The sequence below is a fragment of the Leiobunum rupestre genome, chromosome 11 (genome assembly GCF_980474605.1).
Source record: "Leiobunum rupestre chromosome 11, qqLeiRupe1.1.hap1, whole genome shotgun sequence".
NCBI lineage: Eukaryota > Metazoa > Arthropoda > Arachnida > Opiliones > Sclerosomatidae > Leiobunum > Leiobunum rupestre.
In genome coordinates this window covers 44,487,408-44,559,496 of record NC_143394.1, presented here as the reverse complement: position 1 = coordinate 44,559,496, position 72,089 = coordinate 44,487,408, and the positions used below count along the sequence as shown (strand labels likewise).

At 36.3% G+C, this 72,089-nt stretch overlaps 4 protein-coding genes across 4 annotated transcripts; 1 reads left to right on the top strand and 3 right to left on the bottom strand.

Moving 5' to 3' along the window:
- Positions 1-19,422: 19,422 nt before the first annotated feature.
- Positions 19,423-21,210, top strand: LOC149922958 (uncharacterized). The gene is made up of 3 exons (XM_090163861.1): positions 19,423-19,733; positions 20,456-20,623; positions 20,689-21,210. The coding sequence occupies exons 1-3, from the start codon at positions 19,707-19,709 to the stop codon at positions 21,208-21,210; spliced, it is 717 nt and encodes a 238-aa protein (XP_090019987.1). The 5' UTR covers positions 19,423-19,706.
- A 15,655-nt stretch (positions 21,211-36,865) lies between these two features.
- On the bottom strand, positions 36,866-37,511 carry LOC149922957 (uncharacterized). The gene is made up of 2 exons (XM_090162330.1): positions 37,453-37,511; positions 36,866-37,387 (listed from the first exon to the last, which is right to left on the bottom strand). Exons 1-2 carry the CDS (start codon positions 37,489-37,491, stop codon positions 36,866-36,868), a joined length of 561 nt encoding a protein of 186 aa, XP_090018456.1. The 5' UTR covers positions 37,492-37,511.
- A 4,970-nt stretch (positions 37,512-42,481) lies between these two features.
- Positions 42,482-43,193, bottom strand: LOC149922956 (uncharacterized). Its single transcript, XM_090163945.1, has 2 exons — positions 43,093-43,193; positions 42,482-43,027 (listed from the first exon to the last, which is right to left on the bottom strand). The coding sequence occupies exons 1-2, from the start codon at positions 43,129-43,131 to the stop codon at positions 42,506-42,508; spliced, it is 561 nt and encodes a 186-aa protein (XP_090020071.1). The 5' UTR covers positions 43,132-43,193; the 3' UTR covers positions 42,482-42,505.
- Positions 43,194-49,922: 6,729 nt separating this feature from the next.
- LOC149922955 (uncharacterized) lies at positions 49,923-50,665 on the bottom strand. Its single transcript, XM_090164018.1, has 2 exons — positions 50,540-50,665; positions 49,923-50,463 (listed from the first exon to the last, which is right to left on the bottom strand). The coding sequence occupies exons 1-2, from the start codon at positions 50,576-50,578 to the stop codon at positions 49,942-49,944; spliced, it is 561 nt and encodes a 186-aa protein (XP_090020144.1). The 5' UTR covers positions 50,579-50,665; the 3' UTR covers positions 49,923-49,941.
- Positions 50,666-72,089: the final 21,424 nt, after the last annotated feature.

Here is a 72,089-nt window from a genome sequence, read left to right as displayed (position 1 = left end):
CTCTTTTGCTTTTTTCGAAATAAATGTTATTCGGTAATAAATATCTGTTATCGTTTGATGATCTGGCAGGAACTAGGCTGCCCCTATCGATCGCGGGGCCCAGTGAGAAAGAGGCAAGGTGGGAAAGAGGGGCCTGGCCATCTATTTAAAACAAATTAAAGTTTCAATTTTTTTTAGTAGATGGCGCACTCCAGCGTGGATTAGTAGCGATTCCACTCTCATGGAAGCCTTCTAGCTTGCCCGATTTCCTTGAGATTACCCGATAGCGCAGTGGTTCTAGTCTCAATTCTATTTTTATGGGTAGCACCATAAGTGTATAATAGTATTACATAAGTGTGACACTTCATATTCTTCTCATGCAAAAGATTTACTGAGAGCTATTCTATGGCACGCCAAACCGGACAAAATTCGACTTTCACTCATTCGCGCTCAGAATACGAACACAACGTAAAGTTGTTGCAAACATAAGATAAAATTACTCTCTCTCTACATCGTGTAGCTCTACAAACAACATAAAGTTGCTTCATACATAAGATAAAAATTTCTATACCGCCGTCAATTCGCCGAAATAGATTTCAACTGAAAAATGTTTTCGATAAGGGAAATGCATTCCAGTTTTTCAGCCAATTTCAATAACTCATGTTCATTTAATTCTGATAGTAAAACTTCATTAATTATATTTCTTAGTCTTGCGTAAACTACATTATTTTATGAAACAGCTATCGCCATCTATGATTGTTAATACTAATTTAGTTTGGTCCAGCATCTTTTTTATATTTATTTCAGTAGTCGCGAGCACTACCTTATCGAAAACATTTTTCAGTTGAAATCTATTTCGGCGAATTGACGGCGGTATAGAAATTTTTATCTTAAATATGAAGCAACTTTACGTAATGTTTGTAGAACTACACGATGTAGAGAGAGAGAGAGAAAATGTATTTTATGTTTGCTAAAGCGTCTAGCCAATGAAAAACGTAAACAAGAAAATCCACGACTTTTGACGGGTTGCGTTCTCCTTGTGTGGGGTGTTGTGTTTGTTGCTCCTAGCTTTAAAGGTAAAAAAACAGCGAAAGACTTCTTTTGGGAATGTAATTGTACCAACCAATTCTTTCTTGAAATTTATAACAGAAATAAATCAGATTTTTGACCTAAGTTTTGATTTGCTCTCTTACGTGACAAACGTTAAAGGGAATTGCAACGATTCATCAAGTGGCTAAATCTATCTATCCTGTTATTGGAAAACCAAACCTTAATAATAATAATAATAATAATAATAATATTATTATTATTACTATTACCTTAATATATTTTGCAAAAGTGTCTGCTTATAGAAACAGATGGCGCCAACACGATTGGATAAAGTTGAAACTTAAGGCTAATTCACCTACTCAAATAAAACGTGTCCCACGAATCCCAGAAATCTTACCGGAAAATGCAAAAAGTACAGCCAACTTATTGTTTAGTTTTATCGAAATTGGTGGTGTGTGACGTAGAAAAAACAATGAAAGCACGTAGAAATTGTTTATTGAAAGGCCTGCTGATCTGAAATTTTTTTTCTTAATATTTATACATTTGACATTTAGGCTCGCATTTAGGTATAAAATATACGTACTGTGTTGTCAAAAACATTTTCGGTTGCCATGGCAAAACTAATGCCCATTGCAATTTTTCCCTTGGTGAAATTTCATGTTACCATAAGGTCTACATACCCACCTAGTTTCAACCAAATCGGTGATTATCACCTCGGGTAGTCTCCTTCGTTAGTACTAAAATGCTAATAGAGCTCGCGCTCTTGGTCACGTGCCTCCCTCGGTGTCTGCTAGGTGCTAATTCCGTATTTAGACGCCGCGAAATTTATCTAGACCTTTATATAAATTTCTTATTTCTATGGATGAATCTAACGTAATCACGTGACCTCTCGTATTTAATACAATTATATTTTTAAGTACTATAATATTACAATTAAAAAAATATAATTTATTTATCAGTATTCTCCCTTGAGAAATCTCAAACTTGATAAATGACTTCCATATGGTCAAACTTTATATAACAGCGTGAAAGGCAGAAGGTCGACTTTTGCGGAATTCCCTCGACTATTTCGCTTTGTATAATAAAACGGAAAAAACCGAAAAGACTTGGAAAAAAGGGCGCCATCATTGTAGTTACCACGCTTTAATTTAGTTAGAAGCTTCTTAGTTAGGTTCTCCGTTTCTTCCTGGGAGTCACCGCGTTCTATTGTGCCCAAGATTTGGGCAGGAAAAAACGCAAAAAAGGCAATTGGTTTCGCGCGCGCGTTTTGTTGGAGGTCCTTTCTAAGATAAGAAACCCGTTTCGAAAGAGGTCCACGCGGAAGAGGGCTTTATTGTATCCTGTAGTTTTTACGTCTCCGTTGGGAACTGTCTTACGGTTAAGTATAAAAGACAATGGGCCCCTTTTTGGGACCTAAAAGCCAGCCTACGCACGTTTTACGCGATAAATTAGCGATGAAACTATCCAATAAAAACAGAAGGGTACTTTACAACCAGCTTATCTTCTCTGCGAAATTTAAAATGTTTCAAACATTTTACCGAGTTTTACCATTATATAGCAACATTTGTACCATTGTATAGCAACTTTTGTACCATTATATAGCAACATTTTTACCATTATATAGGAACTTTTGTACCATTATATAGCAAGTTTTGTACCATTATATAGAAACTTTTATACCATTATATAGCAACTTTTGTACCATTGTAAAGCTACTTCTGTACCATTATATAGCAACTTATGTACTATTATACTAACTTTTGTACAGTTATATGCCAGCTATTAGAAAATAAATCGTAAAATTTAGTTTATTTCGAAATATTTTTATTGGAAGCAGCTTTCTATTTACAATTTGTAAATTAATTCGCATTCATTCCGTGTTTGAATTTTTGATATCATATACTTGGGTACTCTAGTAGGGCATGGGTTGGGTGTAGGCGCTCTTTCCGGTGATTTGGGCGCTGGGCACCTTGAAGAGGTAGGGGGGAGTGTTGACGATGGGGGTGAGGGTACGCAGAGTGTGGGGCACCTTGTAGACGATGGGCTTGTGCTGGACGATGGGCCTGGGCACGTAGAAGATGGGTTGGGGCAGGCGGAAGAGGACGTCCTTCTGTTGGAAGATGGGTTGGGGGGCTTCCACGATGGGGCTGGGCAAGTTCAAGTACAAGTCCTTGTTTTGGATGGAGTTGCCCGGAAGGCGGATGTCGGCGTGAGGGATGTCCACCACTTCCTGTCCTCCTTTGGGCAGATGGACGATGGGGGCGCTGGCGGTCAAGGCGGGGGCGGGGTATTCCATCGTCTCGGATCCCAAGTTGGCGGACACTCCGGCACTTCCGTATGGCGCCACTTCGACGGGGAGAGGCTCCCTGATCTCCAAAGAGGACGACGATCCGACGTATCCGGTGTAGCTTCCGGTCGACTTTTGGGCGGCGCACTAAACGGGAGACAAGAAAGGTTTTAAGCGTAAGGAATAACAAAGCTGGTCGAATTGATTCTCACCATCGTGGCCAAAGCTAAGAGAGCGACGAATCTCAACATTTTGATAGTTTGAAAAGTGTGGTTTGCTAGATGAGGAATCTTCGGGAGAAAGTCTGTTTGTGGTGTCTTGTCGGATCTGTCGGCTCTATTTATACCGAATGAAGTCCTGGATAAGGGCACCAGAACGAATTATTTTTCCCAACATTTATATTTCTCAACCTTAATCTTCCGACTATTAAAATTGAAATTTGGATTCCTTGCTGTACTTGAATTTTGGATTAGAAATAATCTCCCGGATGGTATCCTTTAAACATTTATCTGTTCCTTTTTCAAGGTTGGTCTTTAAAAGTCAAAAAATGATATCAGAAATATCTTCGCCTAGCAAATTTTCAAATTAAAGAATCTGTAGGACCCCATATAAAACCAAAGGAGAGCTAATTTGTTTCTAAATTGCGAAATTTAAGTAATCAGTTTGACATTAAGTATAACAGAAGTATATAAAATATTCCTAACCAGAAAAATAATAATTTCCCTATACTGCTATTGTTATACCATAAGACTATAATATTTCACATAAGTGTGTCAGTTCCTTATGTTACGTAAGTTAAATTTTGAATGAGAGTCATTTCCTCAATTACCACACTTTTTTCAGACTTCTACTTTAGGTTACCTTAAAGAAAATATTTTCCGACTCTAAACACGATAAAATCCTTAGTTAATTTTATTTATTAACATGAAAATTAACATTAAAAATCGTGTTTATCTACAGTTGCGCCCTCTTTAGGCTATTGAATGAACTACTTCCTGACAAGGAAAAACATTGATATCATGGTTTACAGGGTCACTTCAGTCCCCCCATTTAAAATCTCCAAACTGATGTTGTTCTTTATAAATTTAACTAGCTCGTCCTCCGTTTAGTTAAGTTGATCGTATTCCTATAATTTTAGAGAAATAACAGTTTAAGACACAATGCAAATTCGGAAGACGTTTTGAAATTCAATCCAAAAACGAAAGTTTAAGACGCTAAGAAACGAGATCCAAGATTAAGACGCTAAGAAACGAGATACAAGTTTAAGACGCTAAGAAACGAGATCCAAGTTTAAGACGCCAAGAAATGAGATCCAATATATAGACGCTAAGAAACGAGATCCAAGTTTAAGACGCTAAGAAACGAGATCCAAGTTTAAGACGCTAATAAACGAGATCCAAGTTTAAGACGCTAATAAACGAGATCCAAGTTAAAGACGATAAGAAATGGCATCCAAGTTTAAGACGCCAAGAAAGGAGATCCAATTTTAAGACGCTAAGAAACGAGATCCAAGTTTAAGACGCCAAGAAAGGAGATCCAATTTTAAGAAGCTAAGAAACGAGATCCAAGTATAAGACGCCAAGAAAGGAGATACAAGTTTAAGACGCTAAGAAACGAGATCCAAGTTTAAGACGCCAAGAAGGAGATCCAATTTTAAGACGCTAAGAAACGACATCCAAGTTTAGGACAATTAAATATAATTTGTGATTTTAGAATAATGGTCCCAGAGTAAAATTGGTAAGCGTAAAGAAATTAGTAAAATTAACGTGGTTCAATTTTATTTATTTATTATTTATAAATATTTATTTATTTTAATACGGGTTGCGTTCAGTAACGCTCAACGGACTCATTGTTATGCAGATGTAGATTCCAGTTGTTCACGTTTCCGGTTTCAACGGCAGCTCAAAGAAGTCATTGACTGCAAGAACCAGTTTTCCGATGAGTGACGATCGATGCAGTGACGCCTATTTAAATTGTTTCATTTAGACTTAATATTATTTTAAAATTCAATGGCCTTTGTTATATTATCACAAGTAACATAAATCAGGTAAGTAGAATCTAAAAGATTTTCGTTAATGATAGACTGTAGCAGAGCGTTTGCGTAATCGTTTAGCAACAGGAAGCTCGTTATACTTCCGGCTCGCAATATATGGGGCGCGTCCAAATTTTAAGAAGGAATTCTTCTCTTGAGAAGAGTTCTTCGTGAGAATTTTTCTCAACGTGAAAACTCGCTAAAAAGCGTCAAATGTAAAATCATTCTTCTAAAGATGGCGACTTACGATAATGCCAGGAACGTTGTAATCTAAGCCTTTGACAATAAATATTATTTTTACACGATTTCACGACAATATATGAAGGAAGAAAACATTTTATTTAAAATTTAAAATGAAATATTTCATGATAAATTAACTTAACATTCGGTTTTCTCTGAAATTCATTTTCGTCCACAAAAATATCATAATTATTTGATGATGAATAACACTACGTTAAATTTGCATATTTATTTTAAAAATAAATATGCAAATTTAACGTACTTTTATTCATCATCAAATAATCATTGAGCATATTGGACTTAAACCACTTCACCGTAAGCCTTAAAAATATCATACTGTTTATTTTCTTCAGCATCAAGTAAACTGATTAGAATATTAGCTGACATTTTTATTTATAATTTCCACCCCTTTTTGACCAAGTGAGAGCTTGGAGGCATTCTCACTCTTCTTAAGAGTGAGAAGATATTACGTCACCTCCTGTGAGAAGGACCGCCAAAATTTTGACAAGTCAGAATTGTCACTATCATGGGAATAATTCTTAGAATTTTGACGCGCCCTTGGTTTAGCCATTGCCCCAATGGTTGGGCAAAACTAATGCCATTCTAGTTTGATGTCGATAAATACAAGCGACAACGCGAAAACTACTTCCAGTAATTTCGTATTCATACACTAGATGACGCCAGCGTGAATATTTCGGCTCTAAATTTAAAAAAAAAAAAATATTATATTTATTAAATAATTATAATAATTTAAGTGCTATTTCAAGCTGAAAGTTTATATAAAATATTTTAGAAAATATGGTTATACAAAATTTTAGCTTTTAAATAACCACAATTTAAATTAGACTTTCACGGGTTTTATCATTTTTGATATTTCTGATTGTGAACTGAGGGCGCCATCTAGTAACAAGTAGATTATTAAAAATTTACACACAATGGCGGTACCCCTGTAAAAGGGTCTTCTCCCTTCTCTACTTTCAGGCCAGAACCGGCGCGTTACCAACTGCTAGTCGGTTCGCTGATATTTTTGGAGCCGAACCAGGATGTTTATTGTGCGGCTCGTCTGTACAAGACGTGTACCACCTGGTTATGCATTGCCCCGCGTTCGCGAGTTATCGCCTCCCATTGGATCCCGAGTGTCCTAATGACACTGAATTCCAAGAGCGCCTTGGTTTTTATTCGACATCGGAGATGGACTGGGAACGTATAAATTCCACAAAAAACATTTTGTATGAGTGGGATAAAGCCCGCATCCAAAAAACACCTTCGAACTGAACTGAACAATTCTCGTGGCCTTATTATTATTCTTTTGAGTTGCCCCTGCTCATTCACTAGTTTTTCCATTGTATATAAGTTCATCATATCATCATCTAACGTATCTCTGTTTACATTTTACTGTTTTCTTTATTTATTTTTATTCAGTGTATTTTACCATATTGTACCGGTAGAGTCATTGACTCCTCCCTGTTAAAAAAGGGACCATTGTAATTTATGGACGGTATTAAAGTCATTCATTCATTCATTCAGGTGACGAAATGAATTCTCGGCCGATGGGGTGGCTTACGTTTAAAAAAGAAAAACTAATGTAGTGCTTTGATGTATGTAGAGCCTTAACTCTTTTTGTAAATATGTTATTGTATTATATACAGGATGTCCACTAAAAAATTAACCAGGGCGAATATCTCAAAATCTGTTTTAGGTACGATTTTGAAATTTTCAAGTCGCATACCAGATGTAGGGGGAAACCTACTGCGAAAATGTCGATGACCTTGAACTTTGTCTTCAAGGTCATCCAAAAACTAACTCGAGAACCGTAAGGGTTAGAAAGTTAGTTCCAATTAGAAAAGTGTTCCGCGTGACTTTTTAAGTACAACTAGCTTTGACCTGATCGGATTTGACCAATAGGAAGCCGAGAAATGCTAGATGAAAAACAATAAGGTCGTGAAGATGATAACGTGTCGAAAGCGACGTTCGGGAGCTGATAACTCTAAAGATTCTCGTGTTAGACTACTGAAATTTGCTACACATACTCAACAGGATTGAGGGTCTTTAGTTTAAAAAATTTCAATGACCTTGAACCATGTCTTCAAGGTCATTCAAAAACTAACGCGAGAACCGTAAGTGTTAAAAAGTTGGCTCCAATTAAAAAAGTGTTCCACGTCACATTGTAGGTATAATTAGCTTTGATTCGATCGAATTTGACCAATAGGAAGTCGAGGAACTGTTTTTCAAAATCACAAAAGTCGTAAAATGAAAATTGAAAGAAAACGCACATAACTCGAAACCAATTCGTGTTACATCGAAATTTGCTAGACAAACTCATTAAGGTGGGAGTTTTTCAAGTTTGTAAAATTGGATGACCTTGAAGACGTGGTTTAAGGTGTGAAAACATTATCTCGCGATCCATTGGGTTTAGAAACTAGGTTTCAATAGCAAATTTGCTAATCACCACTTTCTCGTCAAAGTAGTTTTGAACCATGTCTTCAAAGACATTCATAAATGACCTTGAGAAATAAATTGAAACTGAATCAGCTTAAACCACGTCTTCAAGATCATCCAATTTTACAAACTTGAAAAACTCCAGCCTTAATGAGTTTGTCTAGCAAATTTCGATGTAACACGAATTGGTTTCGAGTTATGTGCGTTTTCTTTCAATTATCATTTTACGACTTTTGTGATTTTGAAAAACAGTTCCTCGACTTCCTATTGGTCAAATTCGATCGAATCAAAGCTAATTAGACCTACAATGTGACGTGGAACACTTTTCTATTTGGAACCAACTTTCTAACACTTACGGTTCTCGCGTTAGTTTTTGGATGACCTTGAAGACATGGTTCAAGGTCATGGAAATTTTTAAACTATGGACCCTCCACCCTGATGAGAATGTATAGCAAATTTCAGTACTCTAACACGAGGATATTTAGAGTTATCAGCTCCCGAACCTCGCTTTCGACACGTTATCAACTTAACGACCTTCTTATTTTTCATCTAGCATTTCTCGGCTTCCTATTGGTCAAATCCGATCAGGTCAAAGCTATTTGTACTTAAAAAGTCACGTGGAACAGTTTTCTAATTAGAACCAACTTTCTAACCCTTATGGTTCTCGAGTTAGTTTTTGGATGACCTTGAAGACCTGGTTGAAGGTCATCGACATTTTCGCCGTAGGTTTCCCCCTAAATCTGGTATACGACTTGAAAATTTCAAAATCGTACCTAAAACAGCTTTTGAGATATTCGCCCTGGTTCATTTTTCAGTGGACACCCTGTATATACTGCTTCTGGTTACCTTATGACTTAAAGTGATGAACTATTATGTTTTTATTACATCGCTTTAAAAAATGTAAATTCCTGCGAATCCACTGTATAATGGTTTCCTCCGTGATATAAAACGGATTTGTACCCCAAAAGGAAAATAAATATATAGATTGGTTTTAAAAGTGTTTGAATTTTTACTAATCCTTTCATCATTGCAATATTAGCGTTGGAAAAATAGAAAGTGCCATACATATATTATCATGTTACTTATGACATTATACATTATTGGTTGTTTTTTATTTTAGTACCGATTAGTTACATATTATCATCATTAGCAAACTTAATTATTTAATAAAAAAATATTTAATTTGATGGTTTTTTGACGCAGTACTACCAAAATCGTACCGTAAGTCCTAAGTCACGTTGCTCATCCGGTAAAGTTTCTCACCCATTTGTGCAGATTCTTACACCATCACGTGCTTTTTGACAGTTACCGATTTTACGAGTTATTTCATATTGTCAGATCACGAAAAACAATAATAGCGATTTTCTTAGCCGACACTAGGCAAACATTCCGGACGTCCATAGCGAGACAGACGGGTCCAACAAACTTTCATACACGTGGCTCCATTTATCGTTAAGAAAATGTATTTTAGCCTCTTAGAAGACAAAAATATAAGTTTTAACAGAATCCTATAATAAAGCTACGTTCACACTTAAATTCGCTTCGTTTAGATAACTGGTTTCTAAAACCAACGTGAGAAATCGCTTCGTGTTGGTTCGGGAAGCAACTCGTCCAAGTCGGTTCGCTGGGAATCGCTTTCAAAACGACAAGGCGGGGAAGTAAAATTGCTCGTATTTTCAAAAATAATGGGGATATAATTCTAAATAATGTCAAATAATATTACTATTCGCTAGCGAAACGGGTATAGGCGGCGCCACAGTCGCTACCCCTGCAGCTTGGTTTGTCTGCGTACTTTGTTGATCAAAACAAACGATTAATATGGCGGATTGTAGGCGCAGAGGTGGCATAAATTGCCTTTTTGTAGTAATACTGCCTTTAAAAATATTACAATTCGAGTAAATGGTGAGAAAAGAACGTTGGAGTTATCGTTTCACAATTTTCCGAAATGCAAAAATCTTTTTAATGTGTGGTTAACTAATATAAAATCAGGGAAGATCAGTTAGTGGGCACAGATTTGCAGCGCCCATTTTAAAGATAAAGACTTTTTAGAAAGAAATGGTGAGACACAAATTTTACTTGTTATTACTGATTTTAAAGTTAATATTATTAAATATATATCATAATAACTGTCATTTAGATGAAGATAATTCAAGAGACGCATGAAATGCAGTGCCATTCCGAGCAATAATTTACCATGTAGACTTATTACAAATCCAATGTAACTAAATAAAAAGAGAGGACCCTACATTTTGTGAATCGTTTTAAAGGTAATCTGTTTTATTATATACTGCAAAATAAGGAAATGCTAATGAATTAAATTAATTTTAGGTCAAGCCGTTCGATTGTCATTATCGCTGGAAAATATTACATTGAGGCCCACAAAATTATGCGTTAAAAGGGCATATTTTTCTATTTGGTATTGGACCCCAATTTTCCTATCTTTGCCACCCTGATGGTTCGGTATGAGTTTTCGAGTTGATTAATAACATTTCGAGCTATTGCCGCAGATCCCAATATGATTAAAAATAATACTGTAAATTCAAATGGTTTTTATTTTTAATACTTATTTGCATATCTTAACATTTTATTCACTTCTATTGTAATTTCTAATTAAGTGGTTTCTTCAATGAATTTAATTGCTTTTAACTTATAACATAAATAGTTCAGTTCATTTGTTATCTACAAATACTAATTGGCCAAAATTTAAAATAGGAACTATTTTAACATATTAAAAATAAAACTTTCCTTGACTAGAAGTGTAAATTTAATTTTAACTTTTCTTTAACTAAAATCTAAAATAAAAATTATATATTTGGACAACGTTTTTCTTCAAATATTGTCAGTCTCTCTTAATATCAATTAAAAATAGCCCTTGAGAGAATAGACAAAAAAATGAAAAGGCCTAGCTGAATTTTTCCATAGTAGCCTCTACAGTCGTTAGCCAGTAGATTCCTTCCTTTCCAACTTAGCACTGCCTCTTCAATTGATATTATCTTCGCTACAAATGGACTCTCCACAAATATTTCATCCCGACTAAAAGCTAGAAATACATTTTTGAGACTAAGTGACCAAATAAGAGTACATAAACCTTTTTGAGCCAGCCAAATTTAACCCTCGCAACTCTAACCATTTTATTACCGTACAATACCGAAGGCACAGTTAGTTCTTTTCCTTCATTTTACCCCACTTCTAAAGTCAGAAAGTTGGGATAGCTCTCAGTATCTTTATATATAAAATAGACCAGCAATTTACTGCATGTTTGCAAAAGCCTGAATTTCTAGAATAATAAGTAAAACAGGTTACATTAAAGAATTGGGATTTAATAAAAAATATATTTACCCACTATTGCATGAACAATGGACACTTTCAATGCTGTGTTTTCCATCACCAACTTAAAATTTTAACTTTTGTTTTAAGCATCAGCACACCTTATTCTATGGATCAAGAGTAGACTACTCTCCAATATACTTAAAAAATGCTTCATATACCAAATAAAATTATTTAAAATACATTATACATTATACAAAATGCTGAAGCTACTAGTCTATGAAATTAGAACAATCTGGGCTTGTTCTAATGTGAAGATAATAATAAATTTCCTACATACCTTTAAAACTTTCAAACTGATCCCGTGTATGAATTCTCCAAGGCCTACTCATAGTGTTATTAAACTCGAATATTTATACTTATATTTACGAATTCAATACCTATTGACAGTTCAAAATTAATAAATAAATGTCGTATATTCACCTTTGTTAATACAAAACATTCGAACACGCTTTAAAAAATATGCTAAAATCGTTAGTAAAATGTTTTAATTGATGTTATAAAACGCGCATTTTCGCATAACGCCATTACCCGTATCACCCAAATATAGTTCTAGGCAGTGTGACTAGGTGGCGCAGCTGTAGTTTTCGGTGGCGAATATGTATAGTAAACGTGATTAACTAATTGTTTTAGGATACATTTTAGTATTTTCAAAATTCTAGTCATAATTTGAAATGGCGTTAAGCCTTGGCTATAAGCGAACCGAGGTGAAGCGATTTCGCACGTGTGAACTAAGAATTATCGTAGGCGGTCAAAACTGGCATACAAACTGACCTAAACTGGGTTTTAGGCTCTAGTGTGACCGTGGCTTTAGAGAAGCCTCTAACTCCCTATACACTCTTTTTCGCGGTATTTTCCTGGGCGCGTCCATGTTGGGTATTTTACTATTTTCTGAATGTACCTTTATAGAATACGGAAACGTACTTTTTGTACTTTTGCTATAAAAAACAGGGCGCCACATATTTCTGTATATTTTTATTACTAACAAGTTTTAATAGATGGCGCTTAAATTTATTTTTCCCAGAAATGTTTCAATTTTAAATTGAAATGTAAATTTTGGTAACTTTGAACATGTGAGTCTCAAAAGCCTAATTTTTTATATTATTGTTAATCTAATCTAGTCAGAAGCTTCTTAAAGGTCGTTTTTCTCATAATTTTACGGTTTTGAAAGACCTGAAGGAAAATTTCCCAAAATTCTGAAACGTACTAAAATTCTCCTAAAAATTTAAATTTTTTTTTGAAAAAGTAAAATGTACCAGTTTCGGCAACACTAGACTCCCCGCCGAGGGCAGAGGCAATGGCCGACGAGCGGGAGGCAAGTAAGAGGGGTCAAATAAAGGCGCGAAAAAGAGTGTATACTGCCAACGTTAAACGTTTGAAACGTCTTGTTTTCGACACCGAGCAAAGAAGAAATTAACGCGGCCTAGGACTAGCAAATCTAGTGAGCGCTAGTTTTTGTAGCGCAAAAGTAGTTTGCTCTTCAAAACGTCGGTTGGCAAACCTGAAAGGTAGCTTTAGATCCAAAGAGGGCGCATTCAAGGAACGAGTTTGAGACTTTTCCCGTCTCGGCTCAGAAAGAGAAAATGACGTCATATGTGGTCGACTCATATTTTTTGGAAGCTTATAAAATACTGAATGTTAAGTTAAAAGGACTGCATTCTAAAGGATGATAAAATTAGCGAATAAGTAGATTAGTCCATCAACATTGCATATATACTTATCTCCGCCACTCTCATCCCTATTCGGCTTTCCGTTGCTACGCAACTCGTTTTGAAATTTTTAATGTTTAGGCTTAGTTTCTCTATTCGTGTTATAGTCGCGGGCCAGATTTCCCGCACGGTAACTGACGAGTCCCAAATAGGGCAAAACGGGTCTACCGTTGGAATTTCTGGCTATTTTATTTAATTTCATTTAGTTTTGCACTCGAAGATCTATTTCGTCCGAGTTTCGCTCGAAGACCTATCGGTACCAGCTATTAGTAAGTTTTTAAATTTCTGCAAATTTGTTTAAGGTTTAACTTTATTATCCCTTTTCTTAATGGACTAATGATCACTAATCTACTTATTCGCTAATTTTATCATCCTTTATAAAATACTGATTTGCGGATGTCAGCAAGACATTTAGTTCCTGATACTGAAAGTTCAAAACATTTATTTGAAGTTACTCAAAATAATATTCTGAATAGAGTAAATATAATATTAAATGTAAATCCTATAATTTCAATAATTAAAATATATTGAATGAAATAATAATTATAATATATAAATATATTTTAGTATGATTTTTTATTATTAAGATGGCAATAAGACTTTTAAAGAATCATTTTACTATTGGCCTTGAATTAAATTTATTCTCAAAATAATTTTCACATTTCCTAAATACTTGTAGCAGTAGGCTTATCATACATACCAAAACAATTCTTTTAAGAGTATATTAAATTAATTTCAATTCCACGGACATTTAAGTTGACGAAACTTAAACTTTATGACTGATTTATATCAGAATACGTGTTACGAAAAATACTCAGCTTATGGATATTTTATATTCATTTTTAGTAACATTTATACCATATTACATTTCAGATAAGACATTTCTTTTAAATATCACAATCAATTTTATCAATTAAGATTATAAACTTTAAACTTACAAACAACATTAATGAAATTAAATGAAAGCTTTTTAGAAATTTTACGTGAAATTATCAATTTTAAGGCCAATTTAAAAAATATTACAATTTGGAATTGGATTCACGACTCTTTACTTTATCTTGACTATTATTCGCTAATTTTATCATCTTTTACACTGCAGTCCATAGGTGGTTCCTTTTAACTATCTAAATTATAACCCGAGTTAAACTTGTCAGTTACCGTTTTGAATTTGGTACAAGACACATTATCTAAATTGGTTTTTGGTAATTTTTAACATCCATTTAAGTTTAGATTAGGTTACGCTGTCTTCTTTAAATAATTACAGGTTTTTATCTGGAGAAATTCGGATTTGAGTTTAGAATTTTCAAAATCGTCATCTAACAAATGAGCTGAACGTATTCTTGCATGTTTAATGTTTGAAGCTGAACATAAAGATCTTGAGAGCCAAATTTTCATCCTTTCGAAATTAATGATATGATATCTATTTATTTTCAGTTGTTAATACTCCATTTTTACACCCCAGGCACGCAGCACTTCATTCCGGTCAGAGCAACTTAATAAGAATAAAAAAAATAGTTTAACATAAGCTTACTAATCATATAATATATCATATTATTTAATGGTTAAATTATTACTTAATTTTTTCAATTAATTAAGAAAATAACTATAATTTCATAATTTGTTTTCTTAGAAAAAACCTAAGCTTAGACATGGCCAATTGGCCCTTACCAAAAATTAAGTGGTCTAGGAACTTGGTTTTAAGTTTGTATTTGGGACAAATACCAACTAAAACCATACATAAAAACAACTTATTACCAACTAAAACCATACTGCCAACTTAATATCCACTTATTACCCCTTTAACTAGTTTATTGAAAAATGCTGACAACTCAAAACCAAATTAATACCAACTAAAATGTGTATACCAACTAAATACAAACTAAAAGCCAACTTATTTTTTGGTAAGGGGGACTAACTAACTCCATGGCTTAGAAGACCAGAAAATGAAAACCTAGGCTTAAGAGAAACACATTTGGTTTTGAAAAACTATTAGAACTATACTTTTTTATTTACTTCAAAAACGGCGTACAAATCAATATGTTCCAGAAATTTCCATAAAATGTTTAATAAATATTTTTTAATTAAATTGAGAGCCCCGGTGGCCCGCAACCCCCGTTCGAATGTTTTATTTTAAGAGGCCACTGATTTTTATTAAGAGCCATTGGCCCCAAGACCAGCCTTGGAAATAACGGTGGTCAGGTGGTCAAAGACCAGTTAATTAATTGCTCAGACCAGTTTATTTATTCAAAATTTGGGGGGTCACTGGTCACCGTGTCCAGTTTATTAATTCAAAATAATAACAAAAAAACAGAAGGTGACCAGTTTAATAATTCCAAATAATAGGAGATGACCTATTAATTTAAGGTTTAAATCAATTTTGATTTCCCTATTCATTGGAATACAGCGACTCCGCTTACTACCGCCGCGGCCGCACGTCGAGGTTTTATGTAGAGTCCCTTCGCTCGCATCTCTCGAACGAGTCGAACTGTCTAACCCCCCTCTGGCCTCAAACAGTACGGTAGGCTACCTGGCTACGCGGTAACGGACCGGGGACTCTGGAGTTACAGGGCCTAGAGAAAGAGAGATAATACGCTAAATTACGAGTGTCTTCTAAGCTATGGCAGTAGTCTTAGGTGAGATAGTACTATATTGTACTATTCTTGTGGTACTCATAAAATAAAGTTAACTATTTTGAATACGTGTAAAGTTAATGTTACCAACATAATCTAACTTCTAAACATGTAGTATAGGTTTTTTTAGGCTTATAAATGACATTAGAACATCTTATATAAGACCAGTTTAATAATTCATAAGCTAGGGGGTCACTGGTCATAAGGACCAGTTTAATAATTCATATGCTAGGGGGTCACTGGTCATAAGGACCAGTTTAAAATAAAACCTTATTTCCAAGGCTGCCCAAGACTCTCGCTAATTCCAAGTCTGCTGCCAATCGGCGATAAAACTTTATCATTCTACCCGTGGCGCCGTCTATCTCTCACTGGTTCGTTCAAATAAGACGCGTTTTCCGGCAAACAAGATTTTCTTTTCAAAAATAATGGATGGCGCCACGGGTCATATGATAACGTTTTTTCGTCAAGTGTTTTCAATATTTAATTGATTAAAGTTATTACGTGATTTCCAGTGATTTTACTGCTGATTTGTACACCTGAAGTCCCTCGGTATGAATATATGAAGAGGACTATATTTTCTGGCCACATATCGCCTTAACAAATCTGTATCCCTCCGAATACCTCTAGTTCAAAAAAGAGGCGTTTCACGGTTTTGGGCGAGTTAGAGGCTTCTCTTATTATAGGCTTCTGGTTTTAAGTATACATTTCGCGATAACCAAGAATTTATGAGATATTTAATAAATAAAACGAAATTTATAAATTATCGAAACAATCAATACGGAAATAAAGAATTTGCCACAGAGATGCAGTGACAGGTTGAAATGACCTCCATGTAAGGATGCAAATCGAATCCTCCCAGAAAAAATGAAGCTATACTTTCAGGCTTCTGTGCCATTATAGTCCAGGCAACTATTAGAAAACCAGTCATAAAATTCAGATTATTTTAAAATATTTTTATTGCATCTTCTTTCATAATAATACGTCAATTCGTTTACATTCATTCCGGGTTTACATTTTTGGTATCATTTCCTTGGGTACTCTAGTAGGGCATGGGCTGGGTGTACGCGCTCTTGCCGGTGATTTGGGCGCTGGGCACCTTGAAGAGGTAGGGGCGAGTGTTGACGATGGGGGTGAGGGTGCGCAGGGTGTGGGGCACCTTGTAGACGATGGGCTTGTGCTGGATGATGGGCCTGGGCACGTAGAAGATGGGTTGGGGCAGGCGGAAGAGGACGTCCTTCTGTTGGAAGATGGGTTGGGGGGCTTCCACGATGGGGCTGGGCAAGTTCAAGTACAAGTCCTTGTTCTGGATGGAGTTGCCCGGAAGGCGGATGTCGGCGTGAGGGATGTCCACCACTTCCTGTCCTCCTTTGGGCAGATGGACGATGGGGGCGCTGGCGGTCAAGGACGGGGCGGGGTATTCCATCGACTCAGATGCCAAGTTGGCGGACACTCCGGCACTTCCGTATGGGGCCACTTCGACGGGGAGAGGCTCCCTGATCTCCAAAGAGGACGACGATCCGACGTATCCGGTGTAGCTTCCAGACGTCTTTTGGGCGGCGCACTAAACGGGAGACAAGAATGGTTTTAAGCGTAAGGAATAACAAAGCTAGTCGAATTGGTTCTCACCATCGTGGCCAAAGCTAAGAGAGCGACGAATCTCAACATTTTGATAGTTTGAAAGTGTGGTTTGCTAGATGAGGAATCTTCGAGGGAAAGTCGGTTTGTGGTGTCTTGTTGGATCTGTCGGCTCTTTTTATACCAAATTTAATCCTGAAGCGAACTTGATAAGGGCACCAAAATGAATTATATTTCTGTTTCTTAACTTTAATCTTAAGGCTTGAAATTTGATTTTCAATTTTTTTCTATACTTGAATTTCAAGGCCGTTCTTTGAAGATCACAAAATAATATCATATAAGCTTTTGTCTTGAGAATGGATAGCGAATAACTTTACTTTTAGCAACCCCCAATTTTCCCCCTGGCTACCGCAATAGAGGTGCGGCATTTGTGGGAATGTCGGGAATACAAAGCGACGAGTGGGAACTTACTCAAAAGGACAGAACGAACGCTATGGCGGCGCCGAGCAAATTCTAATAAAAACAATTTTCAAATGATTACATTAATTTAAAAATTCAAAAGTAATTAAATCGACATTAAGTTAAGCCGAAGTGAATGAAGTAATTCTTATGATAAATGTATTCTATCTCCCTATACGGCTTATGCTATACCCTAAGTCTATGATGTTACACATAAGAGCGTCAGATCCCTGTCTTACGCGTGTGAAATTTTTATAACTAGAGCAATTTCTACAATGACCATAGATTTAGTGGATTTCAAACTAAGCCATTACGATCTTACGTCGTCAAAGTGAGCGCGAGCATGGGAGCCCTGATCATTTGTTTTAAAAGGGAAAGTTCCAGATGTTGAATGTAATCTCTACAACTTTTTACTTTAGTGTCACCAGAAGCTTATAAAGTGTCTCTAAGAAGTATCCCACTAGGCCATAAATATGACACATTTACTTTCGCAGGCTCGATGCGGATTCCATTGTCCGCACTTTCCCAGGAGGAGCCGGGTAGAAACTCCGAACACCTCCTTCCGCGTCGAGTTTGTAAGTTCTCTCCCTGTCTGTTAAAGTGGTTTTCCTCCGAGAACTTCGATTTCCTCTTACCATAAAAAACTTGCACAGGGTTTAAAGTAATAGTTTGTGTTGGGACGCAAGTAGTTATGCGTGGAAGGGCTAGCCACGCGCTATAAATTTCCCTGTATCGCTGTTAAAAGGATTAACGCTATATGCTCAGTTTTCTTTTGCACAGTTTCCTTTTACGCCGTTGCCAATAGCACAATTGCCAATTGTGCAGTTCCCCAATTGCTCAGTGTCCTAAAAGAGCAGTTCCCAAAAGCATATTAGCCAATTTCGCAATTTCCCAAAAGCACAGTTACCAAAAATCGCAAATTCCAATGGCTCAGTTTCCCTAAAACGCAGTGTCCAAACCCACAGTTAACTAGTTGCGCAGTTTATAGCTGCGCTATTACCACCTGCGCTGTTTTCCAAAACATATGTGGCGTAAAACACAGTTGTGTTAAATTACTTTCATTGCGCAGAAGCATGCCGCCTAACGGCGCCGCACGTTCGCTATACACTTTCATTACATTGATGAAATCGTGAAATTACGTGAAAATTAACATGATGAAATCGTGAAATTAACGTGAAAATTAACATGATGAAATCGTGAAATTAACGTGAAAATTAACATGATGAAATCGTGAAATTAACGTGAAAATTAACATGATGAAATCGTGAAATTACCGTAAAATTAACATGATGAAATCGTGAAATTATCGTAAAGTTAACATGATGAAATCGTGAAATTATCGTAAAGTTAACATGATGAAATCGTGAAATAATCGTCAAAGTTAACATGATAAAATCGTGAAATTAACATGATGAAATCGATAAATTAAAGTGAAAATTAACATTATGAAATCGTGAAATTAATGTGAAAATTAACATTATGAAATCATGAAATTAACATTATGAAATCGTGAAATTAACATTCAAATTAACATTATGAAATCCTGAAATCAACATTCAAATGAACAATATGAAATCGTGAAATTATGAAATTATGCGTATGTTTTCCGAACCGTAAGATTGAATTTCACAAGTTGTACCAGAAGTGTATAATATAGCTCTTACGATATAAGTAATCTACTACATGTCCTGCTAAGCTAATAATAAGCTAGGCTTATAAGCTGAATTGCAACAGGCCTGAGGCCCTTTTAACAGCGATTCAGGGAAATGTACACCGGAGGGTTGGGGCTAACCCGGCCACAGAGAACCACTTGTAGCATCCCGTTACAAACTATGGCTTTCAAACCTTTGCAAGTACTCGTAGGAAAACCCCATTATCAGACAGCGAGAGAACTTGAAAACTCCACGCGGAAGGAGTTGTTCTGGACGACTTTTGAAGAAACTTAGTACACCTCATTTTGTATTCTAATCATCCGAAAAATGCCGCCGCTCTATCGTGGCTTCCAGGTAAGAAATTTGGGGTTTGCTAAAAGAAACGTACATTGATTAATTGTCCCTAAAACTAGGCGGTCGTTGGTAACCCCGGTCCTCTGGCTGCGAGAAGGTGCTAGCCACTCCGTTACCCCACCACATAAGGGGGCGAAAAACTTAAGCCCAATACGAAATTAAAAATAACAGATAACGAGTTACTAGTAGCTAAGAGCAACAAATACAAGGAGAACGCAGCTAGCCTTTAAAAAGTGTTGTGTACACATTTCATTGGACGAGCCTTTACGCTGAACGATTTACGGAAACGGGGAAGACAATTTCGGAATTTTCCCCTTCCGACAGCAGAAAATGCACGAATTTTTGCCAGGTTGCGTTCTTCTTATTTGTAGTGCTGTGTTTGTTCCTCCTAGCTAGAATCAAATAGGCCTTAGAAAATAAAACAAAGACAATTGTCAATTAATCGCTTTTAATATGCTTACTACGATGAGTAACATTTGGCCATTACAGACTTTGAGATGTATGCTTAGCTTCAAAAATGTTAAGTGCCCACCTGCAGCGTCTGTGATATTATTTTATGACCTTCAAAGAAAAACCTTGAGAAGGGGACAGATAAATGTTTGAAGGATAAAGATTATTTCTAATCCAAAATTCAAGTACAACAAGGAATCAAAAATTCAATTTCAATAATCCGAAGATTAATGTTGAGAAATATAAATATTGCGAAATATAATTGTTTCTAGTGCGCTTATCCAGTTCGATGCACGATTTCATTCGGTATAAAAAGAGCCCAGAGATCCGACCAACCATCACAAACAGACTTTCACTCGAAGATTCCTCATCTAGCAAACCACACTTTTCAAACTATCAAAATGTTGAGATTCGTCGCTCTCCTAGCTTTGGCCACGATGGTGAGAGCCAATTCGACCAGCTTTGTCATTCCTTACGCTTAACACCTTTCTTGTCTCCCGTTTAGTGCGCCACCCAAAAGTCGTCCGGAAGCTACTCCGGATACGTCGGATCGTCGTCCTCTTTGGAAATCAGGGAGCCTCTCCCCGTTGAAGTGGCGCCATACGGAAGTGCCGGAGTGTCCGCCAACTTGGCATCTGAGTCGATGGAATACCCCGCCCCGGCCTTGACCGCCAGCGCCCCCATCGTCCATCTGCCCAAAGGAGGACAGGAAGTAGTTGACATCCCTCACGCTGACATCCGCCTTCCGGGCAATTCCATCCAGAACAAGGACTTGTACTTGAACTTGCCCAGCCCCATCGTGGAAGCCCCCCAACCCATCTTCCAACAGAAGGACGTCCTCTTCCGCCTGCCCCAACCCATCTTCTACGTGCCCAGGCCCATCGTCCAGCACAAGCCCATCGTCTACAAGGTTCCCCACACCCTGCGCACCATCACCCCCATCGTCAACACTCGCCCCTACCTCTTCAAGGTGCCCAGCGCCCAAATCACCGGAAAGAGTGCCTACACCCAACCCATGCCCTACTAGAGTACCGAAGGAAATTATTCCAAAAATATAAACCCAGAATGATTGTAATTTTGTAAACGAGTTGCTTGCAATAAAAATATTTTAAAATAATAGGAATTTTACGACTGATTTTCTAATTTGATTATATATTATCATTAATTTATTCATATTCAACCATGAATATAGAACAGTAGGTTATATACCTGGTACCATAATTATTAAAAAAGGCTTAACTATCTGCCGATTTACGTCACAACGACTATTTAACCGAGCCAATCGGAAAGGAAATGACGTGAAAAATCCCGCTCGCGCTCTGGAGTTACAGTGAGTCAATTTTGCGTCTATGTTTGCGTTTCGTTTTAATTATGGTTTAAAAAGTGCTTTTAAAATGTCCGTTTCTACTAATATGACTAGTCATTCTTTCCACCCAATTGTGTTAATTTTAAGAATCTATCATTAGTTCATTTAAGTAACTTACTGGACCTAGGTATCATTTGAAGTCAGGTTATTTTCAATGGAAAAATCCCAAATCATGATGTCAAAAACGTTTTCAGTTGCCATAGCAAAACGAAAGCCCGTCGCAACTTTTCCCTTGCAGGTTTTTTAAGGTACATGGAGGTGTACACTATACCCGAGTTTGAACCAAATCGGTGATTAACACCTCGGGTCGTCTCCTTGTAAGTAAAGTAAGTTACCATTTATTTGTAAAGATAAATTTAAAGATAAAAATTTGGATATAGAAGCGCTCGCCAAAAATTAAAACTAAAAAATAAACTACCGTCAAAGAAAAGTTACTAGTACCTTTGAAAGGAAGCAGTGCCGTTAAGCGAATCACTCGCATTGAATATTGGAAAAATAATAAATATATACACTTTTTCGCAAATAAATTACTGAATTTTCTGATATTAAATAATTTGGAGGCCCCTTAAGACGACTTTTGGAGGCCCCTACTAAAATTTCAAGTAGGCCCAGGCCTACCCCGGCCTGTTGCTGGCGCCGCTACGGTTTCCAATGAATATCGGTCTGCAAAAATGTGTAATACAGAATTCTGATTTGTAAAGTTACGGGAATTCCCTATCTTAATATCTGTCCCTTCCTAGCCGTACAATTTCAAAGAATAAACCAGGTTTTCTCAGTTCTTTGTATAATATATTATCATGAATTTATTCATATTCAACCATGAATCTCCTATGATACTGGCGCCATCACGTTCAAAAAAGGCTGAGCTTTTAAACCCCGCCCACAGTGGCGTCACCGGATACAGTCGTCTGCCTAACATTTCACGTCAATAAATATTTGGAGTCCGTTTGATAAGAGCAATTATGGGAAAGAAATTAGTTTTAGTTTATCTAAAATAAATTTAGCGAGTGAATAATTAAGCCAAAAGGTTATTGCTAGGCTAGCCCTTGATAAGGAGGAACTAATTTTAAAACCTCAAAGGCTCAAACATCTAGACAATTTTGGTTTACGTTTGTTAACATAAGTTAATGAGAAACCCAGTCTTTACTGTGATACTTATGAATCCAGTATTTTGACTGAATTGAAAATGAGATTTCAAAAATTCAAACAGAATTCCTAGCTGTAGCCAAAGATATTTAGTCAACCTGACTTCAAATGATATGCTTAGTTCCGATAAGTTACGTAAATGAACTATTGATAGATTCTTAAAATTAACACAATAAGGTGGAAAGAATGGCTTACAAAAGATTCACTTTTGAACTAGTCATATTAGTAGAAACGGACATTTTAAAAGCACTTTTTAAACCATAATTAATGTAAAAACGAAATGCAAACATAGACGCAAAATTGACTCACTGTAACTCCAGTTAAGTCTTTTTTAATAATGATGGTACCAGGTTCAATAAATTAATATATTTTCGTCACATTACCATTAACTTTCTAATTGGCATTTTTGCCCTAAAACTAATGGTTCTCGAGATAATTTTAGTATGACCTTAAAGACATGGTTCAAGGTCATACAATTTTCCGAATATTAAAATCTCCCACCATGTTGAGATTGTCTAGCAAATTTCGATAATGTAACACGACTTGTTTTGGAGTTATTAGCGCTTTCTTGCAATTTTCCCTTTTACAACCTCTGTGTTTTTTTCGACTTCCTATTGGTCGAATCCGATTGTGTCTACGCTATTAAGACCTAAACCGTGACGGGGAACACTTTTCTATTTGGAACCAACTTTCTAACACTTACGGTTCTCGAGTTAGTTTTTAGATGACCTTGAAAACATATATATATATATATATATATATATATATATATATATATATATATATATATATATATAATAAAATAAGAAAATCAGTAGTAAAATTCCTATTATTTTAAAATATTTTTATTGCTAGCAATTGGTTTACAAAATTACAATCATTCTGGGTTTATATTTTTGGTATAATTTCCTTCGGTACTCTAGTAGGGCATGGGTTGGGTGTAGGCGCTCTTTCCGGTGATTTGGGCGCTGGGCACCTTGAACAAGTAGGGGCGAGTGTTGACGATGGGGGTGAGGGTACGCAGGGTGTGGGGCACCTTGTAGACGATGGGCTTGTGCTGGACGATGGGCCTGGGCACGTAGAAGATGGGTTGGGGCAGGCGGAAGAGGACGTCCTTCTGTTGGAAGATGGGCTGTGGGGCTTCTACGATGGGGCTGGGCAAGTTCAAGTACAAGTCCTTGTTCTGGATGGAATTGCCCGGAAGGCGGATGTCGGCGTGAGGGATGTCCACCACTTCCTGTCCTCCTTTGGGCAGATGGACGATGGGGGCGCTGGCGGTCAAGGCCGGGGCGGGGTATTCCATCGTCTCGGATCCCAAGTTAGCGGTCACTCCGGCACTTCCGTATGGCGCCACTTCAACGGGGAGAGGCTCCCTGATCTCCAAAGAGGACGACGACCCGACGTACCCGGAGTAGCTTCCGGACGACTTTTGGGTGGCGCACTAAACGGGAGACAAGAAAGGTTTTAAGCGTAAGGAATGACAAAGCTGGTCGAATTGGCTCTCACCATCGTGGCCAAAGCTAAGAGAGCGACGAATCTCAACATTTTGATAGTTTGAAAAGTGTGGTTTGCTAGATGAGGAATCTTCGAGTGAAAGTCTGTTTGTGATGGTTGGTCGGATCTCTGGGCTCTTTTTATACCGAATGAAATCGTGTATCGAACTGGATAAGCGCACTAGAAACAATTATATTTCGCAATATTTATATTTATCAACATTATTCTTCGGATTATTGAAATTGAAATTTTGATTCCTTGTTGTACTTGAATTTTGGATTAGAAATCATCTTTATCCTTCAAACATTTATCTGTCCCCTTCTCAAGGTTGTTCTTTGAAGGTCATAAAATAATATCACAGACGCTGCAGGTGGGCACTTAACATTTTTGAAGCTATGCCTACATCTCAACGTCTGTAATGGCCAAATGTTAATCATCGTAGTAAGCATATTAAAAGCGATTAATTGACAATTGTATTTGTTTTATTTTCTAAGGCCTATTTGATCCTAGCTAGGAGCAACAAATACAGCTTTGACGACGTAAGATCGTAGTGGCTTAGTTATAAAAATTTCACACGCGTAAGACAGGGATCTGACGCACTTATGTGTAACATCATAGACTTAGGGTATAGCAGTAGCCGTATAGGGAGGTACATTTATCGTAAGAAATACTTCATTCACTTCTGCTTAACTTAATGTCGATTTAATTACTTTTGAATTTTTAAATTAATGTAATCATTTGAAAATTGTTTTTATTAGAATTTGCTCGGCGCAGCCATAGCGTTAGATCTGCCGTTCGTTCTGTCCTTTTGAGTAAGTTCCCACTCGTCGCTTTGTATTCCCGACATTCCCACAAATTCCGCACCAAAATTGGGGGTTGCTAAAAGTAAAGTTATTCGCTATCCATTCTCAAGACAAAAGCTTATATGATATTATTTTGTGATCTTCAAAGAACGGCCTTGAAAAAGGAATGGATAAACGTTTAAAGGAACCGTTCCGGGAGATCATTTCTAATCCAAAATTCAAGTACAGAAAAAAAAATCTAAATTCAAATTTCAAGCCTGAAGATTAAAGTTAAGAAATAGAAATATAATTCATTTTGGTGCCCTTATCAAGTTCGCTTCAGGATTAAATTTGGTATAAAAAGAGCCGACAGATCCAACAAGACACCACAAACCAACTTTCCCTCGAAGATTCCTCATCTAGCAAACCACACTTTTCAAACTATCAAAATGTTGAGATTCGTCGCTCTCTTAGCTTTGGCCACGATGGTGAGAACCAATTCGACTAGCTTTGTTATTCCTTACGCTTAAAACCATTCTTGTCTCCCGTTTAGTGCGCCGCCCAAAAGACGTCTGGAAGCTATACCGGATACGTCGGACCATCATCCTCTTTGGAGATCAGGGAGCCCCTCCCCGTCGAAGTGGCGCCATACGGAAGTGCCGGAGTGTCCGCCAACTTGGCATCCGAGACGATGGAATATCCCGCCCCGGCCTTGACCGCCAGCGCCCCCATCGTCCATCTGCCCAAAGGAGGACAGGAAGTGGTGGACATCCCTCACGCCGACATCCGCCTTCCGGGCAATTCCATCCAGAACAAGGACTTGTACTTGAACTTGCCCAGCCCCATCGTCGAAGCCCCACAGCCCATCTTCCAACAGAAGGACGTCCTCTTCCGCCTGCCCCAACCCATCTTCTACGTGCCCAGGCCCATCGTCCAGCACAAGCCCATCGTCTACAAGGTGCCCCACACCCTGCGTACCCTCACCCCCATCGTCAACACTCGCCCCTACTTGTTCAAGGTGCCCAGCGCCCAAATCACCGGAAAGAGCGCCTACACCCAACCCATGCCGTATTAGAGTACCCAAGTAAATGATACTAAAAATGAAAACCCGGAATGAATGTAAACGAATTGACGTATTATTATGAAAGAAGATGGAATAAAAATATTTTAAAATAATCTGAATTTTATGACTGGTTTTCTAATAGTTGCCTGGACTACAATGGCACAGAAGCCTGAAAGTATAGCTTCATTTTTCTGGGAGGATTCGATTCGCATCCTTACATGGAGGTCATTTCAACCTGTCACTGCATCAAGATTACCAATAATCTCTGTGGCAAATTCTGCCCTTTATTTCCGTATTCGATGATTGCTTCGATAATTAATAATTTGCGTTTTATTTATTAAATATCTCATAAGTTCGTAGTTATCACGAAATGTGTACATACTTAATTACTTATATTTTTGTCTTGTAAGAGGTTAAAATATATTTTCGTAACGATAGATGGAGCCACGTGCTCAATACATACATTTATTAAACTTTGTTTGGTTTGTCTGTAGCGCTATGGACGTCCAGAATGTTTGCTATGGACGGACCAAACTTTGCCCAATTCTTCTCAATGTACAAAGAAAATCGCTATTATTGTTTTTCGTGATCTGACAATATGAAATAACTCGTAAAATCGGTAACTGTCAAAAAGCACGTGATGGTGTAAGAATCTGCACAAATGGGTGATAAACTTTACCGGATGAGCAACGTGACTTACGGACTGTTTGCATATGGTCTAATTAACAACAATTTAACTAATCGGTACTAAAATAAGAAAACAACCAACAATGTATAATATCATAAACACATGATAAATATATGTATGAAACTTCCTATTCTTTCAAAGCTAATTTTGCAATGATAGTCTGTTTTGCCAATGACTGCAGACTCAAGCTCAACGGATCAACCAAGGCTTAGTAAAAATTCAAATTCTTTTATAAGTAAAGATAACACTTGCTTTCGAAAAGTTGGGGTGAATGATTGAATCGGTAAATAAAGTTGGCTTCATTACTGGAAGTAGTTTTCGCGTTTTCTCTCGTCATAAACACGGATCTCATTTCTTAGCGTCTTAAACTTGGATGTCGTATTTTCGTTTTTTAGCGTCTTAAACTTGGATCTCGTTTCTTACGTCGTAAGCGTCTTAAACTTGGATCTCGTTTCTTACGTCGTTAGCGTCTTAAACTTGGATCTCGTTTCTTAGCGTCTTAAATTCCGAAAAGTCGGGCTGCTAAATTATGGCAGTGATAATACCCAAGGCCCAAAATTTTAACCCAACTTTTATTGAAATCGATTTAGAATTACCAAATACCGTAAATTGACAAAACTTAGGTTGAAATGAAAGCCAACTATATTATTTACCTTTTATCATCGAAGATTTGTTCGTTTTAAATCATTATGTTTAAACATGACTGTTAGAATATGAAAATTAACATTTCACGCGGGCAGCCAACGAAGCCGTGTCGGCAAGTTGGCAACTTTTTTCCGACTTCCACCCGTTCCCGTTGCGCATGCGCGCCCATCTGAAACTTAAAAGGGAAAATGGATGCCTCGAAACCGTAATTTCCTGGCTTCAAAAACTTATAATTGATTAAATTATAAATCGTGAAAAAACGGGCTTATGAAGTGAAACACGCTGATTTTAAATCCGTTTACAGAATTAAAATACGAGAAGTGGTTGAGGTTAGAGAGCGACCCAAAAAAGGCCTAAAAGTCACTCAAGCTGAGTTGACGTCTTCCACGACCAAACCGGTAAATTGCCAATATACGCGCAGCAGAGGTGGAAATGGGGAAAAAAGATGAGCTCTAAATATACTCCGCGACCGCGAAGTGCCGCGGAGTATAATAACACAGGTTCATTTTGTAGTCCGTTCTTTCGAGGTTTCGATATCAGTTCTACCATAAGCGTATCATATGGTCCCCATAAGCAAAGGTCTAGGCCAAATTTTTTACGATCACATACCCGTTATTAAGAGGTAGGTATTCAAAATCTGCACCTCCTAGTGGCCACATCCTCAACCATGCATTTCCCCAAACGAATTTCGCACGTTGCATGATGAATGCGCAGAAGGCGTGCGCGAATGTTTTTAAACCACGCGGGAGAAATCTCCGCCGCGAGCCCTTAGCACCGTAGCCAAGACTTAATCACAATTTAATCACTTTCAAACTTAAATGATTAATCAGAACCTAAAACCTAGGAGCAACAAACACAACACCCCACACAAGGAGAACGCATCCCGTCGAAAGTCGTGGATTTTCTTGCGTACAGTTTTCATTGGCTAGACGCTTTAGCGCCTGCTGCCGTCGGAAGGGGAAAATTAGGAAATTGTCTTCCCCCCGCCCGTAAAACGTTCAGCGTAAAGGCTCGTGACGATCGTCCAATGAAATTCGTACACAACCCTTCGTTAGCGTGTTTAAAGGCTAGCTGCGTTCTCCTTGTGTTTGTTGCTCCTAGCCTAAAACTGTCTTTTAGAAATAAGAGAACTTGTTTCTGAAGGTATTTATTTTTCAAATTTGAGATTTAGTCGCGTTTTGTGTGGCATTTATAAACCCAAGTAAGAGAATATTTTAGATGTTGAAATTTTGAAAAAGAAGATGTCGCTACTGCCCTATCGTCGTACGTTCATTTTCTTATCGCATGGACAACGCCGTTAACATGGGGCCCTATTGTAGACCTTTGCTTATGGGGACCTTATGATAGGATTATTGTTCTACGTATATTAGAGTTCTATTATGCTTGGCTAGGTAACGCTGCTATTTTACTATGTATGGGAAAATAACATGGGGCTCACGCTATGGGGAACTGCTGGATGTCTGTCATGCGCGATATCTCGAAAACGTCTTTATCAATAAGCTTGAAATTTTACACGGATATTCTTAAAGTATTGGGGTGTGTTTGTTGATAATTATATGAATTTTAATTAAAATTAAGGGACTGAAAACTGATTTTAAAGATCATAATTTAAATAAAATGTACCAGATGGCGATACTTCTTCCATAGCTAAAATATTTAGTATTATTGTTCAGACCTGATTCGTTTTATTTCGTAGTCCATCAAAAATCAATTATTAATAATAAAATGTTACTGTTATTAAATAACTTTGTAGTCCATGTGTTAATTTTTAAGTGAAAATACATTTTAATGAATGTTGTCTACTCTTATAAAAATAAAACAGTATTATTACTGCTCCAAATTTAAACCAGATGACAATTCTCGCTATCGTGTTCAAAGCAATTACCATTAGGCCATTCTGTAGCTCCAATAATGCTGCTCCATCAGTATAAAACTAAAATAGGTGCAGGCTGCAATGCACAAGCTCGATTTTAACTAGGCCTTTGTCAATCAATGAATAATTTAAATGGAAATCAGAGCGCCTACGGTAGGCACGAGTGCACAGTGTTTTAAAATCGACTTTTTGCGGCCAAAATTAAATACCGATAAAATGTAACATAACATTATATATTCTTATGTGATTTTGTGTGTAGAATCTGAAAACATTGATCATTTTTTTCTAAGTGACACCAGGATTCCAAACGTTTTCTTTACGGAATTTTTCGGGATTTTTTAGCGCAATTTATGTTATGGGTGGTCATAGACGTTACTTGAAAGTTTGGTAAGTCTTTAATAAATACAACCGCTGAAAATTGAATATAAGAACAGATGGTGGGAAAAGTTATATGTTATCCTCCTATAGTGGAAGTTTAAAAGAAAACAAGATGATCAAAGACACGATAAAATTCCCGATGAAAATTAGATTTTTTGCATGTTATAAAAGTTGCTGTATCTACACACCTTGACGACGTTTACCTCGCATAGTTTTTGCATTGTATTCTACACAAATTTATCCACGAGATAATTTTAAAATTACTTGCATTCACTTGCACTCTTTTACAAAAAAGCCATTTGAAAATGCCACATTTTGATGAAATTTGAAGCTTTATATTCTATTTTCAGCGGTTGTATTTATTATAGACTTACCAAACTTTCAAGTAACGTCTATGGCCACCCATAACATAAATTGCGCTAAAAAATCCCGAAAAATTCCGTAAAGAAAACGTTTGGCCTCCTGGTGTCACTTAGAAAAAAATGATCAATATTTTCAGATTCTACGCACAAAATCACATAAGAATATATAATGTTATGTTACATTTTCTCGGTATTTAATTTTGGCCGCAAAAAGTCTTTTTTAAAACACTGTGTCGAGTGGCTGAGGGGTAAAACGTACGTTAAATTACTTGTTGATGCAGTAGGGGTGACTTCGAATGCGGATGTGAATCAAAGATTTAGATCCGTAGTATTAGGCACAAGATTTCATTGTTTTTAGTTTTTTAGTATAAAGGTGAAATTATAAATATATAAATTAAGAATTGTTGGTATTTATTCCTTTACCCCTGATGTAAAATTACCAACACGTAAACTACGCATAAAAATTGCTAACGAAAGATTTAACAAAATAAGAAGATCGTCACGTTATGGGATAAAATTCCCAATTTGAGGACTGAGATTTAGGGATTAAACTTAGGATTAGATCTAACTTAAAAAGTTTCATTTTTAATCTACACATATTATGGGAACGTTCTTTCAGGAAATATTTATATTAGAAAACGGAAACAACATGCACTATACTTTAAATATGCAAATTAAATTATTTCAACATGCACTATACTTTAAATATGCAAATTAAATTATATCAACATGCACTATACTTTAAATATGCAAATTAAATTATTTCAACATGCACTATACTTTAAATATGCAAAACAAATTATTTCAACATGCACTATACTTTAAATATGCAAATTAAATTATTTCAACATGCACTATACTTTAAATATGCAAATTAAATTATTTCAACATGCACTATACTTTAAATATGCAAATGAAATTATTGCAACATGCACTATATACTTTAATATGCAAATTAAATTATTTTTAAATAGTAAATAGGCATTTTTTTAAATTGCAAACGTTTAATAGTGCCAAATATCATATCTTGTAATATTAACATATATTTGTTTTCTTTGATTAGTTTAAGATATAATTATGATAAAGCGTTTTCGTACACAATATTTTTAGTTTCTCCGTTCGGAGTAAGTATGTACAGGTTATTTGCAGCACCAACTCTTGAGCACGCCACATAAAGCTGACCATGGGAAAAGCATGGGTTTTCTAAATTAATTCCCGCAGTTTTAAGTGACTGTCCTTGCGCTTTATTAATTGTCATTGCGAAGCTAAGATTGATTGGAAATTGGAGGCGTTTAAAATCAAATGGCATATCGGTTGGTATTATGTTAGAGTCAGAGAGAGATAAACTTCCGTGTCGAGGGAGGGAGCGAAAAGGGTCAAAGGTCATGCCATGCAGTAGCTAAGTGAGGCAAACAGAGATAGATAAACTCCCGTGTATCTTTCTTGACAGCGCGTGAATGCCAGCGTCTCTGGACAGCGTGAGGTCAGGGCTTTCAGTCTTGCGGTCACCGGTTATTGGTCCCGTGGTCAAAAACCACGAAGGTTAGCAATCTCAAGACGCCCCTATAACCTGACGGCAGGGGCCACAATGCCACAGGCACACGCACAACACAAATACCCCGAAAACCACACTAACACACGCACAACACAAATACCCCGAAAACCACACTAACACACGCACAACACAAATACCCCGAAAACCACACTAACACACGCACAACACAAATACCCCGAAAACCACACTAACACACGCACAACACAAATACCCCGAAAACCACACTAACACACGCACAACACAAATACCCCGAAAACCACACTAACTCACGCACAACACAAATACCCCGAAAACCACACTAACACACGCACAACACAAATACCCCGAAAACCACACTAACACACGCACAACACAAATACCCCGAAAACCACACTAACACACGCACAACACAAATACCCCGAAAACCACACTAACACACGCACAACACAAATACCCCGAAAACCACACTAACACACGCACAACACAAATACCCCGAAAACCACACTAACACACGCACAACACAAATACCCCGAAAACCACACTAACACACGCACAACACAAATACCCCGAAAACCACACTAACACACGCACAACACAAATACCCCGAAAACCACACTAACACACGCACAACACAAATACCCCGAAAACCACACTAACACACGCACAACACAAATACCCCGAAAACCACACTAACACACGCACAACACAAATACCCCGAAAACCACACTAACACACGCACAACACAAATACCCCGAAAACCACACTAACACACGCACAACACAAATACCCCGAAAACCACACTAACACACGCACAACACAAATACCCCGAAAACCACACTAACACACGCACAACACAAATACCCCGAAAACCACACTAACACACGCACAACACAAATACCCCGAAAACCACACTAACACACGCACAACACAAATACCCCGAAAACCACACTAACACACGCACAACACAAATACCCCGAAAACCACACTAACACACGCACAACACAAATACCCCGAAAACCACACTAACACACGCACAACACAAATATCCCGAAAACCACACTAACACACGCACAACACAAATACCCCGAAAAAAACACTAACACACGCACAACACAAATACCCCGAAAATAACACTAAACACGCACAACACAAATACCCCGAAAACCACACTAACACACGCACAACACAAATACCCCGAAAACCACACTAACACACGCACAACACAAATACCCCGAAAACCACACTAACACACGCACAACACAAATACCCCGAAAACCACACTAACACACGCACAACACAAATACCCCGAAAACCACACTAACACACGCACAACACAAATACCCCGAAAACCACACTAACACACGCACAACACAAATACCCCGAAAACCACACTAACACACGCACAACACAAATACCCCGAAAAAAACACTAACACACGCACAACACAAATACCCCGAAAATAACACTAAACACGCACAACACAAATACCCCGAAAACCACACTAACACACGCACAACACAAATACCCCGAAAACCACACTAACACACGCACAACACAAATACCCCGAAAACCACACTAACACACGCACAACACAAATACCCCGAAAACCACACTAACACACGCACAACACAAATACCCCGAAAACCACACTAACACACGCACAACACAAATACCCCGAAAACCACACTAACACACGCACAACACAAATACCCCGAAAACCACACTAACACACGCACAACACAAATACCCCGAAAATAACACTAACACACGCACAACACAAATACCCCGAAAATAACACTAACACACGCACAACACAAATACCCCGAAAATAACACTAACACACGCACAACACAAATACCCCGAAAATAACACTAACACACGCACAACACAAATACCCCGAAAATAACACTAACTCACGCACAACACAAATACCCCGAAAATAACACTAACTCACGCACAACACAAATACCCCGAAAACCACACTAACACACGCACAACACAAATACCCCGAAAACCACACTAACACACGCACAACACAAATACCCCGAAAACCACACTAACACACGCACAACACAAATACCCCGAAAACCACACTAACACACGCACAACACAAATACCCCGAAAACCACACTAACACACGCACAACACAAATACCCCGAAAACCACACTAACACACGCACAACACAAATACCCCGAAAACCACACTAACACACGCACAACACAAATACCCCGAAAAAAACACTAACACACGCACAACACAAATACCCCGAAAATAACACTAAACACGCACAACACAAATACCCCGAAAATAACACTAACTCACGCACAACACAAATACCCCGAAAATAACACTAACTCACGCACAACACAAATACCCCGAAAACCACACTAACACACGCACAACACAAATACCCCGAAAACCACACTAACACACGCACAACACAAATACCCCGAAAACCACACTAACACACGCACAACACAAATACCCCGAAAACCACACTAACACACGCACAACACAAATACCCCGAAAACCACACTAACACACGCACAACACAAATACCCCGAAAACCACACTAACACACGCACAACACAAATACCCCGAAAACCACACTAACACACGCACAACACAAATACCCCGAAAACCACACTAACACACGCACAACACAAATACCCCGAAAATAACACTAACACACGCACAACACAAATACCCCGAAAATAACACTAACACACGCACAACACAAATACCCCGAAAATAACACTAACACACGCACAACACAAATACCCCGAAAATAACACTAACACACGCACAACACAAATACCCCGAAAATAACACTAACTCACGCACAACACAAATACCCCGAAAATAACACTAACTCACGCACAACACAAATACCCCGAAAACCACACTAACACACGCACAACACAAATACCCCGAAAATAACACTAACACACGCACAACACAAATACCCCGAAAATAACACTAAACACGCACAACACAAATACCCCGAAAACCACACTAAACACGCACAACACAAATACCCCGAAAACCACACTAAACACGCACAACACAAATACCCCGAAAACCACACTAACACACGCACAACACAAATACCCCGAAAACCACACTAACACACGCACAACACAAATACCCCGAAAACCACACACGAGTACTCCCAAGGTGACTGCAATACCGCTTTTCTGACCACGTAATTGTAAAAGTTGCCTTTTCTCTGGAAACTGCAAACACAATGAAAACACTTGGCCTTGGGCTGCTAACACTCTGCCCCGGAGAGTCTACATATGTCTTTATTAGTATTTCTGCTCGTGATTTGCAGGTTACCTGCGCCGGTTGCAGGTTGGACAGGTAAAATAGCCTGCAGGTGCAGGTTGGGTAGATCATTGGTTTTAGGAAATATTACAGGTTGCAGGTGGTACAGGCTAGAAACTTGGCATGTGCAGGTTGGACAGGTCGTGTCAAATTGCTGTAGGTCCCACCTTTGGGAGGTGCACCGTCATGCAAGAACCAAAGGCGTGGCAGGTTGACTAAAGGGACCTCATCCAATGCTTCTGCTACTTTATTTCATTGAAACGCCAAGTAGCTCACCACATTAAGCCGATTCGGAAAAAAAAATTGCCCAATGACGCGATCTCCTAGTACACCCGCCCAGACGTTCAAGCGGAATTGTACTTGATTGTGATGTGGAAATCTGCAATGCGAATTTACATTGTTCCACATATGGTTATTCTGTCGGTTAAATGGGCAGTCCCTTCCCAAGGAACACTCGTCGAACGCGAGGATCAAACGGAGGAAATCTTCGTTGGCATACGCTATGGTACTGAACCAGTTACCGAAATCCAACCTAAGGCCCTGATCACCATTGTGAAGTGCTTGGTGGAGCGTGGCACCTAATGGGAGAAATTAATGGTGGTTAAGGACACTCCAGACATAGTATTTTGACAAGTACAAATCGGAGCATGCCATTCTTATACTTGCTCGAGGGTAAGCGTCAAAGTAGGCGATGACTGTGTCTTCCATATTAGTGTTATGACGTCCAGGTCCTCGGAATCTGGGATTCATATTACCGTCTCCTTCGAAGTCAGCAACAGCTCGGAGAATAGTGGGGTGATTTGGTTGACTGTCCGGATATAACATTTGAAACAACCGACTTGTTAAACGTGCGTTTCAATGACCATCACCGTAGTATAACTCAACCATCCTGGACCGCTGTTCACGAGTATAACGATTCATACTTTTTTTTACTGGACTACGCAGAGATAATGTTTTTCAAACAAAGCGGTGGCTTTTTAATTACTAAAACGGATCCACATTTCAAACGAATCAGAAGTCCAAAAATAAGGTTTCGAAAATTCAGTTGGCATAAATTAGACATTTTGTAGACCCTAAAATCTACTTTTTCTTGTTTAATAAAAATCACCAACTTTTTGTCCATAAAAAACCAACGTGTGCGGGGTCCTACTGTAATTCCTTATAAAATTGCACTTTGATTTGGCTCAAAACATGATCATTTTTCGCAGACAAGCATTACAATAACATGATTCGTAAAAACATTTGGGTAGTACCAACTTGTTATTTTTCATGACCTATTATTTCAGTGACAAAATGTACGATTTTGACCATACCAACTGCGTTAGAGGTTTTCGAGTATGCTCTACAACTTACTCATTGAAACTTTTCATCTACCACCTAGCGTTCCAAAACTACAAATTCTAAAACCGTTAAATATTTAACAATTTTTCAGAAATTCACAAATAACAACGATCTCCACCGAGTGAGTACATACTGAAAATTTCACATTTCTAGAAGGTATGGTTTTTGAGAAAAATACCTGGGCCGATCAATAGGAGACACCCTGTGTATCCCCTTTTTGCTCAGGGTAGCTGAGCTTTTCCCTATAATTACATAATAGTTATAGGTATAATATTATTGTTCTACTTGTTTGCTTCTAAATATTATCCTATTTTTCATTTTGTTTTTAAACTATTTTACAATATTGCCTTAAAGCGCTCTCGTATTTTTTTGTTCATTAAATATAATCCAGATTTCCAGATAATGGTTTCCTTCCTTGTACAAAAGAGATTTGTATTTCTAAGGGTCGATAAATTCATCGGTCTTTTACTATTGGCTTCAGTTATCTCGCAAACTTTAAACGGAAAATGATTAAGACTATTTTCCAGATTTTGTAGAATAATATACAGCTATTTATAGAATAAATAATAAAATTAAGTATATTTTGAAATATTTTTATTGCAAGCACCTTTCTTTTTACAATTTGTAAATTCATTCGCATTCATTCTAGGTTGGCGATTTGGTTATAATTTCCTTTATTACTCTAGTAGGGCATGGGTTGGGTGTAGGCGCTCTTTCCGGTGATTTGGGCGCTGGGCACCTTGAACAAGTAGGGGCGAGTGTTGACGATGGGGGTGATGGTGCGCAGGGTGTGGGGCACCTTGTAGACGATGGGCTTGTGCTGGACTATGGGCCTGGGCACGTAGAAGATGGGTTGCGGCAGGCGGAAGAGGACGTCCTTCTGTTGGAAGATGGGATGGGGGGCTTCCACGATGGGGCTGGGCAAGTTCAAGTACAAGTCCTTGTTCTGGATGGAGTTGCCCGGAAGGCGGATGTCGGCGTGAGGGATGTCCACCACTTCCTGTCCTCCTTTGGGCAGATGGACGATGGGGGCGCTGGCGGTCAAGGCCGGGGCGGGGTATTCCATCGTCTCGGATCCCAAGTTGGCGGACACTCCGGCACTTCCGTATGGCGCCACTTCGACGGGGAGGGGCTCCCTGATCTCCAAAGAGGACGACGATCCGACGTATCCGGTGTAGCTTCCGGACGACTTTTGGGCGACGCACTAAACGGGAGACAAGAATGGTTTTAAGCGTAAGGAATAACGAAGCTAATGGAATTTGTTCTCACCATCGTGGCCAAAGCAAGGAGAGCGACGAATCTCAACATTTTGATAGTTTGAAAAGTGTGGTTTGCTAGATGAGGAGTCTTCGAGTCAACGTCAATTTGTGGTGTCTTGTCGGATCTCTCGGCTCTATTTATACCGAAATAAATCACTGTAGCGAACTGGATAAGAGCAGTAGATAGAAATGAGTTTCCCAATATTTCAATTTCTCAATATTAATCTTTAAGCTTTCAAATTTCATTTTGATTACGCGCTATACTTGAATTTTGGGCTAGAAATAAAATTATAAAAAAATTAACTGTTCACGTTTCAGTGTTCGTTTTTGAAGGTCACAAAATAATATCACAGATGATGCAGATATATATTTTTATGATGAATAAACTTTGGTATTTCCCACCCCCAAATTGTATAATGGCAGCCGCAACAGAGAGGCCGAATTTTTGGGATGAAGACAATATAGTCTTAAGGATTTTGAAAGTCCTGGGCGTAGTGAATTTGAGCTTCTTTAGCCTTATTGGGAGCGTTAACATTCGCATTAATTGAACACAAATGTGTTATTATGGTAATAAAGTTTTATTTGCAAAGGTATCTTACAAAGAATACTTTTCTTATCAACCCATTGCTTAAACTGGGAATCTCCCATTGGACTAAATCGTTGTGCCAATTTTGGTGAGTGAAATGATGATTTAAAATTCCATTACTACCCCAGTTTAAACCCTCTTTTAAATTAAAGTACAACTTTTCTAATTTATATTTTGAACTTTATTCTATTACTTTTTCTGCAACATAAACGGGGCTCAAAAAATAAAAATCTTTGGATCCCCCCTTTGGAATAAGGCCCTGGACACGTGCCCTCGAGGAGCAAGTCAATATGCTTTACGGTGTCCAAATTATCATGATTAAATCATTTAATATTTAATCATTTTAATCTTTCAAATCGGGATTTAGTAATTCCCATTTCGATTGAATTGTTTAATCGTTATTTAATCACGATTTAATCCAATTAATCACGATTTAATCTAGTTAGTCATGATTTAATCCAATTAATAATTATTTAGATTTAATCCAAGTAATGACGATTTAGTCTATTTCATCATGATTTATTCCAATTAATAATTATTTAGTCTATCTAAACAAGATTTAATCCAAGTAATCACGATTTGGTCTATTTCATCATGATTTAATCCAATTAATAATTATTTAGTCTATCTAAACAAGATTTAATCCAAGTAATCACGATTTACTCTATTTTATCATGATTTAATCTCATTTATTCTTTTGAGGTTGTCCTAATAATCATGATTGTGACCTACCCCTCCTGATTATATCTTAAGAAGGTACTGAGGGGCGTACTTTCTCCATAAGGAAAGAAAACAGCTGGAAGTTTGCGACTGACCTGACGCTGAGGACGGCGCCTATTAAATTATTAATTAAATAAATCTAAAGGACATAGTATAAAAGCAGACAAAGCATATTTATTTCAAAAATGTGAAGTCTAAGCAATCTATTAGGTTTAACAAAAGTATATAGAATATCTCTTACGATTGAGGTATTCTATATACCTTTACTGTCAACGTTATACCATAAGCCTATCAACCCTAAGTTTGAATCGAAAAGCAGTGTTGGTTCAAGCAAACGGCTGTCGAAAGTACAGCGCTAAATCCCCCCGGTGGCGGAAAAGAGAAACGTAACGCGTCCCGCAATGCATGATGCTAGCTGCTCTGGTAAGAGAGAGGTGCGTAGAGAGAGAAAGGGGGAAGGAAGAAGCTTCAATTTATCTCTACCAGGTGCCGATACTATCGCCTGATTTCTTCTTTTTCGCCCGTCCAGTGGTGGTTCAAAGGGCGCTATGCACGTTTCAAACTTACAAGGAGACGACCCGAGGTGATAATCACCGATTTTGTTCAAAGTCGGGTATAATGTACACCTCTATGTACCTTAATAAACCTGCAAGGGAAATGTTGCGACGGGCTTTCGTCTTGCCATAGCAACCGAAAACGTTTTTGACAACATGATTTGGGATTTTTCCATTGAAAATAACATGGGAATCTGAAGGATTTTAAGGGTCCCCCTGTGTAACCTTTTAAAAAGTGAAAAATTTAGAAAATTTCAAAAACGTTATAAAAAATTTAAATTGATTTTAAAAATTTTATTTAATCAAGTTTAAATGCAATTTGGTCAATTGGGGGACCCTTTAAATCCTTCAGAGTCCCATGTTATTTTCAATGGAAATAATTCCAAATCATGTTGTCAAAAACGTTTTCGGTTGCCATGGCAAAACGAAAGCCCGTCGCAACTTTTCCCTCGCAGGTTTTTCAAGTTACATGGAGGTGTACATTATACCCGACTTTGAACAAAATCGGTGATTATCACCTCGGGTCGTCTCCTTGTTAGAGGTTATAGGCTTATGGTTATACCATCAGTTTCTAATTATATCTTTAGATTAGTGAGCCAGTTCCCTATCTTCCACGTGTTACATCTTCGGTTTTTAAAGGGATTATTTCAGCTGTTGAATGTAATTGCTGCAGCTTCCTACTTTAGTGCAACCGTAAGCTTATAATTTTGCTCCGCATAAGTGTGTTATAGTCAGTTGCAGGCGAAGAAAGACAAAATATATAGTACAGTCGGCGCAAGGATACCTCAGACCATTTCCGGCCAGTCGACCGCGCGTAATTTAAATTTGACCACTTTACGGTCAATTTCAAATTTCGTGAGTTTCATCGTTTTTTCGCGCCATCTAGGAACCGAAATTGGAATCTATTTTTTAATTTCATGTTGTCATGAGTTTCATTACTGAATGCAGCTAAAGAAGGTTCGATAATTGAAGCTCCAAATATTTTAAATAGCCCAAGAGGTTACTATAAAAAGCACGATAAAGGTTTATTGTTAACAAGTAAAGATAAAAACATAATTTTAAACGTCTATAGCTCATTAAGACAACGTTGCCCCAAAGAAAGCGTGGTAACTATTTTAAAAGAAACTGCCGATTTAACTGGTAAGACGTAGAAATAAATTAACAAAATTAAATAATTATAAATACTATTTTAAATTTAAGAATGATAGGAATGCCTTATATTTTAAATTTGCTCACCACCACAATTATGAAATTTACAAATAAAGATTCCAATTTCGGTCTCTAGATGGCGCTAAAAGACGACAAAAAGAGCAAAATTCGAATTTGACCGTAAAATGGCCAAATTCAAATTTCGCGCGGTGGAATGACCGGAAACGATCTGAGGTATCCTTGTGCCGATTGTACTATATATTTTGTCTTTCTTAGCCTGCAACTCACTATAGTTCCGTGTTTCAAGTTTAACTGAGATCCATTTCGATAATGATCACAGAATTTGGAGGATACTGACATACTTATTGAGCATTATTATAGACTTACGGTACAACTTGTAGAATCCGTTTTTCGCATTCAGATATATCTATAGTTTGATTTAATTAACCTTTTGAAAATTAACATTAAAATTGTGTGTAAGTAAAATAATAACAATAAGTATGTAAATTTGGAAAAATTATCTCCGAACTGATTTTCAGAGCTATCAGCAAGAGGCCCCTGGTGTTTAAATATGCCTAAGGCGAATGTAATATTACCAAGGATGAAAACTCGCTACTCAGTTCCACTGCAAGTCCAATTCGGAGCTTCACGAGTATATCAGTGTCGAATAAAGGTTCCGCCTTGGAAATTAGCATTAAAACAATAGGAAGTGACATACTTATTTGTTGTTATGTTACTTATGTCTATAGCCCCGCTCTATGATTACTATTAGATTAACTACAGCGCAACTTTGAAAAACATTGCAATAATCGTTTACACAGGCCATCCCGTTTCAACTTCTCCTGTTAAAATGTATGGAGCGTCATCTATCGTTAAAAAAATTAATTTTAACGGCGTTCAATTTTAAAAATTTACAGGTTTAACTATAAATTTTTGTGTTGTAAGTCGAAAAATATTCCAAAAAATGACCCAGACCTTTCTTCCGGAATATTTTCCGTATTTTTCCGGAAAAAATAAATAAACTTTTCATTCCATGATTAGTGTAATATATTGTTTGCAAATTTAAATTAAGCGGCATTTTCGCCTAATTTTTTTAATCTAAAAGTAAAACTAAACCTCTAGACTAGCTTTAAACTGATTAACAATGTAACACTATTAATGTTTTGTAGTATGTTTACTGTTTATTTTTTATTTTTCCGGAAAATTAACAACTCTACGTGATAGCTCTGAACTTATATTTTATAATTGAAACGGAAATTATTAGGGTTGTATGAGGACGAATTTTTTTTCATCGAGTATTCGAGTCGAGTAATATTGAAGTCGAGTCGATTAATCGAGTACTTGATTAATGGGAAATTTTCTCTTATTCGAGTCAAGTAATTCAGAAAAACCTTTAATATTTTTAACGAGTCGGGTTATCGAGTACTTGGTTAGGAGCTGGTTTTATTCAAGTAATTATAAAATTAAATTTAAAATTAGTATAAACTAACTTTCAATGCTGAAAAATATTCCTTTAATTTAAATAAACCACAGTTTCCACAAATTTAGAAACCTTATAGTGAGTAGTGGGATATAAAAGTTTAGTATACTAGGCTACTAGCCTAATTATAGTTATTAATAGTAAAATACCAATACAATTAACATTTTTTTAAATTATTAATGTACCGTCTGTCCGTATATTGCTTAGGAAGTTAAAACTCTTGAGTCCTAACGCCGGTTGACATCCGAACTCGTGAAGAGACATCAAAGTGATTTCCAAACCAAATCCAAAACTTAATAATATTGTTATCGATGATGTTGGAAACATGACATGGAGTTTATTTGAAATCTCGGAGCTGAGACAGGGTGGATTATCAAACCAAATTCTCCCAAACATTGAAAGTGTAGGCATTTTCCACATTTTGTACCATTTTATACTAGTTTTTTAGAGAATAAATCGTAAAATTTTATTTATTTTAAAATATTTTTATTGCAAACAGCTTTCTTATTACAATTTGTAAATTCATTCGCGTTCATTCTGGGTGGGTGATTATGGTACATTTTCCTTCGGTACTCTAGTAGGGCATGGGTTGGGTGTAGGAGCTCTTGCCGGTGATTTGGGCGCTGGGCACCTTGAAAAGGTAGGGGCGAATGTTGACGATGGGGGTGATGGTGCGCAGGGTGTGGGGCACCTTGTAGACGATGGGCTTGTGCTGGATGATGGGCCTGGGCACGTAGAAGATGGGTTGGGGCAGGCGGAAGAGGACGTCCTTCTGTTGGAAGATGGGTTGGGGTGCTTCCACGATGGGGCTGGGCAAGTTCAAGTACAAGTCCTTGTTCTGGATGGAGTTGCCCGGAAGGCGGATGTCGGCGTGAGGGATGTCCACCACTTCCTGTCCTCCTTTGGGCAGATGGACGATGGGGGCGCTGGCGGTCAAGGCCGGGGCGGGGTATTCCATCGTCTCGGATCCCAAGTTGGCGGTCACTCCGGCACTTCCGTATGGCGCCACTTCAACGGGGAGAGGCTCCCTGATCTCCAAAGAGGACGACGACCCGACGTACCCGGAGTAGCTTCCGGACGACTTTTGGGTGGCGCACTAAACGGGAGACAAGAAAGGTTTTAAGCGTAAGGAATGACAAAGCTGGTCGAATTGGCTCTCACCATCGTGGCCAAAGCTAGGAGAGCGACGAATCTCAACATTTTGATAGTTTGAAAAGTGTGGTTTGCTAGATGAGGAATCTTCGAGTGAAAGTCTGTTTGTGGTGTCAAGTCTTGTCTCTCAGCTCTATTTATACCGAATTAAATCTTGGAGTGAACTGGATAAGCGCACCAGAATTAATTTAATTTCTCAATATTTTTATTTCCCAAGACTAATCTTCCGATTATTGAAATCGCAATTTTGATTCCGCGTTGAAGTAATCTCTCGGAACGTATCCTTTAAACAATTATCTGTTCCCCTTTTCAAGGTCTTTGAAAATCAAAAAATAAAACTATAGAAGCTGCATGCATATGGGTAATGTAATATATGTTTAGTTGTTTGTTGTTTGGGTTTGAAATTGAGAGACGGCATTTTCAGGATTGCGAAGAAGAGGCGTCTTAAAGAGTTTGTTGGCTCTGGGAACAATGCAATTTGGGGTCCTTTTACCCAGATAACAATATTATTAATTGTAACGCATCATATTTACATTTAAAGAACATTTTGAGATCTGGACTCTTAAAGGGGAACGGCCAAGCTTTTCCAAATATGGCCTTATTTCCGTATTAAAAGATTAACAAGACGTTCAATATACTAACACCTACCTTTTTTTGGTTTTGAAAAAATAGCTTTTGGCCCAAAAAGTTGAAACGAAAAATAACGCCAGGCGTTTGGGTGTGAATTTTCGCCGCCATCTTAGGGGCTGCTACCAGCGCCCCTAACCCCGTATGAGCGATTTGCGAACTATCCTAACTTTTAAAATCGGGCAATAGGCTTAGGTCTCTTATAACTGGAACGCGCCGTGCGTGCTAAACGTTTTTTTGCGTCTTCAGCAGCGCGCGCTTTTACGTTGTTTTTCGGTCTCACCGACTTCTCACCAGGTGTCGCGGTGGACGCGCGCTTTTCGATTTCCCGAAATTTCTTTATTTTATTAAAAATTGGCCACTCAATATTTTTGACGCGGGTTTCGCCATAAATTTTATAGGGCTTTCTAACTGGTTAAAGCTTGACCGTTCCCCTTTAAGCGAATGATAATTATAACTTTAGTCGCGTGATTCGGCTCATCTTTTTAAGAAAATGCAATCCACATCACGTAACCATTTTTATTGATTGAAAAGTAACTTGTTTAGTATAAGCATAATTTACCAATTGTAATGGCGGCCAGTGGTCATTTTACCAAATAAATTTTGGATAAAGCAGACGATTTTATCAGTTTACTCTAGTTACTCCTGCTTTTGAGGGGTAAAAAGTGTACCCCAAATACTCTGAACTCTCCACTAGAACAAGCAAATAGTTTAGTTTAGCGTAAAAGATGTATACCCTTTGTTCGACTTAAGTATTCACTTAAAGTTTTCAGCCTTTAAAAACCTAAATCCAAACACCGTCTGCTATTTCCTTAAACATTCAGTTGACGGATATTGAAGAGCACCCGCTTGGGGACGCCTATCTAAGTTGTACATTGTTCTAGAACGTTAAATCTCCAATCTGGCCTCAAGAAGTAAAAATCGTTTGGAATTCTCTTCGGAATCACCTTGGAATGAAGCACGTGTCCCTCATGTCCGTGCCTTAAAGGGGAACGGTCAAGCTTTAACCAGTTAGATAGCCCTATAGCCGATTAAAATCTAAAATTTATGGCGAAAGCCGCATCAAAAAATATTGAGTGAAGAAGCCGGTGAGACAGAAAAACAATGTAAATGCGCACGCTGCTGAAGACGCGAAAAATTGGTTTTGCACGCGCGGCGCGTTCCAGTTATAAGAGACCTAAGCCTAAATTGCGCGATTTTAAAAGTTAGGATAGTTCTCAAATCGCTAATACGGGGTTAGGGGCGCTGGCGGCAGCCCCTAAGATGGCGGCGAAAATTCAAACCCAAAGACCTGGCGTTATTTTTCGTTTCAACTTTTTGGGCCAAAAACTATTTTTTCAAGACAAAAAAAGATACGTGTTAGTATATTGAACGTCTTATTAATCTTTTGATACGGAAATAAGGCCATATTTGGAAAAGCTCGGCCGTTCCCCTTTAAGACGACTGACCGCACGCTGGGGGCTACTCCTATATTAATTTTTAATTAAAAATCTTTTGGACTGCGTATAAAGGCAGACAAGAGCATATTTATTTCTGAAAGGCGAAATAAATATAACGTATCAACTAAGTTTAGCAAATGTAAAATTTTTACTTTTAAATGGATTTTTCCAAACGTTGAAAGTAATCTCTACAGCCTTTTATTTATAAAAGTGTCAGTTACTTTCGCATTTTAAGATTTTACTGACAACCAATTCCAGAATGACCACATATTCTACTCTAAAATACGTCGTCATAGTGGGTGGAGCCTAGGAGCAACAAACACAGCACCCCACACAAGGAGAACGCAACCCGTCAAAAGTCGTGGATTTTCTCGCGTACATTTTTCATTGCTTAGACGCTTTGGCGCCTGCTGCCGTCGGAAGGTGAAAATTCGTAAATTGTCTTCCCCCCCGCCCGTAAAACGTCCAGCATAAAGGTTCGTCCAATGAAATTTGTACCCAACACTGCGTTAGCGTGTTTAAAGGCTAGCTGCGTTCTCCTTCTGTTTGTTGCTCCTAGGTGGAGCAATGCCGATCATTTGGTTTTAAGTCACGTATTTTCTTCGCAAGCGGTGCCTAGTATTAAGTATGACGTCAATTTTTTCATTACTCTACACATATATCTTTATTTAGACTAACTGACATACTTATGGAGTGTTATTATAGTCTTATGATACAACTCATAGAATTCGATACAACTATATCTATAGTTTCATTTAATTAACCACATGAAAAATGAAATAAAAAAATGTAGTTTCTCTACAGTAGCGCTCACTTCGGGTTAGTGAATGAGCTACTATCCAAATAGAAAACTGCAATCACCGGTTCAGCGGTCTTTCCCATTTCAACTCCTCTTATTTAAAATTCCATGCTGATCTTTTTAATGAAATTTAATGTATGGAGCACGTAGCGTCATCTATCGCTAATAAAATGTACTTTAATGTCGTAGAATCCTAAAAATATACAAGTTTAACTATAATTTAAGAGATAGCTGGCGCTTATATTTTATAATTAAAATACAAATCTACGTAAAAAAATGGTCAGAATTTTCCTCGCAGATTATTCGAAATCTCGAAGCAGGGAGCCTATTCTGTAAATATTCGAAAACCAATTTTCGATCGAAAACTACATTTCGAACTTCGTGATCTCGACGAATGGTATTTGGTAAATATTTCGAATAAGCACAAAACAATGCAAATTGTCGAAGTCGATTTCGACATGGTATAGGGTATCGAGATCGAATTCCCATTCGATTTTTTACAGAATCGCCCCCTTGGACTTGGTGGATTGCCCGCCACGGAAGAATGCAAACTAAATCAAAACATATATACAGGAAGTTTCAAAAATTGTGGTATGAGCGAAGACCTACGGGTTCTACACGTCATTTTGAGTCGAAAATGTTCTATAACATTTTTTCGATTTGGGCCGCCGTTTAGAAGTTACGAAACACGTGAGGTATGGATGACCCCTAATTTTAACGCTAGTTTTAATAATCAACGTAAATAAATAGTTTCATTCGTAGCTCTCCGCACGCGCCCAAAATAATATTTCGCAAACGTAAAGTTTTAAAAACGAATGAAAAATTCACGCGCTTCGAAAACTGTTTTGAACAGCGTGAATTTTTCATTTAAATTCATTTTTAAAACTTTACGTTTGCGAAATATTATTTTGGGCGCGTGCGGAGAGCTACGAATGAAACTATTTATTTACGTTGATTATTTTATTAAAACTAGCGTTAAAATTAGGGGTCATCCATACCTCAAGTGTTTCGCAACTTCTAAACGGCGGATTATAAACGAACAACATAGTTTTAGACGTCTATTGGAAATAACATAAGTTTCACGCTATGGGGGGAAAAGTCGATATTTTGGACTAGTATCATATTGAACTGTTTGTCTGATGAACTTGAAATTTTGCAGGAATCTTATTTGGGTATTATAAAAATTCAGGGGCAGGGGGTAGAATAACAAGATTATAATATTTTTGCCACGTTACTGCAGCTAAAGGCCTTTTTCCGGAAACTTTTCCGCATTTTTCCAAAAAATTAAAAAAAAACGTTTTCATTCCATGATTAGTCTAATAGATTATTTATTAATTTAAATAAAGCGTAATTTTCGCCTCTTTTTTAATCTAAAAGTAATACTAAACCTCTAGACTAGTTTAAACTGATTAACAATGTAACACTATTAATGTTTTGTAGTATGTTTACTAATATTAGACATTTTATATCGATAAAAAGTAAAAACCTTAAAAACCCATTAAAAGTAATTTATGTTTCAATTTTCTGGAAATTTTTCCGCATTTTATTTTTCCAGAAAATTAACAACACTAATTTTATTGTTCAATGTACCAACTATTTGCATAACCTATGTTGCTCAAAACATCAAATATTTGAGTCACAGTACTACAGAAATTGTCGGCTATATAGAAAACGTCGAACCAGCTACCAAAATGGTCCTACGACTGAGAGGTCTCCCCTGCCAGGGTTGTTCGATCACTTAGCAATTCTACCATAGGAAAGTTTGGCTAAAGAAAAAGTGGCAAATAGATGGCGCGCCCGACACTGTGTAGCCCCTTCAGATACTTATGGCCGTTCCCCAATGCATAGAAGTACTGAGGTGCAGCCTAATTTGTAGGAGATAGCGGTAAATTTAAATTTTACAAGATAACTGGGATCGCTTAAGTTTCTGATTCGTTTTACACGTGGAATTTTAAGGAAATTAATTTTTTAATATTTATAATTAGCGAACATTAAATTTCAGTTTCTCAGATATTTTTTTGAACTGAAATACAAATTTTGTACTAGAATTATTAAAGGAATAACACTGACCGTAGTTTTGACTTTTGACTCTTAATTAGCTTAGGTTTGCTTAGATTGTTTGCAATTTTCAAAAAATAAATTGTTAATGAATTTATAACAAAGCAACAATTAGCTAATTTAGAGATAATAAAGAACCGAGATCGATCGACACGAAAACTTGGTAGTATTCCCTTTCCGTAGGTACTCCAGTGTAATGAGGTAAAGCCCACAAAATATCTGTAGGGGCTACTTAGCGTCACTAGCGCCATCCGTGGTAGAAAATATTTCGTCAAATAAAAAATCTAAGTGATCGAACCATCTCTCTACAACCAGTGGCGTTTATAGGGGGGGGGGCGAGAACTAGGGGGCCCCCAGACGTTTTGATTAGAATCGGTGCTATTTAAAAGGGCCCCGAGTCGTTTTTCGCGGGGGGCCCTGAGTTCCTAGTTACGCCACTGTCTGCAACCCTGCCCCTGCTCGATCTAGAACGCCATCTAGTGTCAGAAATCGGTAACTTTTGTCGGAAGACGAGCCTTAAGACTCGTATCGGTGTTCGAGCAAAGCGAAACGTACTTTTTGACTCAGCGAGTGGTAAACTCCTGGAACTCCATTCCTAGCGCTGTTAAAGCCCGCTCCTCCTCTAATGCTGCGCAAATATATGGGTTGGGTGGACCCTTAACTCTGTCCTAGCTGCCTAGATATTTGTCCAACGTAAAACTTTGAATCACTTTTTTATGTTATCTATATTCATAATATTTCACCCAATGTCATGAAATGTAATGTAATGTAAAAGTTGCGTAAGCTGTCCAATAAGCGCATGCGCTAGTATATTCTATTTAGTTCAATAAACCTCTATTCTATTCTATTATTTCTGTTACACTATTTTATCTCTAAAATTTAGTCTATCAAAATTGTTTATTCCCTTTAGGCAAAAACTTTCATTCTAAATAACTTGATATCTATCAATATTGTACACCAAAAATCGGAAAAGGTTACACGTTGGTTTTTCCAAAAATTGTACCAGATTTCTTTGTTAACACTACTTATATCGTTTCCAATTAGTTGGACAGATTTGGTGGCCAAACTAGTTGATTTTAAAAGTATAGTCTGAACGCCCTTTAACTGTATGCTAATGTGAACTCGTGTGCAAAAAATGAACGTCCAAAGTTACGTAATTTACATGCTCGTTTTAATATTTTTTTAGGTTAATTATTTTACGTAAATATTTTATATGGGTTGTTACCTCTCCGAGGGGACAAAGTCCCCTAGGAGGGGTTATTTTTTATTTACATTCTGTACTTCGCATTTTGGAAATTTGAACTAGCTGTGTACTTTATATTTTGTGTTAGTCAGGTAATTGAGTGAAGAACTATCTCATTTTAGTTTAAATTATTACGTTTAATAAACTCTAGTCAGTCCAAAGATTTAACCCTTAGCTAAATTTTTACTAATAAAACTGGTATTTAGGAAATTTCTTATTTGAAGTGAATTTACCAATTTATTAAAAATGCCTAACGTGACTAAGATGATTAAAAACGTATTTTTGCATTGAGCCACTAAATTTAGAATCTTTTCACTCATAGACTCGCAACATAATAATGGGGCTAGCCGGAAACCAATAAATTTTTGATTTAGGCCTCGAACTAAAGTACTTTCTTCTCTAATTTATTGCGTAGATCTGGGATATTTATACTTTTCTTGTCATTGGCTTGTGCTTCAATTGCGTCGAAAAACATCAGTTTTAGGGAACCAATGAGTTAGTGGGAAGGTGCTTAATATTCGAGCATGATGCTAATTCGGAGCAAAGCTAAAAGGCTTAAGTACGAATAAATAAATAGTAAAATTGAGTTTATTTTGATAAATTTTTATTGCAAGCACCTTTCTTTTTACAATTTATAAATTCATTCGCATTCATTCCAGGTTGGTGATTTTGGTATCATTTCCTTTGGTACTCTAGTAGGGCATGGGTTGGGTGTAGGCGCTCTTGCCGGTGATTTGGGCGCTGGGCACCTTGAACAAGTAGGGGCGAGTGTTGACGATGGGGGTGAGGGTGCGCAGGGTGTGGGGCACCTTGTAGACGATGGGCTTGTGCTGGACGATGGGCCTGGGCACGTAGAAGATGGGTTGGGGCAGGCGGAAGAGGACGTCCTTCTGTTGGAAGATGGGTTGGGGGGCTTCCACGATGGGGCTGGGCAAGTTCAAGTACAAGTCCTTGTTCTGGATGGAGTTGCCCGGAAGGCGGATGTCGGCGTGAGGGATGTCCACCACTTCCTGTCCTCCTTTGGGCAGATGGACGATGGGGGCGCTGGCGGTCAAGGCCGGGGCGGGGTATTCCATCGTCTCGGATGCCAAGTTGGCGGACACTCCGGCACTTCCGTATGGCGCCACTTCGACGGGGAGGGGCTCCCTGATCTCCAAAGAGGACGACGATCCGACGTACCCGGTGTAGCTTCCGGTCGACTTTTGGGCGGCGCACTGATAGAAATTAAATGTACGGTGATTATTATATCTCAGAACAAAAAAGATATACCTCCAAAATATCACATCCTACCATGGCGGCCAAAGCGCAGAGAACGACGAATTTGAGCATATTGAAGTTTCAACGGAATCGAAGAGGTCCTGTCGTATTGATTGAGAGGGATTCGCGGTTGAATTGTGACTATTCCGTTCTCGTCGTCGATCTTTTATACTACTAAATTTCAAGTGTGGATTTCGCAAATTATTCGATTTCAACAATTGACCTTTTGTTTTTCATTTTATCTTGTCCCGAGGAGGATTGTTCCGAATGAAACTTCTAAATCGATAAAACGAGTTGAAAGGTCAGATTAGAAGGTTTAAAATCCAAACCTTTTTATTTTATATATATAAAGCTCCAACCCATTGAGGGTTGATTTAAATATATTTTAAATTTATTCAGAATACATAATGTATTAAAATGGTGAAATAGTTAAAAATAACAAATATGGTTCTGTAACAATTCCAAGTCGAAGCCCATTGAGCCAAATTATAAGTAATAAATAAATCTAATTAATTAAATAACACGAATTTAATTGTTTTGTTCAATTCCACCCTTTTCTTCACATTTTAGCGAGTTAAAAATGTCAACATGTTGAACAAGATTTTTTTAAAATTTATGCTATTTAACAACGAACTCGCAAATTACTGACTTTTAATTAAAATGTTAATTTATATAAAAAACCAAGCGCTTTTGTTCCACTTAAAGGGAATGGTAACGCTTGTATTTGTTGTAGAGCACAAACATTTTCAATATTGGCCGTTCCATTATATAGCATTAGATATTTGTGGAACTAATTAGTGAATTGTTAGGGGTCTTCCGTAAAGAATACATTTAGGTTATATTCCCTTTAAGAGTCATTGTAAACTTGGACTGAAAACGCACTAGTTTCCTACATAATTTACCATATTTATTTTTGTTCTCGAGAATGAGTACTTCAATTCTGAGATATTTGTAGTTTTAGGAATGTCCATTTCCAGAAATATTTGTTTACTAGCTATAAAAATAAAGTAAATAAATACGAAACATAAATTTTATCAATATGATATTTGCCTCGATTTAGTTCGACGTAGCAGCCATGGAAAATAATAACGTTGTGTAAATAGTATTTGGGACCTTTTCCGGTTGTTATTGTTAATTTGTGTCGCTGGGACTCTGGCGATCAAAACCTCTTCGGCTTTATTTTCTCTGTAACATTTAATATATATATTCCTGGTCCGGTAATTTGATGCTTGGGCCACTTATTGTTTCCTTCTGAAAGTTTGCTCTTCCTTTCAAGTGGCCGCCTCGCGTTGCTCGAGTGTTGATATTAGATAATATGACTCTCAGCCGGTCCTTGCCACCATCCTAATAGGATTTCTATGACAGGAAACCGCTAATGGGGCCCCACGAAGCCATCGTTCACTCGTATAAACGCCCGACCGTACTCTTTAGAATATTCGAAATGTCGCTTATATATTAAAATTAATATTTCTCGTTTATGTGGACATTTGGGTGTTGGAACCGGGAATTTGGATCTTGGAACCATTTCTGAAAAGTGTTTATTATTTGTTTTGTACGATTTTACAGGCGTCGAGAGTTAAAATATAGTGACATCTGTTGTAATATTTTTAAACTGAAGCGTGGATTGAGTGCGATAATAGCATGATGTAATAATTGTTTAATTCGGGCGAACAAAAAGAGCTGTACATTTATTGAGCTTTGACTCGCGATACAAAGAAATAATGCGATATCCAAAGTAAGAAAACGCGATAATAGAATATTAAACACAAAGGAAATACTATACATAGCTACATTGTCCAAATGCAGAAAATGAAAATGAAATAGTAAGTACGGTAACTGATACGACCTATGATTAAAAAGAAAAAAGAATATGTGGGAATAATACAAGAAAAAAGAATTAAAATTATATAAAAATAGCTCAACGCCCGTTACGAAATTTATCTAATCGACACTAGAGTCCGAAGCCGATGTAAAATTGTCGGCGGCGTTACTCATTTTCAGAGAATTCAGTGGCGGCGCACAGTGGGGCAAACTGAGCCCAAAACATGGTCAAAATTAATATCTCAAAAACCGTTTCCTGTTCTAATTTAAAATTTTTGTGACACTTAACACGTGTTGGGGGACAATTAAAAATGATAAAATTGAACCATGTCTTCAAGGTCATTGAAAAATTAATTCGAGAATCGTTAGATTTAGAAACTTCGTTCCAATTAGAAAGTTGTTCCTCATCATATTTTAGGTCTAAATAACTTTGGTCCGAATTCATTTGATCAATTGAAAGCCGAGAAACAAGTTGGTCATCAAGTAAACCATGCTAAACTCTTGACAATAAAAATTTAATAAACCCAAAAATTACATAAAATAAATTCTCCCATTGACTTAGCATAGTCTTAAGTTGAATCGACAAACTGTAAAGAAAATAAATTTTCGATTTCTTGGCTTCCCTTTTTTACAAATTGAATCATATCAAACCCATTTAGCATAAAATGTGACGAAGAACACTTTTCTAATTGGATTTTTTTTTAATATCCATTATGGTTCTCAACATAAATTTGAATAAATATAATATTCGTGAACAGAACATATGTTATGTCCGATTCATAATAACTTTCCTGTAGCCCGTTTAGCATTATTTACTTGATGACCAACTGGTTTTAAGTGTGAAATGTTTCTGATTTCAATTGATCAAATGAATTCGGGTTTAAGTTATTCAGACATAAAATATGATGAGGAACAACTTTCTAATTGGAACGAAGTTTCTAAATCTAACGGTTCCCGAGATAACTTTCAATGACCTTGAATAAACGGTTCAAGGTCATCGATGTTATCATTTTTAATTGTTCCCCAACACGTGTTAAGTGCCACAAAAATTTGAAATAAGTACAGGGAACGGTTTTGATGCTATCGCCATGGATTGTTTTTAAATTGGACACCCTTTTTACCTCTCCGAGGGGACAAAGTCCCCTAGGAGGGGTTATACAACGACCGTGTCTGTCTGTGGGTGGGTCTGTGGGTGGGTGGGTCTGTGGGTGGGTCTGTGGGTGTGTCTGTCTGTCAGGACTGCGAACGCGTTCGCATTTTCGGTGCAAAGTGTAATCACTGCGTACGCAGTTTCTCAAAGGGTTGGCAAAACCACCGTGTGACGGTGAGCGTTAACGGATGCATTTGCGGTTTGGTTTGGATGGTGTTTTTTCGCTCACCGTCGTGACGGTTTGGTGTATTACGGTTTTTGTAATGTTTATGCGTAGGTTGTGAGTGTTGAATTTGTTGTGTTTGTGTTCTGATGGATGTGCATGTTGAGTCTGTTGTGTTTATATGGGCGTTTTCTCTCCAACTTCTTCTTAATGACTTTGGGACGGACCGAGTGCTGAGTGTAATGCTACCTCTCAACGTCCAATGGCAGGGTTTCCACCAGTTGTACACGGTATTCGTCTTAGTATCAATTTGCGATCGCATCGGGCGGGATTTGAACCCGAGACCTCCTGATTGACAGGCGGACGTTCTACCACAGAACCACCGACACTTGTTACGTCTTATTGAAAATTAGACCTTCAGCTTTATCGGAAGCGTATTTAATAGAGTACGAAATTTTGGTTTAATTGAAATAGAATTGAAATTGAAATTATTGCATCGAAGAAATTCTACTTTAGCGTTTCTCTATTGATTAAAAATAAATGCGCCACCCAGGTTTCGAACCCAGACCATTCGGCTCGGCAGTCGAGCGCTCTACCACAGAACCACCGATAGCTCCTTAGATTCACTGAAATTAAGACAGGCATCGTAAGCATAATAGGTAATAAAGTCTTTTTTATTAATGAATTTATGAAGGTCTAATCTGGTATTTTTTAAAGGTTAAATCTTGTTTTAGCGCAGTCAGCCGAGATTAGAGGGTTAAAGGGTAGACCCTGTGGGTGGTCCACTTTTTTAACGACCTATATATAGTTCTGTTAATTCAAAGGAGATAATTTAACGTAAATTGCTTTAAGAGCTGGCGGTTCGTCAAGTGGCTCTCTGTGCTTTGTTGATGGTAAGGTTTTTGCTTCTTGTAAATACATTTGGTGTGGATATTTGGATATCTACGATTTCTAACGCAGTCAATGATTTCTTGGGTGTGCGAGTCATTATATGATATTGGAAATTGGACGGCATTGGTCTTTTTCATGTGGTATGCGTCACAACGTCAACAGGAAGTGAACGAGTCGTCCACTACCAGATATCTACGGTATCTTCATCAAGGGCGAGTGTTGAAATAAAATGAGCGTTAAAGATGCGGCAAGTATTTCGTAAGAGAGTAATTCCAAAAAGCCTCTGTAGATATTTCTTTCATTAAAATTTGCTTCGTATTATATTTAACTGATAAACTTGTTCTGTAAAAGGGTTTAATTCAATTGTGCATTGTTATAGTACGTCTAACTTACTGTTGTAACTACTTAACTTATGATATTCTGAATAAATTAAAATTGGTCGTTTCGTCTCAATTATTTTAATTATAATTAAAATTTTATACCGGGCGGGATAGAAATGGGTTAATATTTTTAACAAATAACTCTAAATTGCGGAGATATATCTTTAAGGGTTATCTCGATAAATTAATACCACTAGGGACAATTCTTCCGAGGAGAGGTATATTTTGGCTTGCCAACTTGTTAATTTTATATATCTATTGAAAATCTATACAAAAAATAGAAAATAGGCCAATATCGGCAAAATTTTTAATCGATATTGTGATAAATAATGAACATTCATGAACTTAAATCAAAAATTGTAACTTAATCTACCTAAATTCATAACTAAAAGTCACATTAATTCTAAAAGGAATATATTAGTTAGAGACCTCTAACGTCGTTTTCCAAAATTAACACTATTTGAACTACGCGGTTTTGTATAATAGTTGCATATAAAATATCGATATCTACTTGGTATTGATATTTCCAAAACTAAAGACCGCAAAAAAATATCTTTACCTTTTAAATCAAGTCTGAATGTATTCCAAAAATTATGCAAAAACTCCTACTTAAAATTTAAAGCTTTATTCCCTCTTGCATTCATATTTGAGCTGTACATCTTGTAAATAACTTTAATATTAGTCCTATCCATCCTTTTGTTTTGTTTTGTTTTATTTTATTTTTCTATATTTCTATAAAATGTTTTCGCCTAACTTATTCTATCGAAATTAATGTATATAATTTATTTTAGACGATGGCGAATATATTTAAAGTATGACACTCGTGAAACCATATTTATGATTTCCTCCCTGTTATAAAAGGGATTTTTTCTTTTACAAAGAGTAAATAAATATTAATTAATTAATTAATTAATTAATTCATTCAAATATTCATTCATACTGCGTGTACAATATTTCTACAGGAGTAGAGGATGTAAAATTATTCTTCGTACTTTGAAAGACGTTATTTTCGCAGCTTGATAAATTAATTAAAATAAAATTTAACTATCGCTGTTTTGAAATTTGTTGATAATTTTATTTAAAAAAGGGTGCTTTTTATCGCGTGCCAATTAATCGGTTCAGCAAAGAATCTAAGAATGTCGCTGTGGAATTAGTTATGCACTAATTATCTCTAAATAGAAAGGTGATGCCACATATTTCATTAATATAAACGAGTTTTAATATAAATTTTGGTATTTTCTCATTGGAGAAGGTTATACCCGATAGGCCGTGCGCCGAGGATCAAAATCCTTTTGTGGGTTTCCGGTACTAATGTTGTTTAGTTTAGTCATGTAGTATGAGTGATTTTAAGTATAAAATCGGGTTGATATCGTGGCTCATTGGGCGAGGGGGTTAAGGTGGGCATGTGATTAGATTAGTGGTTTGATTATCAGTTCTTTATACTTGATCTACTTAACCGATTTCGCTGATCTCCGAGCTCACAGGATCAATCAATGTTACATAAACATTCAATCTATAATTATACATATATTACCCATAATGCATTTCAAATGGAAAATAATCGTGTTTTAATCAAAAGTGAAAATTTTCCGCCAATCGGAAAAATAAAAATTTAAACATAAATTACTTTTTAAAGGGTTTTAATTTTTTTAAGTTTTTATTGATATAAAATGTCTAATATCAGTAAACATACTACAAAACATTAATAGTGTTACATTGTTAATCAGTTTAAACTAGTCTAGAGGTTTAGTTTTACTTTTAGACTCGAAAAAATTAGTGGAAAATTCCGCTTTATTTAAATTTGCAAACAATATTAAACTAATCATGGAATTAAAATTTTTTTTATTGTTTTCGGAAAATTACTGAAAATTTTCTGTAAAAAAGGCCTCGGTCATTTTCCGCGGAAACTTTTCCGATTTACAACACTAAAAAGAAGTTACCAGTGCTACTGTTTCCATACCTTACAAATAAAGTTTGAGACTGAAATTTTTAAAACTATGAACTCATTGGAAAAACGGAACAGCTCGTTGGAAAGAATACAACTCGTCATTGTCCTATTTCAATGAGAAAATATCGGCGGCGGCGCTCCGAAAATTAAAATAATAATCGGCGTCGGGCTCAAATTTCGGTGTAGCATTAGCCTGTGACACCTTTTTCAAATACTTCGTAGCGTAAGATCTCTACTTTCTTAAACACGAAACGTAAACATAGATGGCAGCTAGGAGCAACAAACACAACACCCCACACAAGGAGAACGCAACCCGTCAAAAGTCGTGGATTTTCTTGTGTACGTTTTTCATTGGCTAGACGCTTTAGCGCCTGCTGCCGTCAGAAGGGGAAAATTCGAAAATTGTCTCCCCCCCCGCCCGTAAAACGTTCAGCGTAAAGGCTCGTGACGCCCGTCCAATGAAATTCGTACATAACCCTTCGTTAGCGTGTTTAAAGGCTAGCTGCGTTCTCCTTGTGTTTGTTGCTCCTAGATGGCAGTGTTGCAAATGGCACTGTTTTTCTTTGTCTGGCCACAGACCACCTACCCCAAGAAGGACCCACATCAACCACAAAAAAAGTGTATCAAAAGTGATGCCGCTTTTTTTAAAGCAAACATAAAATAGCGTGTGAAAATCCTTTATTTTACGAAATAAAAAAGTCGTACGTGAGCCAGCTTTTACAATTGCGACGCTTAATTTTTATAATCCTTACTTTATTACAATAATTTTTAATTATCCTATATTCTTAAAGTTACCATTCATTTCTTAAAACATCTGGCAGCACTTTATTTCGATCTTTGTAAAATTTCCTAGCATCTTATCTTTTCGTTTTCACGCACGTGGAAAGCATTCTCGTTATCCATTAGCTATTTTACTTTAAGCCCCTTTATATTTTCTATCCGCGTACGGGTGTCCAAGCCCAAATGTTTATCATTAGTGTATTATTTTTACAAAAGGTGTTTTCTCGTTCGCGAAAGTTTTTATTACCCCAACATGTGTTAGAATGGCTCTCCTCTACACAGTGTTTTGCGCGCGTTAACATCTTGTCCCATTGCGCGCCATCGAACCCCTCTCTCTCTATTCTTCGATATCCGCTCTTCTCGACATTGATCGGAAACGTAAAGTGTAAAGACTACTCTCTCTTCTTCCGAAAGTGCCGCGGGTCCAAAAAGTGGTACCACACGCGGACACGTGTCACCAATTTCCACAACCGACTTTCAAATATACTTCGACTAATCACCTTTCAAAGAAACGCCTCTCTCAAGCTTCCTTTAACCTTTAACCTTCGCCAATCATCGACCTAAAAATTGTTATCTTCGAAATTTGATTTAATCACGTGACCTCCCTGTACAGTAAAACAGAGGAGTTGGCGATTTTTCAAGAGAGTCCCGCTGAACCTCAGGGTAGCTGAGTAGAAGGAAGAGTCCGGAGACAGTTAGTCCCGGGATAAAGCGAGAAGTTAGGAATTAGACTAAAGAGTTCAGGCCCAGTATTAGGCCAAGTTTAATTTAACAAGTAAAGAAGTTATCTAACGGAGTAGGACCAAAGGCCCAACTACGGAAGTACCCATCCAAAGACTCGAGCAGCCATCTCAAGTGTGAGCCATCAGACTAACCACAAAATTGGTGAGCCAAAGCCGATAACGGTTTCCATTTAATATTACCAAGAGAGAGAGAGAGAGAGAGCCCGCGTTGTCCCCCCTCGTGATTCCGCGAAACGAACTTAATGTTGTTTTTATTTTAGTGTGGTGTATATTTTTATTTGAAGTGTTGATATTTTTATTTTAGTGTATTTGTTAGCCTTGGTTTTATATTATATTACTTGGACACCCGATCATTTGTTTATTTATTTCTTTAACGTGTAATCATACCCCTAGACATTCTTATACCAGGAATAACGTTTAACGACCAAAACGAGAATCCTTCTTGCTTTTGCTGACGCTAGGGAAACCCTAGAGCCGAAATTAAATATATAATAATTAAATTCACTTATAGTAGAAGTGTCTGAAATTAGCGTCGCACAATTTACATTTTTTTTTATTATCGCGCGTGCTCGTTTTTGTATCTTCAAAACTGCCCCTACTTGCCGTGAGATGGTGCACTCTTAAAAAAACTGCATAACATTCGAGACATATAATTTTTTAAATTACTACGAGCCATACAGGTCCCTCAGGGTGGTCGCCCAGGGCCGCATACCGGAGGGCCGCTACACTCACAAGGAGGTGTTTATCTCCGATTTGGTTAAAACTCGGGTGGTAAGTAGACCTTCATGTAACTTGAAAATCCCTAAAAGGGTGGACAAGAATGTGCTTTCGTTTTGCCATGGCAACCATTTTAACAACTTAAAAACTGATTACTCGTATTTACCCAATATATGTATATTTTCTCATATTTACCAAAATTGACGTATATTGGTCGAAATGTACCAGATTTGGCGATGATCTGAATTATGTATCTAATTGACCGTTCCCCTGGATGTTTAATGTAAATTAATTAAATATAGACTAGCCAAGTATCCTATCGATATACCCTTAAAACAGAATTATAGCGTAATTTTATGAAAAGATATGGTTTAACACGTGTGAAGTGTCATATTTGAAAAGGGGAGGGAGGTAAAACGGGAGATGGGCACATGGATCCTGTTAGGATTTTGCTTAGGGCATCAACCACTAGCTTTGTACCAACATTTAGCTCTAGATTTCCATGATAATTTCTTATATTAATTAAAATTACTCTTAAAGCAAGTACTATACGAAATAAAAATTCTTAAATGTTTAAGTTATTTTATAATACATTATTTTAATCATATCTAATTAATTGTCTTTGGACTTTTTATTAAAACACGATTATTTTCAATTTGAAACTAGGACGTCGAAGCTCCTAGCATCTGATTAGCCGTTAAATGTGTACAGAAGACGTTACGTACGCTCTGGAAATAAACACATCTCCCTAATTGATCATTAATTCAAGTATTTCGGTGGTTAAGAAGAGCAAAATGAGCTTTTGATTAAAGCCAAGGCTAAAAGCAATTCTCGAATAAATCTGCCGCGCAAAGCACAAAAGCATTAACGACCAAAACCAAAATATGGAGAAAACCCGTGAAATTCAAACTTTCTTTGCCTTAAGATACCACAACTTACTTCTTTCAAGTTTATATAGTAGACTTGAATTTTTCAACTCAAATTATATTATGGTACAAAAAATTTACAGGCCAAACGATATTTCAGAAATAGCATTTAAAAAATGCTTTTTACCACGTATTTGTTGGACTATTTATGTCTTAAAACGCGAAAAAAATGCGTCTTGATTTGACTTTTAAAGAAAATAAACACATTAATGCGTTTTTGGTTTGAAAATAATGCAAAAACCTAAAAAATTGCGTTTTACCACAAGTCATTTCTCTAAGAACAAAAATTTTAAATTCGAAAATTAGTTCAAAATTGAATTTAACGTATAAAATAAGGTGAAATAAAACCAAAATCTCTAAATCGAAAATTTGGTCGTTAATGCTTTTGTGCTTTGCACGGCAGAAATGGCGATAATGAGAACGATCATTGTCGGGGCGGTTAATGCAAAGAAGATATAAAAGAGTAGCAACTGGAGATATCTTTGGAACTTTGAGATAAAGGGAATTATTTATCAATTCAGGAGTTAGTGACGATATACAAAACACGAGAAAGCAAAACTGGAGAAAATATACTTTTAGGTGAATGATCAGGGCTCCAAAGTGGCATTTAACAAGTGGTAAGTAATGGTTGATAATGGCAAATAATATATTTCCGTTAATTATTTACAGTATTTAAATCTTAAACCTATATTTAAGGAGAAAAAACCTTTAAGATTTAGAACAGACTTGTAGAGTAAGGAAAATAAAGTTTAAGATCTTCTAAAGTTCATATATTACGTTTTTTGGATAATTTTCTTGATTTCACATATATTATACAATTTTTACCATTATTTACCATATTTACCATAATTTATCATAATTTACCATAATAACCATTATTTATCATCATTTACCATCATTTACCATAATAACCATAATTTATCATCATTTACCATAATTTATCATAATTTACCATAATTTATCATAATTTACCATAATTTATCATCATTTACCATAATTTATCATCATTTACCATAATTTCTCATCATTTACCATAATTTTTCATAATTTACCATAATTTATCATCATTTACCATAATTTACCATAATAACCATCATTTACGATCATTTACCATTATTTACCATAATAACCATCATTTACCATAATTTACCATAATAACCATCATTTACGATCATTTACCATTATTTACCATAATAACCATCATTTACCATAATTTACCATAATAACCATCATTTACGATCATTTACCATTATTTACCATAATAACCATCAATTACCATAATTTACCATAATAACCATCATTTACAATCATTTACCATTATTTACCATAATAACCATCATTTACGATCATTTACCATTATTTACCATAATAACCATCATTTACAATCATTTACCATAATAACCATCATTTACGATCATTTACCATTATTTACCATAATAACCATCATTTACCATAATTTACCATAATAACCATAATTTACGATCATTTACCATTATTTACCATAATAACCATCATTTACCATAATTTACCATAATAACCATAATTTACGATCATTTACGATCATTTAAAATTATTTATCATAATAACCATAATTTACCATAATAACCATCATTTACGATCATTTACAATTATTTACCATAATAACCATCATTTACGATCATTTACCATTATTTACCATAATAACCATCATTTACCATTATTTACCATAATAACCATCATTTACCATTATTTACCATAATAACCATCATTTACAATCATTTACCATTATTTACCATAATATCCATCATTTACCATAATAACCATCATTTACCATAATAACCATCAATTACCATAATTTATCATAATAACCATTATTTACCATTATTTACCATAATAACCATAATTTACCATAATTTACCATATTTAACATTATTTACCACTATTCACCATGATTTAGCATGATTTACCGTAAGTTATCATAATTACCATCATTTATCATAATTTACCATAATTACCATCATTTATCATAATTTACCATCATTTATCATAATTTACCATTATTTACCATATTTCAACATATTTAACATTATTTACCAGTGGTATGCACAATGTTCGAAAAACGTGATATTTAATAATAATAATCAGCTAAGCTAAAATCCAAGACTCCGTCAAGTCATCTACACTTGAAACACTGCGCAGTTTAGTAATATTTCCAAGCTTACGTCAGAACATTACCGGAAGCGAGTAACCCTAACATATCCCGAGATGTAATTTCGATTTATCTCTCTATTTTCTTTGGTAAACCCATCGGGTAATGGATACTCAAGGATATTAAAGAAAAGGGTATAAAAGTACGATTAAAACAATATGTTTGAAATACGGTGTTTCGAAAATACTCAAGAAAAAATCTCGAAATCTCAGTTTCCTTTTTAAGGTTTTTTTTTGAATAAAATAAAAATGAACGGGTGCAATCTCTTGACGCTTTTGGTGCGATATTAAATCGCGGAGCGTTTTGACGGAAAGTACAAAAGGCAAAGCGAAAGCGACTGCAGCAATGCAGCATCCTTGCAGAGGGGATTGAAGTTTGTTCCTGAGTGATGGCGTCTCCTGAAGAGGTCATTTTTATATAAAAAAAGTGCTCCAATCTGAGACATCAAAAGTGTCCTCCGCGAAAAATAAAAGACTTTCCTTAAAGCCCGTTTAAAATCGGCTGGATATGACTTAAAGAAAAAATTGCCTTTTAAGGGAAATGGAGTCTTCTTCCCAAGGATACACTTATTCTTATCTTTTTCTTCCGGAAAAATATGCTATTTTTACGCCCAGCAAACTCACTTTCTAAGTAACGATGATATTTTAGTATTGACGCAGTCTATATTTTTTGATAAGGCTTTGGTTTCTTTATTTTATTTATCTATCTGGTTATTGTTATTCCGGATTTAACAGAAAAGTAATTTCAAATATTTAAAGAGTAAGTTGCAAATAGATTTTCGGAATAGAAACTTTACTAATTTATATTTTTCTCGTTAATTTGATGATGGGTTTTCCGAAAATGTAACTCACTTGATGAAATACAGTTGTTAAGTTTATTTAATATTAAAATTAAATTTACGTGCAGCGCCCCGTTACGGATTTTATTCTGAAAGATAATTTGATCGCGCCTAGTTTGTGACGTCATGGACTATGGTTCTGTCTGAATTTTTCCCACTGCATCTGATAGATTATATAGTTCCCACTATCCTACCAATATGATTCTTGTAATATCCTTGCTAGATAATATGGCGATGAAAATTTAGCGCGCGCTCTAAAGGGGATAAATGTGAGCGCGTGTTTTTAAAACCGTGTAAGCACCCACGTACAAAATTCTGTAGTAGAATCCCATAATTCTATAGGAGATTTTTCGGATTTGGCAACGGAATCAGTATCATCTACATTTTGTATCAGTGGCGTAGCAAGAAATTCGTCAAGCGGGGTCGAACTATGTGAATGTTAAGAGGGGGCTCGAGAAGGGGTGGAAATTTAGTACAGTCAAAGGTAGGCCAAGGGGGGGGTCTGGACCCGGAAATCCCCCCTTGTCTACGCCACTGTTTTGTATCCAAGCCTAAACTCTATGTTGGGGAAAGCGGCCAATGAGAAATAACGTGAAGTCAATGACGTCAATCACCTCGCTAAAATTCAAATGTTTTTGGCGTTCTAATTAACCACGAAGCGGAAAGCAACGAAACTTTATATTTGGATGCTTAAAACTAAGCGCTTCGTTTCATAACAAAAATAAAGCGGCAACGAATAATTTTTATGCACCGTGGGAAAAGTAAAATTTCCAAATATTTGTCCACTTTTATAATATCATATTTTGTGAAGTTCGCTTCGCTCGCGATGTATCCTTCAAACTCAAAAACGTTACTACGCTCCTGACTGGGTGTAAAATCAGAAACACTCCTTCCTCGCTGAGTTCTGTCTTCCCTTGTTAAAAGATGTTTTGCCCGAGTTCTTCGGTTTCCTCTTTTCATAAACATTTTCAGAGGTTAACGGTAATAGTTAGGGTAGGGAGATGTGGGCTTGCCCCTGCCCTCTTACGCATTATAACCCGGCATTAAAAGTCTCTAAATAACTTGGGCCTAAGGTGGTGTCTTGGGTATTAGCCTAGCCTAGCGCTAACTCAGTAATTTCTAGGTTATTTCAAATAACCGCCCATAGATGGCGTTTGGTTGCTCGTTTTCTAGCGTTCGCGCTTTATTAATTTATTTATGGACCAAGAATCTAGAGGGACTAACTGTTTGCTTTCGGAAAAGCACCTATTTATACGAGAAAAGGGGAGAATCTAATAAATAGGGACGTTGAATGTGACAGAGTTAACTGGGTTGATCAAATATCTCAAATGCTATTCACCATATTTTCAAAATTATTTTTGGAATGAAAAATAGTATGGGGCGAAATATATTGATTTTTATTTTATATCCAATTTGCTTAGTTGATAGCGTGAGTCAAACGAAAAAAATTAATTAATTCAATTATTTTCTCCTCCCACGAACTAACCTCCGCCGCCATGTTGACATTAAAAAATTATCTTTCGTAATTTTGACTCTTCTGTACAACTATACTGTATAACTAATGATGATAAGTGTATTTAAATTAATAAATAATGGAGAGCTCGTGGTCCCTTTAGATTCTTGGTTCGTGATTTATTAAACGTGAAATCCATAATAACTCCGTTATATATTGTAAATGAACTAAAAACATTAAAATTAGCTTTACACGAACCTGTGGATTTTTTTCTATAATAATCGTGGGAATTTTTTTAATAAAGTACCAAGAAATTTTGCGTAAAAATTCGATGGACCAATCTCCTTAATGGGATCGCAACTATATACCGATTAAAAATGATTGAAAACGGAGTTTCAATTTCACTATAGAAATAATCTATATTAGGAGAGGGTACAGTATATTCTTTGTAAAGCACCGATTATTTTTGATATTAGAGATCGCGCGGAATCTGATACAATCACCTTGTCTGTGCGTGTGTCTGACTGCGGGACTGTAAAAACTGTGTTCGCAGTATATCTTTAGTTTTCGAAAAGGGTTTATTTTTTATTAAAACTCCTGTATACGAATTCGTGTTTTTGTAATGTTTATGTGTTTGTGTTGTGAAGTGAGTGGGTGTTGTGTTTGTGTTGTGCCGTGTGTGGGTGCAGAGTTCCTGTTGTGACGAGTGTGCGTGTGGGTGTTTGTTTTTTTTCTTTCCAACTTCTGTTTTATAACGGACCGAGCGCTTAGGGTTAGGGTAAACGTCGAAGCATCCAAATGGCAGGGCTTCCACCAAATGTTCCCGGTATGAATTTGCAGCTTTGGCGAAAGTCCGGTCCCCTTTACGCTTTTATATACGTATTAACGTCAATTTATTGTATAATATTTTTAAAATTTATAAATTACAATAAAATAAAAATAAAAATAAAAATTAAGATTAAAACTAAAATTAAGATTAAAATTAAAATTAAAACTAAAATTAAGATGAAAATGAAAATTAAAATTAAAATTAAAATTAAGATTAAAATTAAAATTAAGATTAAAACTAAAATTAAGTTTAAAATTAAAATTAAAATTAAAATTAAATTTAAAATTAAAATTAAAACTAAAATTAAATTTAAAATTTAAAATTAATTTTTATGATATAAAATACGGACTAAAATTAAAATTAAGTTTAAAATTAAACTTAAAATTAAGATTGAAACTAAAATTAAAATTAAGATTAAAACTAAAATTAAAATTAAGATTAAAACTAAAATTAAGATTAAAACTAAAATTATAATTAATATTAAAATTAAAATTAAAATTAAGACCAAAATGAAAATGAAAATTAAAATTAAAATTAAGATTAAAATTAAAATTAAGATTAAAACTAAAATTAAGTTTAAAATTAAAATTAAAATTAAAATTAAATTTAAAATTAAAATTAAAACTAAAATTAAATTTAAAATTTAAAATTAATTTTTATGATATAAAATACGGACTAAAATTAAAATTAAGTTTAAAATTAAACTTAAAATTAAGATTGAAACTAAAATTAAAATTAAGATTAAAACTAAAATTAAAATTAAGATTAAAACTAAAATTAAGATTAAAACTAAAATTATAATTAATATTAAAATTAAAATTAAAACTAAAATTAAGACCAAAATGAAAATGAAAATTAAAATTAAAATTAAGATTAAAATTAAAATTAAGATTAAAACTAAAATTAAGTTTAAAATTAAAATTAAATTTAAAATTAAAATTAAAATTAAAATTAAAACTAAAATTAAATTTAAAATTTAAAATTAATTTTTATGATATAAAATACGGACTAAAATTAAAATTAAGTTTAAAATTAAACTTAAAATTAAGATTGAAACTAAAATTAAAATTAAGATTAAAAATAAAATTAAAATTAAGATTAAAACTAAAATTAAGATTAAAACTAAAATTATAATTAATATTAAAATTAAAATTAAAACTAAAATTAAGACCAAAATGAAAATGAAAATTAAAATTAAAATTAAGATTAAAATTAAAATTAAGATTAAAACTAAAATTAAGTTTAAAATTAAAATTAAAATTAAAATTAAAACTAAAATTAAATTTAAAATTTAAAATTAATTTTTATGATATAAAATACGGACTAAAATTAAAATTAAGTTTAAAATTAAACTTAAAATTAAGATTGAAACTAAAATTAAAATTAAGATTAAAACTAAAATTAAAATTAAGATTAAAACTAAAATTTAATTTAATTTAAAATTTAAAATTAATTTCTATAATATAAAATACGGACGTGGCAGGCGGATTGTTTACCGCTGAGAAATTGACATCCATGTCGCTATTTTGAAAATAAAAATATCACGAATAAAATTATTACGAGGAGAGGTATATTTTGGCTGGCCAACTTGATTTTTTTTGTCGGCCTACCTTGACCGTTTACGGCCAATTTCTGGCTACACGTTTTGCTTGAAATGAATGTAAAAAGTTGGTAGAAGTTTGGCTTCGGGTAGCTTAGGCAGGCGAATAGTTTTCACCGAGAATGTATTCATGTTAGCAGAGAACATCTGGGTAGCACTCGGGGAGGGCGAAGGCCAAATAAAATCGTTGAAATTTCGATTCTTACAACTCGACTACTTAATTTCCCAACTCTGGAAAAAGGGGAAATGCCTACCAACTTACAAATCCCATCATGGCTTGGCCCCTGTGTGAAAAACAGCTTCATTTTTCATTTTCGTGCTAGAAAAACGCAATTTTTTTCAGAGGGAGATCATTTTAAGGGGGGGGGGGGCTTCACACTACATCCACTCTTTGCAATCCTCTAAGGGGTTATTCACAAATTACGTAATGCAGAAAAACCACTTTTTGGACTCCCCCTCCCCCTCGTAACAAAGAGTAACAAATGGAAAGACCCCTCTTCTTAAATTACGTCACAAATATCGAACCCCCCCCTTAAATTATTATAGTACGTAACAACTAATATGCTGGTAATAAAGTACAATAAGATCAGGTACTAAATTTTATTGTTTGTAATTATCATTTGAAATTACAACTGTATTTTTACGCAACACTTTATACCCATGGGTATGAAATTCTTTTAAACGTGAGTAAACCAATGAAAATACAAATGTTTTTAATAATTGTGACTGTTTCTGAAAATGGAGAAAATTTTATTTTACGATATTAAAAATAAGATGTGTTACGTAACATTTTAGTGAACCCCCCACGTAACAATTCGTAACGCTTGCCAAAACCCCCCCTCCCCCCTACCACGTTACGTAATTTGTGAACAGCCCCTAAGGTGTATTATCAATAAAATGGCGCTCCAAAAATGACATCACCAGGCCTCGCTTGTAAATTCCAGCCTCTTAAGAAAAGCGCCACTTTCCGGCATTAGGCCAACTGTGGCGAAAGAAAAAAACGCGCTTTAAAAATTGTTTTTCTCGGAAGGTGTTAAGACAATCTACGCGTCGCTAAGTGCGCGGTAAACACAGTGTTTCTGACGATGAATTATCGCTTTCCTCGTATTAAATTTTCCCCGGCTCTTACATCTATTTTTCTTTCAAACCTCTTACATTTTTCCACGTTGTAACTCTTCGCGTTCGGTTGTAATAAATTATCAAAGCGTCCCAGAATACGTTGCGGCAACAGGGTTTTCGCCGTCGGCTAATTATCTCCGAAGGTAATGGATTTATGTCTTTGTCTTCTCCAAAAATGTCTACACGCTATGGCGTTTTCTTTGGGTAATAATCTTTTCGAATGTGTTTGAATCTTTAATAATAATAATAATAATAATAATCACCCTTAACCCAAGTCACCTAAGTCAGATTTACACTTACCCCTAAAATCGCTTCGTTTTGGATAACTAGTTCTCAAAACCAACGTGAGAAATCGCCTCCTGTCGGTTCGGGAAGCAACTCGTCCGAGTCGGTTCGCTTAGAATCGCTTTCAAAACGACAATGCTCGTATTTTCAAAAATAATGTGGAAAAAATTCTAAATAATGTCAAATAATATTACTGTATGCATATTGGCTATTTTTAACAATAGGTACTTTTGTTTTTTTTGGGTTTTGTTTATTATTTTAGATGTATTATTTGTCAAGGATTACAATAATGCAAAAAGTTTTAACCGCAATTTATTATTTAGAAAGATATGATAAATTTAAAATTGTTACTTGCCATCAATTTTTACCTCGGAAAATATGACATATTTCGAGATTTTTGTACGTGTTGTTTGAGGTAGGACTGAGGACGAATTAGATTTTACGACAAGATATTACTAAATTTTTAAAACGTGTGCAAACCGAAAATGTGTTTTCTACTTTAATACGGCTTTTTTGGGTTTTGTTTATTAATGGTCAAGGATTACAGTAATGCGAAAAGTTTTAACCGCAATTTATTATTTAGAAAGATATGATAAATTTAAAATTGTTACTTGAAAGCAATTTTGGGTTACGTGTAGAATAGCTGCCCCCCACCTGATTTTTTTATATATTCTTTTGGATAGAGGGCAAGATGGGGATTATTTTAATTTTATTTTTTTTTGGCGGAAATGAATATTAACAAAGATATGAATTTTTAAACATTGGCCTTTTACAGTGAATTTTCCCTAGGACGATTCTTTAAATTCCTAGATTTTAATGCGTTGTGGATAACGTGGGGCTGATGACGAAAAATAAAATGTGCAAAACATACTAACTTACTTTTTTATTTTCGGTATTTTCGCCGTATTTCAATGCATTTTAGGGGTTTTGGCGCGGATAATAGGTTAGGTTATTTATATTATTAGGTTAGTTGGATTAATATCGGGTTGACGATACTTGATGCGTCAGGCTTGGTACTGTCCTCTAGGTTGCGTTATAGATGGCCCATAGCTTTTTTTAGTATGGGGTTCGGGAGGCGCCGCGCGCCCCCAGCGCTCGAGCGAAGTGAGTGCGCGGCGCCGTTAGGCGCCAATATTTAGAATAAATTCGACGTTGTATAAGTCAACATCACACAGAAGACATACAATATGACATAGTATGGTTAAAAAAAGGCTAAAATGCGTTGAAATACGGGAAAAATTCCCAACCCTTAAAAGTTAGTACTGTTTTGCAATTGAGCCTTTTTATTTTTCGTCATCAGTCCTACTTTATCCAACACGTACAGAAATCTCGAAATATGTCGTATTTTCCGTTGTAAAAATTGTTACCAAGTAGCAATTTTACATTGATCATATCTTTTTAAATAATAACTTGCGGTTAAAACTTTTTGCATTACTGTAATCCTTGACAAATAACAAACCAAAAAAACAAAACAAAACACAAAAAAAACAAAAGTACCTATTGTTAAAAAATCCCTGTATATTAAACGTGATTAACTAATTGTTTTGGAATAAATTTTAGTATTTTCAAAATTCTGGTCATAATTTGAAATTACGTTAAGCCTTGGCTATAAGCGAACCCGGGGTGAAGCGATTTCGGCATTTCGCACGTGCAAGAATTATCGTCGGCGGTCAAAACGGGTATGCAAACCGACCTAAACTAGGTTTTAAGCTCTAGTGTGACCGTCGCTCTAGAGACTTTAATTACCTTTAATACAGATTTGTTATATTCACTATTGTCCCAATTTCATCTGTACAATGGGTTTTGTTGTTTATTTTTCCCGTAAGCGTTGACGATTATAATGTTTTTCCCTCGTTTAAAGGTGGTTAAAAATGCTGAACCACCCAGCTAAATTTGAATTAAAATGAAAGACCAATAAGAAACTGCTATTTCGTTACTCGTCGTCTGAGACCCAGACGATTTTAAACCGAAAACACGAAACTACGCAAGACAGGAAATTAGTTTCCATATAAATTCAAATTTCGCAGGGTGGGTCGACATTTTTACCCACCTTTTATTATAGGCGTATTCCTTAATTTTGTTGTACAATTTTTGATTTGGGTACATTTGTTCGAATTTCATTCGTCCGAACTGTGGTACAAATGTCCGAATGCCGGAAAACAGGATCGTAGGTCCGAAATGTATATAAATTTTAAAAATTTATCAGAACTTTCGTTGGTGATTTAGTCGTTCAATTTATGTTAACTTTATTGGCGAATTTCATAGGTTCGAATATTCATTTGTCCGTTTTTTCGACCATTAGGAATTGGTTGTTTTTTTTTTAAATATTGTTAATATAAGAAAATAGTAACATTAATCTGAACCTAACCTAACCTAACCTAAATTATCCACAACATTCAACGCAATTCCCACTTACTATATCGGCCATTGAAGGAAAAATGGACATAATAGGATAAAATGATTAGGCATTATAATAAAAATCCGGACCAAAAAAACAGCAATAATAAATACTAATTTAGCGACAGAATTCTGACAAGTGATGCTACCGATTCGGACGAATGAAACAAACAAGTTATCCAATTCGAACAATTGAAACATTTGTTATTTCGGCGGTTCGGACGAATGAAATTCGAACATTTGTTCCACCGTTCGGACGATTGAAATTCGAACAAATGTACCTACCCCCAATTTTTAAAGGGATAAAAAATAAGAACAAGATGGCAGCTGGGAGCAACAAACACAAGGAGAACGCAGCTAGCCTTTAAATACGCTAACAGAGTGTTGTGTACAAATTTCATTGGACGAGCCTATTCGTTGAACGTTTAACGGGCGGGGGAAGACAATTTCGGAATTTTCCCCTTCCGACGGCAGCAGGCGCTAAAGCGTCAAACCTATGAAAATTGTACACAAGAAAATGCACGACTTTTGACGGGTTGCGCTCTCCTTGTGGGATCTAACGGCTCCTAGCTTCTAGCGTCGATAAAATCCTACTAGATATTTTCACGCACAAGCGAGAATTTCAAGCAGGACGTCTGCCCATGTGACTACATTCAACCAATGGGAAACTGGTTGTAAATTGTAATTTGTTGCGCATCACGAGGTCGGCGTGTTACCGGACAAGGTTCATTGGTAATATTTACCAGTATTACCAGTAGCCCACAATGGAAACCAGTGCGAAATGGACAAAGAAACAAATAAAAAAACACGAAAATCCAGAAAAAGGAAATCGAATGGATTTATAAGAGATAATCCGAATATTTGAAATCCTCAATTGAAAGAGCATAGCAACCTTATTTGTTTACATTTTTATACAAAGACGGTAAATGTAGAGGTCACTGTGAACGCAACACGCTACAAATCCACGGCTATGAGCACGGAAAGCGAGTGGCCGACAATAGGCCTTTCTATAAATTAACATGGCCTTCTTGTTTACTGTTTTTTTCCTCACTTCTACAATGCTTCCCCAGCGAGTGAATTCGTCGATAGGTTTGACAGCGCAATTTCAAGAACAAGCTGGGCCGTCGTAGCGAATTTATGGAAAGGCCTATTAAAAAAGAAAATAAAACTTAATGCAAAATAAAAATATCCAATTTTTTTCGTTTACACGGAACAAGCTACCATGAAAACCTGGCTTAAGATCTAAATGAAAATCAATTTTGTAATCCAACTGAGCTAAATTTAAAAATTGTACGTCAATTCGTGGGAAAACAAATGACAAAAATCAGTAGTATGGGCAAATGAGCTTTTTCGGG

Bases quoted from the DNA above. Each gene is read 5' to 3' on its own strand.
- LOC149922958 (XM_090163861.1), top strand. From the start codon at position 19,707: ATGCCGCCGCTCTATCGTGGCTTCCAG. The intron at 19,734-20,455 runs GTAAGAAATTTG...AATTGTTTCTAG, and splicing joins CGCTCTATCGTGGCTTCCAG to TGCGCTTATCCAGTTCGATG. The intron at 20,624-20,688 runs GTGAGAGCCAAT...TCTCCCGTTTAG, and splicing joins TCCTAGCTTTGGCCACGATG to TGCGCCACCCAAAAGTCGTC.
- LOC149922957 (XM_090162330.1), bottom strand. From the start codon at position 37,491: ATGTTGAGATTCGTCGCTCTCCTTGCTTTGGCCACGATG. The intron at 37,388-37,452 runs GTGAGAACAAAT...TCTCCCGTTTAG, and splicing joins TCCTTGCTTTGGCCACGATG to TGCGTCGCCCAAAAGTCGTC.
- LOC149922956 (XM_090163945.1), bottom strand. From the start codon at position 43,131: ATGTTGAGATTCGTCGCTCTCCTAGCTTTGGCCACGATG. The intron at 43,028-43,092 runs GTGAGAGCCAAT...TCTCCCGTTTAG, and splicing joins TCCTAGCTTTGGCCACGATG to TGCGCCACCCAAAAGTCGTC.
- LOC149922955 (XM_090164018.1), bottom strand. From the start codon at position 50,578: ATGCTCAAATTCGTCGTTCTCTGCGCTTTGGCCGCCATG. The intron at 50,464-50,539 runs GTAGGATGTGAT...AATTTCTATCAG, and splicing joins TCTGCGCTTTGGCCGCCATG to TGCGCCGCCCAAAAGTCGAC.